The following is a 72089-nucleotide window of genomic DNA, read 5'->3' as shown; positions in this document are numbered from 1 at the left end:
TTCTAAAAATAATAATTTATAAATTAATAAAATATTTTTAATTTTAATTTTCTAGAATTATTTTAGAAACTTCCCAAAAGTGAAAATTTCTAACAATTTAGGAAACTTCCAAAAATATAAAATTCTTAATAATTCTAGAAAAATCTAAAAAATTAATTACAATACTAATTACGAACTGTAAAAATAATTTTACGATCATGTTAAAGAATGATCGGACTCTGATAGCACTGTTGGGATATGCCTGATGCAGTGAGTACTAAAAACACGTTTCGTAAACATGCATAAATGAAGACTTAATGATAAATAAATTAATTTATTATATCACACACACCACACGCATGCAAGATATAATCGTGTAGATAAGATCATAAAATAAAATGAAATCAAATAATGATTATTCTAGGTATACCTTACGGATAACCTGTAACGAGAAGGGCATAAACCTTTTGTGATGTTATCGAATCTTATCTCTATTTGTATCCACCCCGAGCTCTTCAAGATAACTCCAAGAGAACAAGCTTCACCTTCAAAAGATACTAGCCACAAGCGAAGGAGAAAGATCAAGAAGAGGAAGAAGAAGCAAAAGGAAGATCTTCTTCCTTTGGGTGGCTCACGGCAATAAGAGGAGAACCTCTTGTTGCGGCTAACGACAAGAGAGAAGGAGAGGGAGAGAGAGCTATTGGGTTTAGGTTTCCAAAACCTAATCAAGACAATAATAAATTATGTATTAATTCTCTCTTAACCATATCTATATATAGTCCTCTTTAATGAGTTAGATTAGAAAGTCCAAATCCAACCCATTAAGTCTTAACAAAAAATTAGCTCATTAACCCAATGGTTTAGTTCACAACTAAATCAAGTTAGTTCATCACTTAATCAAATAGGGTCCAACTCTTTCATAAGAGACGTGACCCATCCGCACTTTCGTTCCAACAAATTTTTTCATATTTATCTTATGTATTGTCTAAACAAACATTTATCTCTTGATTTGAGAATCTTTTTCTCTAACTTATTTTACGTCTTTTAGAGACTCGTAGTATATGTGACATAATAGATTCCCAATTTATCTTGGCTGTACATAATTAACTACTTAATTATGGAATGATTATGAGTGATACCTAGCAGTACATCATGATTCCCAATTAATCGAAAATTCACTCAATTTCTCTTTGTTCGGCAGTCCCTCGATTGCACCATCCTTCACAGATCACAGGGACTTGAGCCTTAGGATGATTCTTTACTAAACTTACCCGCACTGAGTTTCTTATATGTGGTTCACCAAGTCCTGCATGACTCAAACACACATATCAAATCCATATGAAAACCTAACATAAACTCTTTGATACATACATCGAAATCATGATTGTACCTGATCAAACATTGGTTGATTGCACTTACAGATCCTTGGGGTCTCTCCTCTTGACACATATCCTCAAAGGGCATGTGGGATAATTCCCTATGATAGGTGACCGAGGTAGGCGACAAGGGTGGGAGGATGATTGACTGAGTAGGTGCTTGCATGAAGTTAATCGGTGGAGGAACTTGTTAGAATCCAGTCGGGCCTTCCTCTCGGGTCCCTCACTCAGTGTGAGGGCCCATATCGATGCAGCCAGATCATGCGATAGGGGACCCCCAGCTACTACTTGTTGTTGCATTGACTTCTGCGGTCGTCGAGCAGTTATTACCAGCTCTAAATCTTCTTGTGAAAAGGTAATTGTGGTGAATCATCCAATCCCATCCGCCTTCATGCTTCAGATTTAAGCGAAGATTCTCATAGATGATACCAAATTTGATCCTAGCTAAAATTGAGGGAGATGACGCGCTAGGTAGATGATTCTAATATTGACCGTGAGAGGACCTTGAAGTGGAAGAAAATGGCTTTGAATGCTCCTTTCTGCACACACTAGAAAGAGCAAATGAAAACGTTAGAGCGAGAACAAAGGAGGGGTTCTTGGTACAGACACTTCGATGCTCAAGTCAGAACAATAGCCAAAAATGGAGAAGAAGATGAATAGTAGCGTAGAAGCATGCGTGCGTGTAATGTAAAAGTTCAAGTTACCTGACCAATGGAGATGACCCATTTTTATACTGACCCTTAGAACCTCGATAATAATGAGGTGTCAGAGAATGTCAAGTGTCAGAATATACTAATAGAAGATGTATGATCACTCTTTTAGGAAGGTTTCGTTACATGTATATGAATCATTTTTCATAACCTCCGTAATAATAAGGCAGCTAAGAATATGCCAAGTAATATCAAGTAATGGAAGATGTACGACCACCCTAGAGGAAGGTTCCATTATAGGTATATGTTATGGTAGCAGAATATTCCTTGACTACTAGCTATTTCTTCTGACAGGTTATTGTGATTTTCTGATAATGTTGTCTCCTAGAGGTAGTCTGACGGGCCTTGTAGCCGATTGACTGTATGATGGGAGACTGACATATGAGAAGTGGGGAGCTTAGCCCTATAGGTCTGACTGACACTTTGGGTTGACCGACTATATGCTGGAGGCTTTGCCACTGAGGACTGAGGAATTGAGCTCTGAATTCCCGATCGGTGTTGGGTCTGATCGGCTATATGCTCTATGACATGGTACTGAGAAATGAGGCGCTAAGCTCTGAATGCCCGACCGGTGCTGGGTCCGGCCGACTGCATGCTGAATGCCTTAACATTGAAAAGTGAGGAACTGTTCCTCGAAAGTCCGTCCAACACTTGGACCGATCGGCTATATGTTAAGAGAGGTCCGACCGACACTTTAAGCCAATTTGATTTATGCTAAGAGTCTTGACAATAAAAAATAGAGATCTGAGCCCTAATAAAAATGACTCGTTCAACTACATATAGTCTGATTCTAACCACTATCTCACTTATCTTTAAGGGCCACATTATCTTATCTACTGATCCCATATTTTTAGAATCACTCATAATATACCGAATCACGGAACATGACGCACCTGCTACCAAATCCAGGAAAATAATCTAAAAATGAGTGCATTTCTATCCATGTTTTGATTACCTGAGGCTTTCCAGTTTTGACTAATCATATCGAATATAATGCTTGAAAATCTAATTAATACTACAGATTCTAAGCAAGAATTTTAGCTTGCTTCTCACATACTTTCTTCACATATTAATTTTATTTGTTTTTTTTTAAAGAAAAACAATGCCTTCTAGAAATTAAGGTTTTTAAGAATAAATGGCATTATTTTAGAGTGCATAGACAAAAAAAAATAAATTATGATATCACTTTCTCCATTTCAATCGATTTAGAAATTATCAAAATCATAAATGGCTGAGTCCACGCCCTTTTTGTCCAATACATGAAGTAAAGATGGGCCCAACCTTGTTGGAATTGAAAAACTACTGAAAGAGGAATTGCACTTACGTGGAAGTGGAAATAAGGAAAGTTGAACTTTTTTTTCATTCATAACAACTAAGATATTTATAGGCTATTTACATAACCCAAATAAATCACTAACTCGATGATTATATCCCCTATCTCAATTAATGCAAATACGTTAAATATAGTCCGTGAAGCTATGACGTCATGGTAGGACATCTAAATTATTACTTAGGTACCCGTGATTTAATCCTCAACTATGACATATTTATAGAAATTTTTTCTCTAAATGAGGAGTACAACCAAAGGATGTTAGGTTTCTGAGTTGGCCGTCACGTGCGTTTCCTGATTTACCTTGGTGACCGGTGGAAAACTTCCGTGAGACCAGACCAATCATTCCAAGGATAGTCAATGATGCTAACTGAGTTTATTATTTTTTTTATAAATGATTTATATGCTATGGCCCAACGAATTAAGAGATCTTCTTCTTGCTGATTCTGAAATTGATAGGACCTATCATAAAAAATGTAACTTATAAAGGTAGTTAGAGGCAGAGCAAACTCAAGCAACTTCAACCATGGCTAACAACAAGAATAAGTCGTTGAAAGACTATGCCCCTTTCGTTTTTCCCTTACAAGGGTTTCTTTAGAAGATTCCTGAAGGACTTCTCTTCATTCTCCTTGTTCAAGGGGTGTTCAGAAATAAGCTTTAGAACGTCCAGTGGGAGAGAGAGGAGCAGAGAACAGATGGGTCAGATATCCTCCCTTGATTTCCCTCTCTCAGTGGTGAGAAATTATAGACATCACCGGAGGTGGCACTATAGGTAATGTGCCACCCATATTCACTTATTGTTGATGTTGTTGTAATATCTTCTGTACACTGGCGTTGATGAGCAACTCCAGATCATCCTGCGATATAGTAATGGTATTGGGTTTGCCAGGTTCTTCCATCTTTGTAGCCTTAGATCCAGGTGAATAGTTTCCATAGACGGTGCCAAATTTGATCTTATCTGAAATCTACGAAGACGGACACTGGCTCTGATAAATGATGATGACCTCCGATGAAGATGAACTCCCGAAGTTCCGAAGAAACTCCTCAACGCTCCTGCACACAGTGAGATGAGCCAACAAAGCTTTAGTGACCTAAAATCGGGCTGGGGATCCCTGGCTAGGTCCTCCGACGCTCAAGTCAGTTCCTCTCGAAGGTGGAAGAAGAAGAAGAACAGTAATTGAAGTGAACCAAAGTTTAAATGCTAGAACTTGCGTACCTTGCTAATGGAGAGGATCCCCCTTTTTATACTACCTCACGTGACCTCTGTAGTCATGAAGTGGTCTCTGGTTCATTAGGGTTTGTTAGGAGATGAAGTTTGTAAGGTAATAAGGTTGCTAAACACGCAAACGCGCAGCGGAAAAACCTATTACCCCAAAAGATCCATGCGAAGGGAAACAAAACTTTATACTAAGTTAGATCTAAAAGCATGAAAGATTATACCTTTGTAGCGTGCTCACGGACTCCCGACAGCTCGGATCACAGCACGATCTCGTGTTTGCGCCTCTACGGTATCCACACGAACAAGTGTTCGTTTGTCTCATAAACTCACAAAAGGAGAAAGGTTGTGCTAGCAACCTTGAAGGTGGATTTTCGGCCAAGGAGAAGAGGAGCAAGAAGAATGAAGATTAAATCCAAAATGAAGAGCAAAAAGCTTAAGTATTTTCATCCAATGAAACACTTAATTAGCATTAATGGCCTTAATGAGCATTTACACTCCATTAAGGACCAAACTTGTAACTTTTCATTTTGAATGAGTGTAACTCCTCATCTCAATTTCAAAAATTGAATGGGATAAATAATCATTGAATTTCGAAATTCAATGATTATTTCCATTAATCTTCACTTGAGTCTAACTCAAGTCTCCTCACTTGAGTCTAACTCAAGTCTAATTCATTCGAGTCTAACTCAAGTCTAATTCAATCGAGTTTTTACTCAATTGATCTCATGCAATTCAAATGCAATGAATCATTATTTCATTAATTCGAATTGACTCCTTGAGTCTAGTTTGAATTGAACTTAATCTAACAATTAGATCCAATTGAGTCCAACTCAATATGTCCAATTCGGATTAGACTTAATCAAATGATTCATCATATGAATCCATCTCCAAATCTACTTGTTCTTTGTGTGTGACCCAATAGGTTCTCATAACGTTGACAATGTACCTAAATCAACATTTAGATACATAAGCAATGAGTGGCATCTAGCAAGGCATCATTGCTACCCAAGTGACGAGAAGGTCAAGATCCGACCTAGCCTGCCCATGGCTATTATCTTGTATGACTTTGTCCCTCTATCCTTGATATCTAGGTTGATCAATAAGGCATAGACCGTGTCATCCTCTTATCAACCTTTGTGTTTCTTGATCTCTAAGCAGACACACTCAATCAAATAAGCTCAATATCTCATATTGACTCATTTGCGCATGACCATGCTTTCTTGTGTCCTACTAATCAAGGGGCCCACAGATATCGCTTCCGTCATATGGAAGGGATAGATCACATCTACATCACTCACATCCCTCTGCATAATTCATTACATACACAGTGATCGACTTTATTGTCCACCTTGTTACAGGTGACGTTTGCCGATACCAAAGTACACAACTCCTTATGTAGGGAACCGTAGTGACTTTAGGTCCAAGGACTATTTATATCAATAGTCACATGAGAATGTTTATGACACTTATATAACGATCCATGAAATATTCTTATAGTAGGTCATTCAGTATATATTCTCTAATATATACTCATGTGTCAACCTGATATCTCATATCTATGACTTGTTAGATCAAGTCATCCGTTGACCTATAGATGCTAGTCTCAACACATTAATATTGTCCTTGTATATTAATGCATGACTAGGAATAGTTAAGAGTAGTATTCTCTACAATATCTCACTATCAATTCAATCAATTGATATATTGTAGATAAGAACCTACTACCCAAGGATATTATTATAGTTATTCAATTGACACTGAACTGAAATAAATATAATAACCAACTTTACCTTTTATTAATAATGATATATGATACAATAATATACCCTTTACAATCATCTCATAATTGGTACTAGGGCTAATACTAACAAAGTTATCTTCTATACTTCGTGTAATAATCCTTTAAAGACTCTTTTCTGTACCCCAGATGTACCCGCTTTGTCATTTATGACTTGTAGTTATAATGGGGACACGTCATTGTACCTAAAGAAATTTCTAGAAGATATTTTTCACCAAATATCCTATTGGGCATGTCTTGGCTGATCGTTCAAGTTGGCTGCATATGCTGTTAAGAACACCCCTGTTGAATATGTCACGGCCGGTCGTTCAGACCAACCATATATTATGAATAACCCTGTTGAATATGTCTTGCCCGATCGTTCAAGCCGATCGTATATTAGGAATACCTTCTGCTGAATATGTCTCGACCGGTAATATGTTGAAAATCATATATAAGGATAAACACCTTTATGCTCGGGCAGGCTTTGCCCGGCTGAGCGTATACGAGTGCGTGAGCGCTTGCTTGGCCTGCGGTCGACCAATAATATGCTGAAAATTATACATAAGGCTAAATGCCTTTATGCTCGGACGAGCTTTGCCCGACCGAGCATATATGAGCACGTGATTGCTCTCACGGTTTGCGATCTGCTGGTAATATGCTGAAAATTATACATAAGGTTAAATGCCTTTATGCTCGGGCGGGCTTTGCCCGGCCGAGCATATATGAGCACGTGGGTGCTCGCTCGGCCTTCAGTTGGCCGGTAAGATGCTAGAAATCATACATAAGTCTAAATGTCTTTATGCTCAGGAGGACTTTGCCTGGCCGAGCATATATGAGCACGTGGGTGCTCGCTCGGCCTGCGATTGGCCGGAAATATGCTGAAAATTATACATAAGAAAAAATGTCTTTATGCTCGGACGGTCTTTCTCCGACAGTGCATATATGAGTACGTGGGTGTTCGCTCAGCATGCAATTGGCCAATACTATGCTGAGAATCTAATATAAGGCTAAATGCCTTTATGCTCGGGCGGGCTTTGCCCGGTCGAGCATATATTGTTGGTGCAAACTGCACCAGAATCAAACCTGAGTTTTGATGTTGTCAAAGGTTCAAGTTAAGTCTTGTTGTGATCTAACAAGTTTACTGAGTGTGCAGAATGTTTACTCAACCGGGAAAGACCTAGTTGGAGGCTAGGCAGAAGAAATCTTAGCAGATCGTGGAACCCAGGTGAAAGTCCAAGAAGGTCGGGGGGAGACAAAGCTTGGCAGTGTGATTGAGAGGTCTGAAGAACCGAAGATCAAAGGAAAAGTCCTGGGGAGCCGATCAAAGCTGAGTGAGAAGTCCAAACTAGATCTGGAGGATCAAATTTTGGAAGGTAGGTTGAGGTAAGCAAACTGGAGGAGCGATAGTGAGGTCGGGTTCCCGGAGGGAACAACCTTAGGCCACTGATCCAACTGAAGAAACCGGAAAGGTTTCCAAGTTGAGATCAAGAACAGTTATACTGTTCTTTTATTACTCATGCATTATTATACTGTTATGCTAACATCTGTGTTGCAGGGTGTTTTTTGTTTTAACACTGTTTTGCAGGTCTAGGCGGATCGGTCGACCGAACCAGAGGACCAGTCGACCGAACCAAGTAAGATCATCACAGAAGTTAGTCCAGATCAGAACTGAGCCAGAGTCCGGTCGAAGCTTGATCGGTCGACCGAAAGGTAAGATCGGTCGACCGAACCTGCTGACTCAGCAAGCCAGTTCATCAGTACCGAATCAGCAAGCAAAGGAAAGAAGGGTTGATCGGTCGACCGAACAAGAGGATCGGTCGACCGATCCAATCAGCATTTAATCAACATTAAAGAGTGATCTCGGCAGATTTCAGCGAACAAGGAAAAACCTTGTTTGGTCGACCGATAAAAGGGTTTGGTCGACCGAACCATTGAAGGCAAATTAAAGCATAATTACGAGCCAGCGTCAGATTGCCAGCTGGAGGTGATCGAAGCTGGTTCGGTCGACCGAACAGGGGATCGGTCGACCGAACCCTCAGTACTCCTATAAAACCAGGCTCGAAGATAGAGGCGGGAACTGTAGGACCGTTGGGCCGGCTAGAAGGGTTGGTAAATAACCTGTCAATTAAAAATAACCCTTCCTCGAACGATTAAACTAACACTTGTAAAATGAATTAAGCAGATAAATAAAAGCATAAAAGAAAAGACGAGGCACCAGATGTTTACTTGGTTACAACCGATGTGGTTGTTAATCCAAGGAAGATTAAGCTCAAAAACTCCTTTAGGCGGAGAAGCCTCTTACAGCGTTGCACAGAAAATAGAAGTTTAACTACAACTAAAGCATACAAGTGTTTGGAAATAGAATGATCGTGATTGTTGAAAGCTCGACCAAGGCTATATTTATAGTTTGGTCGGGCGCCTGATGGGTTCCGGCGCCTGGGATAAAATTTATCCTCAACGGTTGGATCGAGTCAAGCTCGATCCGTGAAAGTCCTTCCGGGCGCCGGATGGTTCCGGCGCCTGACGGCGCCGGACAGCCTCCGGCGCCCGGATAGTTCCGGCGCCCGAGCCAAAAGTCAACCCGTTTACTTTTGGTCCGTGCTCTCTTCTCTGGTTCACTCGCCTCGTCCGGGTCTTCCGCTCCGGCCCGCTTGCTTGGGTGATCTCGACATCCGGAATAGGGCTCACCCAACCCATCTTCCGGTCTTCTCGAGCGTGCTTCCTCCCGGCCTCGTCCCTCGGAATTACCGCGTGTCCCTTCTCGCCCACCAGCGTACTCATCCGCAGCTTCGTCCCCTGCCGCACCCGTGCCGACCTTGGCTTAGCTGCGTCTCTTGCTCCCGAGCAATCTTCCGCTCCGGCCTTCGAACCACTGCTGCACTTCCTTCTCGTCCGGTGTACTCTTCCGCAACACCTCCTCCCACCACATGCCGTCCTTCTCGCTAGCTGTGTCTTCCGCTCGAGTACCTGTGCTCCTAAGCTCCTGCACACTTAGACACAAGGTCAGAAACAACGCAGGACCTAACTTAACTTGTTGATCACACCAAAACAACCTTGGGGTTCCAACAATCTCCCCCTTTTTGGTGTGATCAACCCAAGTTAAGCTAGGGTCAACAATAAATATGAAATTAAACAGTTTATTGCAATAACATGCAACATGATAGAAAATAAATTAAATTTCAAACATTCCAAATTTTAATTTTCAATTTTTTCTACCTCCCCCTAGACTTATACTTTCCCTTCTCCCCCTTTGATCACAATAAAAATGGGGTACAAACGAAATCTAAGGGTTGACATTAAAAAATTTTGAAACTTTATTTCAATAATTTTCAGGGAAATATTTCTAAGTCAAGACAAATTTCTAAGTCATTCGACATCAAGATTAAGAAGTTTCTAAACAGAAAGCTTTATGCAAGAAAATTTCAGAGAATTAATAACATAAAGAGAAATTTTCTATGCATTTATTTATTTATATATTTTATGCTTTAATCAGAAGGTTTAAATTTCCATTTTAATTTATCAGAAATTCTTAAGTCACACTTTTTCAGATTTAAAGCAAAAAATATTAAACATGCAACAATTTGTATCATGTTAATTTCTATTATTTTTTGAATTTCAAGTTCACAAAAATATTTCGATAGCATAGATTCTAACTTGATAAAATTTTTCGACGCTATAAAAAATTCTTTCGACAATGTGCAAAATTCGTTTGAAAGAATATTTTGTAATTTGCAAGAATTTTTTAATAAAAATTCTAATTTGCAGGAATTTATTAATAATAGATTTCTTAATCCAAAACACTTTTTCGATGACTCATTTTCTGAATTGCAAAACTCTTTCGAGAAAGTAATTTGTAATTCGAAAAAATATTCGAAGAAAGTTTTTGACATCATTTCTAATTTGCATAATTCTTTCGAAAAAATATTTTGTAATTTACAAAAGTTTTTCGACAAAATTTCTAACTTGCAAAATTCTTTTAATAATAATTTGCAAGGCAAGTTTGACAATTGATTTTCTAATTCGAAAAATTCTTTCGATGATTCAATTTCTGATTCGAAAGACTCTTCAGGCAATTTTTTGATTGAATCATTTAATTGATCAGAGGTTCGAGTCCATACCTGACTTACCTTTCCGGTAGTTGATTCTCCCCCTGTCGAGTTGCTTTTATCCAAAGATTCTCCCCCTTCATCACTCTCGGGATGTACTTCGGCTGTTGGGGCTGTCTCGGTAATTTCTTCCATCTCAGACTGTTCTGTCGGCAGCTCGGTGTCTATCAAAGAGTCGGATTCGGCTTCAGTTGGTTCTTCGTAGAGTTTTAAGAACTTTTCCCAAAGTTCTTTTGCGCTGTTGTATTCGCCAACTCTATCGAAATCTTCATTTGGTATTGCGGTTAGAATGTGAAACTCTGCCCGACCGTTTGCCATTGACTCGTCACGCTGCTTCTTGTTCCAGAGGCGTAGATCGAGTCTTTCTCCGTTCGTGTTCTTTGGTTCTTCATAACCAAATTTCATTATTAAAGAAATATCAGAATCTGAGTTAAGGTATACCTCCATGTTTTGTTTCCAGATGGAAAACTCCCCCTCGAATGCAGGTGGGTAGTCGCTAGCTCCGGCCATTGTTTTGTTGCTTCAGACGGCGGTTAGTCCTTCTGAGGCGTACTCGGCTCTGATACCACTTGTAGGACCGTTGGGCCGGCTAGAAGGGTTGGTAAATAACCTGTCAATTAAAAACAACCCTTCCTCGAACGATTAAACTAACACTTGTAAAATGAATTAAGCAGATAAATAAAAGCATAAAAGAAAAGACGAGGCACCAGATGTTTACTTGGTTACAACCGATGTGGTTGTTAATCCAAGGAAGATTAAGCTCAAAAACTCCTTTAGGCGGAGAAGCCTCTTACAGCGTTTAGGCACAGAAAACAGAAGTTTAACTACAACTAAAGCATACAAGTGTTTGGAAATAGAATGATCGTGATTGTTGAAAAGCTTCTGGACCAAGGCTATATTTATAGCCTTGGTCGGGGCGCTTGGATGGGTTCCGGCCGTGGGGATAAAATTTATCCTCAACGGTTGGATCGAGTCAAAGCTCGATCCGTAAAAACTGCCTTCCGGGCGCCTGGATGGTTCCGGATAGTTCCGGCGCCCAGAGCCAAAAGTCAACCCAGTTGACTTTTGGTCCGTGCTCTCTCCGGTTCACTCGCCTCGGTCCGGTCTTCTGCTCCGGCCCCGCTTGCTTGGGTGATCTCGACATCCGGAATAGGCTCACCCAACCCATCTTTCGGTCTTCTCGAGCGTGCTTCCTCCGGCTTCTCGTCCCTGAATTACGCGTGTCCCTTCTCGCCCACCAACGTACTCATCCAGTCTTCGTCCCTTGGCCGCACCCCGTGCCGACCTTCGCTCTAGCGCGTCTATTGCTCCCCGAGCAATCTTCCGCTCCGCTTCCCTTGGAACCACCGCGCACTTCCTTCTAGTCTGCCGTGTACTCTTCCACAGGCCTCTGACGCACAGGTCAGTCCTTCTCGCTGCGTCTTCCGTTCGAGTACCTGTGCTCCTAAGCTCCTGCACACTTAGACACAAGGTTAGAAACAACGTAGGACCTAACTTAACTTGTTGATCACACCAAAACAACCTTGGGGTTCCAACAGGAACAACTTTTCTGATCAACTCTTATGCTCGTTTGCAATCTGTCCACGCTACAAGTCTTCATCAAATTTGCAAGCGACTTCATCCGATTGCCGACTGAGCTACGACTTAAATTCTGTAATTGTCGGTATAGCTTTATTTTTGTACTGCACTTTAATTCTGTAAGATAGTAGAAGTGTTACTATCTTACATATCTGTACTTGTACGATTCACTTCTTTCCGAGGAGTTCGGAAAGAAGGATTATAGTGTTTTGCCCATCGGTGCGGTCAAGGACCGCGGGCCTTCGAGTAGGAGTCGAGCTAGGCTCCGAACGAAGTAAACGATTGTGTCTCATTTCTTATTTTTCGCTGCACGATTCTGACTTAAAAAGAAAAGAATAGTTTTTAAAAAGAAGCGATATTCACCCCCCCCCCCCTCTATCGCGCTACTCGATTCTATCAATTGGTATCAGAGTCAGGTTAGCTCTGAAATTTCTTAACCGATTTTCTAAGTATCTTTAAAATCTTTTCTTTTCTTAAAATTTCTTTAATATTTTTTATTATCTCTATTTTTTCAAGCACTACTAATCCCAAGACAAAAGTCTTGGAAATATTTTTTTTATCTGTGCTTTGCAAGGATGTCGAATTCATATCAAGAAGGGTATAGCACGGTCCGACCTCCACTATTCAAAGGAGAAAACTTTAGCTACTGGAAGAATAGGATGGAGTGTTTCCTGAAGTCCGACATTGAGCTCTGGTTCACAATCTTGAAAGGTTATACTCCTCCAACGAAGGACGGAACAACTCTAGAACTGGAAGAATGGACTCAACAAATGGTCAAAAAGGCACAACTAAATTACAAGGCGATCAACACCATTCAGTGTGGACTCACAATGGAGGAATTGAACCGAGTTGGTCCCTACGACAATGCCAAAGACTTGTGGGACTCACTAATCAAATTACACGAAGGAACCGATGACTCAAAGGTAAACAAACGAGATCTTCTTTTAAATAATTTACTTAATATAAAAATGTTTCCTGGAGAGACGACCTCGCAACTGCACGCCCGACTGAAAGACATCCTCAACGGTCTTCACCTGATCGGATACGAACTCGAAAATCGCGACACGATAAGGTACGCTCTGAACGTTTTTCCGAGGAATGCTTTGTGGGCATCAATTGTAGATGCATACAAAGTTTCCAAAGATCTTTCAATTCTTAAGTTAGACTAATTGTTTTGCGAGTTGGAATTACACGAGCAATCTAACATGAGCCATGTCGAGAAAGGAGTTGCTTTGTATGCAGGTTCAAGCAAAGAGACAAAATAAAAAACGAAGATCGAGTCTGAAAGCGATTCAGACTCAGATTCAACAAACGAAGAAGAACTAGTCAACATGGTCCGAAGATTGTTGACTAAGAAAAAGTTCAAAAGAAATACCAAAAAGATTCCATTGAACCAGATCCAAAACAAATCAGAAATGATTTGTTATGGATGCAACAAAAAGGGACATTTCAAAAATGAATGCTCAAATCGGAAAGAAGAATGACCCAAATCGACAAGACGGAAGAAGGCACTTCAAGCGACTTGGGACGAACCCTCTTCCGACGAATCCGACACGGAGCAAACGAAGCACTCAAGTCACCTTGCATTTATGGCAAGGAACGAAGATTCCGAGTCCGAGTCCGATGAAGAATACGAGTCCGAGATCGACCTCGATTCCGAGAGAAGCCCCGGATCGAAAGATCCAAATATGGTAACGATTTATTCAAAGTCAAATTTGCTTAAAGTAGTTAAATGTTTGTTTAAAAAAATAGCAAAATCGGAAAAACAAAATAACTTGTTACTTAAGGAAATAGACCACCTTAAGCAACAAGTTAGCTTGAGTGACTCGACTAACCAAGTTCAAGTCGGAACTTCAACTCAAGTTGAAAAACTCGAGAAAGAAAATTCCGATTTGAAAGGTCAAGTTGAGCGACTCAAGAAAACTTTTGAAAGGTTCGAAATGGGATCCAAGTGTCTAAATATGGTACTTGGATCGCAACGAGCCGTGTACAACAAATCGGGGCTTGGCTATAAACCGAACAAAACAAACAAATCATACATGTCTCTAATCAGTCAAAATGTTAGAAGTCAAGTCCAAGCATGGGTTCAAACGAAACACTTAACCAAACCAATCAAATCAAACCACTACTTGGTCCCTAAGAGTCAAATTCATTACTTAGATAGACCTTATCTAAGCTATGACTCAGGGGGAGCAACTAGAAAAATAATCCAACCAACTTAAACCAAACTCAATACTTAGGATTAGGATTATTAGAACGGTTAGATGAAAAAGGTTTACCAAACCGTATAACATAGCACCGGAATGGATTGAGATGATAGTACGTCAAGGAAACTCTGTCGAAGGCATGTCTAGGTTGAATATGGAATTCTACCTGGTGCACTAGACTTAGTGGATCTGACCGAAGCTACCCCAGTCAAACATGGGCTAGTTAGACCAAAATTTAGTATTAAGTTTTTTGGGCAGGAACAGTTTGGAAAGTCTTCAGCAAGTGGTCTAATGATATTCAAGTAGGTCATATGCCTCGCCACTGAACTGAAACTTATCCTTAGGACGCCTGCTTGATTAACCGAAAGCTAAGTTTGAATCTAACATGGGTTCAATAACCTCTTTCAAATTAATTCTAATTTGAACTAAATTAATTTGAATCTAATTCATACTAATTCAATTTAAAACTTAATTCAAACCTAACTAAATTCAAATCTAATCTAATTCAAACCAAATTAATTAAAAATTAATTAAAATTATTTTAAACTTAATTAAAATTATTTTAAACTAAATTAAAATTATTTTAAACTTAATTAAAATTATTTTAAACTTAAAAAATTAATTAAAATTATTTTAAACTTAATTAAAATTTATTAATTATCCGTCGACCGAACAATCGGTTCGGCCGACCAAACCGAACTCTTTTAATATGCCACATGACGAATGTTCAATTATTCGGTCGACCGGACCATTTTATCGGTCGACCGAAAACATAACTCTCATCTGTTCAACTACCCTGTATCCGTGCCAAAATTAAAGTTCCGGTCGACCGAACGTCTGCTCACCGGTCAAAAGGACGAGAGATTTAAGGGATCGGTCGACCGAACCCTTGATCGGTCGACCGATCATCTTCTATAAAAGCATAAGCTAGCAACCCTCACAACTCATCCAAATCCATTCTTCTACTCTTCTATCTCCTATACTATTCGCCGATTCCAGCCTCTTCCCATCCGAAAATGCCTCGGTAACTTTCTTTTATTCTATTCCTTTTAATATTTTTGCACAAGTTACTTATTGCATTATTATTTATTTTTTTTATAGTGAGAAAAGTAGAGCTATTGCACAAAGAGAGGCTAGCTCTCTTAATCCTAGCCAAGATCCTATGTTTTCTACCGAAGAATTGCGTCTATCCTTTCCTAATAAAAAATTTAAGGTTATCGGTACTCGTTGTTTGGATCTCCAATTCTATCACACCTTTTGTCCTGAGGTCATAGAGATCAATCAACACTATCAACTTGATAGCGTCATCTTTTGTAGACATGCATATAATCCTATTCTCTGTTCGGAATTTTACCACAACTTGTGCGAACTTGATCCCCATCATTTTAGGACTAGAGTTGCTACTCGAGACATGTTGTTTGATCTTGACATGTTTCTTCGATTTCTACGGATCCGACCGTCAGTTAACCGTATCTTTTTTAGTAAGTCTCTTCCTGATCCATTACCTGCTCCTTTTTCTCATCTGACTTTAGACCTCATGTATGCTGACTTCTTTGAGGGACCTTGTCCTAAAAAAATGTCAACTGTACCTCTTAGTCCAAGAGATAACGCTTTTTATAAGATGGTTGTGTCTTGTGTTTATCCTTTATCATCTGGAGATCAGGGCGTTTTGCGTCCAGTTCATCTTTTTCTGATGTACGCCCTTAAACACAGACTAGACTTTGACCTAGGCTACTGGGTATTCAGATCTATCATTTACTATTCAGGGTACAGTACTTCACTTAAGGTTCATATGATTCAGTATCATGTTCTTACTGCTTATATTGCCAATCTCGGAGTAGGAGTTCATCGAGGCGAGTTGATTGAGTTGTCTGACTTTGATCTTGTCGGGGTTAGGCAATTATCCTTGGCTGGGATTAAGACAAGCGCCGAAGGCCTTGTGTACAAACGAACACATCCACACTACATCCCACCGGTTGTTGACGATCCTATTGATGAGGATGATCCGATTCCTGTTACTGCGCCTCCTCCTGTGGTCATTGATCCTGGATTTGCCATGACACCCTTCTTCGATTTTCCTCAAAGCAATTCATATGCTCCTCCTCCTCCTCCAACTAGTGACTTCTTTACCCGTCTGCGAGATGATATTTTCAGTCGCTTTGACTCATTGGAAACAAAAATGGATGATCAGTACAGCTCTCTTCAGGGACAAGTTGCTGATATTCGTCATGAGATGATAGAACGTACTGATGCATTACAGAAGGAGCAGCAGAGGATTTTTGATTATCTGAGAGATAATGAGGATGAGGATGAGTGATTTAAGGATTTATCTTTTGTGACTTATTGTATCTATTACTTACCTTGAATTATGACTATATTTAATCTTCAGTGTTTCTTTTTTCCAGTCTTTAGTAGTTTTTGATAAATTTTGTAGAATAGGTTCTTTGATTATGAAAATTACTATCTAGTCTATTTTTCAAATTTATTTTTGTAAAAATCCCCATTTCAAAAATTTTTGTTTTCAAAATTCTTTAAATTTATTTTCTAGAATAGCCTAGGTCTTACCGTAGAATTGCATGTTCCTATAGTTCTAGGAGCCAGCATCTCACAAGCACAGTAGGATCCCTTGTTTGATAACTTAGAATGGGTGAGATGCTTAGGTCCTAGCCCTAGATTTCAGATGCTTATGTTAGTGCATCGCTATAAATCTGGGCTTTAAATAACAAACATTGATCAATTTGAGTTAACTAGTAAGTAAAACCTTGCTAGTTCTAAAATGCTCAAATTGACCAACCTGAGTCAAATTGCTACTATCTTGTGATAGCTGGCCTTGAACAAGGGTTGGACATTTCATCATAAGGACAAATTTTCCTTAGTTTTTCTATATCCATGCTTGGACTTTAGGAATTTGTCAATTTTAGGGGGAGCTTCAAAACAAGTTTTTAGGCTTATACTATTTTGATCAAATTTTTCAGAAATTCATTCTCCTAAAAATTTATTTTATTCATTTAAACTTCAAATGCTTTAATTTATTTAAAATTTTAGAATTTTTCAAAATATTTCTTGCTTTAGTTTTTTAATATAATCTTTTTTAAAAACAATGTTGTTAAACTTTTATTCTTTTCAACAAAAAAAATTCAAAATATAATTTTTTCAAGGTTTTTTACTTAAAAATTATTTTCAACATATAATTTTAGAATTTTTCAAACTATTTCTTACCTTAATATTTAAAAAAAAATCAAAATATAATTTTTTTCAAGGTTTTTTACTTAAAAATTATTTTCAACATATAATTTTTGAATTATTTCTTGACTTAGTATATATATATATTTTTTTTAATGATTTTTATATGTCTATTATTTGATTAGTCTATTCTAACTTTACTTGCTTTTGGTTCTGCCCCTATTTTTGATGTGTGTCAAAGGGGGAGAGATAGTGAATTCAGGGGGAGAGTTAGTTAATTCAAAGGGTGAGTTAAAAGTTAAATTGCTTGTTTATTTACTTGTTGCATATTTGTATGCTTGTTTATTTACTTGTTGCATATTTTTAAACTTAACTTTGAACCTTGGTTGCCAAACATCAAAAAGGGGGAGATTGTTGGTGCAAACTGCACCAGAATCAAACCTGAGTTTTGATGTTGTCAAAGGTTCAAGTTAAGTCTTGTTGTGATCTAACAAGTTTACTGAGTGTGCAGAATATTTACTCAACCGGGAAAGACCTAGTTGGAGGCTAGGCAGAAGAAATCTTAGCAGATCGTGGAACCCAGGTGAAAGTCCAAGAAGGTCGGGGGGAGACAAAGCTTGGCAGTGTGATCGAGAGGTCTGAAGAACCGAAGATCAAAGGAAAAGTCCTGGGGAGCCGATCAAGGCTGAGTGAGAAGTCCAAACTAGATCTGGAGGATCAAAGTTTGGCAGGTAGGTTGAGGTAAGCAAACTGGAGGAGCAACAGTGAGGTCGGGTTCCCGGAGGGAACAACCTTAGGCCGCTGATCCAACTGAAGAAATCGGGAAGGTTTCCAAGTTGAGATCAAGAACAGTTCTACTGTTCTTTTATTACTCATGCATTATTATACTGTTATGCTAACATTTGTGTTGCAGGGTGTTTTTTGTTCTAACACTGTTTTGCAGGTCTAGGCGGATCGGTCGACCGAACCAGAGGCCCGATCGACCGAACCAAGTAAGATCAGCACAGAAGTTAGTCCAGATCAGAACTGAGCTAGAGTCCGGTCGAAGCTTGATCGGTCGACCGAAAGGTAAGATCGGTCGACCGAACCTGTTGACTCAGCAAGCCAGTTCATCAGCACCGAATCAGCAAGCAAAGGAAAGAAGGGCTGATCGGTCGACCGAACAAGAGGATCGATCGACCGATCCAATCAGCATTTAATCAACATTAAAGAGTGATCTCGGCAGATTTCAGCGAACAAGGAAAAACCTTGTTCGATAGACAGATAAAAGGGTTCGGTCGACCGAACCATTGAAGGCAAATTAAAGCATAATTATGAGCCAGCGTCAGATTGCCAGTTGGAGGTGATCAAAGCTGGTTCGGTCGACCGAACAGGGGATCGGTCGACCGAACCCTCAGTACTCCTATAAAACCAGGCTCGAAGACAGAGGCGGAAACAACTTTTCTGATCAACTCTTGTGCTCGTTTGCAATCTGTCCACGCTACAAGTCTTCATCAAATTTGCAAGCGACTTCATCCGATTGTCGACCGAGCTACGACTTAAATTCTGCAATTGTCGGTATAGCTTTATTTTTGTACTGCACTTTAATTCTGTAAGATAGTAGAAGTGTTACTATCTTACATATCTGTACTTGTACGATTCACTTCTTTCCGAGGAGTTCGGAAAGAAGGATTATAGTGTTTTGCCCATCAGTGCGGTCAAGGACCGCGGGCCTTCGAGTAGGAGTCGAGCTAGGCTTCGAGCGAAGTAAACGATTGTGTCTCATTTCTTATTTTCCGCTGCACGATTCTGACTTAAAAAGAAAAGAATAGTTTTTATAAAGAAGCGATATTCACCCCCCCCCCCCTCTATCGCGCTACTCGATTCTATCATATATGAGCACGTGTGTGCTCGCTCGGCCTTTAGTCGACCGGTAATATGTTAGAAATCATACATAAGGCTAAATGCTTTTATGCTCGAGTGGACTTTGTTCGGCCGAACATATATGAGCACGTAGTTTCTCGCTCGGCCTTTATTTGACCGACTATCTACTTTTCCTATCTCTCTTGACCTAAACTTCTCCTACACTCGCTAGGTCGATCTATGATAACCCATATCAAATCTCATCTTGTTTTCTTAAATAATTAAGCTATATAAAAAATTGGAAGTTCAACCGTTTTCAAGGGAAAGAAAATATATTCTAAGATTTATAGACGTGGTAGAATCAACTTTTGATGCTATTATTGCACCAATTTTATTCATTTACTAAATATTGTAGCACTTTCCTTGAAAAACTAAGAGTTATAGTAAAAAATAATCCAAGTATTGAATTATAGCATGCTTGTTGATGATATATTTTTTTTCGAAGCTAATAGTAAAACATGTTGACAACCACACTAATGTTCCATGTTATATGAAAGAAAAATCCATTAGCTAAGAAAGTAAATGCAGTCAAGTAAAAATAGTGCTAGAAATATTTATCTACTGGAATAATAACTAAAGGGTGAGTGCTAGATAAAGCCTCACAATACATAAACAATGAAGATCTTGACTAAACTTTCAATTGGAAATAGTGATTAATCATATTTTAGTTCATATGTATAATTCTTGACCTGCTCCATGAGGTTTTACTTTAAAATTCATGTCAAAACAGTAATATCAATAAACTAGAGAATAACACTTGCCTCGGATCAGTTAGAAACAACGCTCTTAGGATCAGTTAGACAATGCAACGGAGAGGAAAGGAAAAGAAACTTAACAGCGAGGCAGAGAAGAAAGGAAAGAAGAGATCGGAGCGGGAACAAATCTAGTGCTGCAAAGAGAAAAGGATCTCCATACGTCAGGGGGGAAAACTCGAAGGCTGCCAGGAGAAGTGGATTTGCGTGCGTCGTGAGGGGGAGGGGGGGAGTCAAAGGTAGCGGGGTGAAGTGGATTGTATGCTTGAGGTGAAAAAATATGAAGAGGGTGTAGGGTGAAGTGAAACGGCGAAAAAAAGGTACTTAGGGCACTCATGGAAAAAAGTAAACTGATTCAACAAGGAAAAATATTTTAACCAATTCAAACTTATTACTTCAACACTTAGATCTATCAGTTTGATTTTGTGATTTATTACTTCATCAAATATGTATTATGAAGTAAAATATTAGATAAAATTAGAAGTGATACCTGTATTTTTTAATATATGAAGTCTAAAATAGTATTTACTATACTAAATTTATTACCGAAGTTGATTGTAATATGTTACTTCGTAATTACTGATTACTAAAGTAAATAATGACGAAGTCTATTACAGATTTTCACATAGTGGCAATGCTAACACAAGAATATAATATGGTTCGGACCTGTTGAGTTTTACTCTTCAATCTATTAATTCCTTATGTGAGTCACTCCATAGAAATCCTCTATAATGAAAAAGTAACATTTTCAAGAAGGTGGAGAAATCTAGTACAAAACTTTATTTGCTTTTCTCTTTTACAAAAGATTAATAATTAAGATACAAGAGAAGGTAACAATAGAAAAAAAAATAATCAAAGAATGAACCTTTCTAAAGATGAATCTCCTTCTAAATTGTCTAAATAATTTCTGAGCATGAAAAATGAAGTAGAGAAATGAAGTTTTAGAGTATGTGATTTATTGCTCCCTTATTAGTTGCAATCTAGATGACTTATTTCTACCTTAGTTGACTAAAAATCGCAATGATTGTTTCTTTTTCAGTTGGCTCAAATCTTCATCAATCGACTCAAAGTAGCATCAAGTGATTCAATCGGATAATAATTAACTTATTTATCCAATAATTTTATCTTCAATCAATTTAACATAATTTTCAATTAGTTCAACCTCTATTAGTTAATAATACATGGATTATTATGTGGGATTTTTGTCTGACAACTTTATCTTTAATTGACTCAATCTCTCGTCAACCAACTGACTTATAAAAATATATAACCTTTTTTTTGTTGATGACTCAACTCCAATTAGAAAAATATATAATCTTTTTTTGTTGATGACTCAATTCCAATCGATTCAATATGAATTTCAGTTAGCTCATTAACCTTTACTAGTTTATTCAAATGGATCATTATGTGATATTTTGGTCTAACGACTTTATCTTTAATTGGCTCAATCTCTGATTAACCATGCAACTCACCTAGAAAAATATATAACCTTTTTATTGATGACTCAAACTCCAATCGAATCCTAATCGTACACCTTATTAGGCAAAGAATAAATCTTGATTATTTTGATTAACTCAACTTCGGTATCTAGCGGTCAACTCAATAAACTTTAGTCGATTAATTGAATTACAATTTATGCGACTGAAATTAGAATAAAATATTATTATTTTCTAGTTGACCATCTCATCAAGTTGTCTTCAATTATTATTCAAATATTTACCCCTATCCTACTTCACGAATTTTTTTAAAGTATTTCTGTTATTTCTCCTTTGAGATATATGCCAATTAATACGGACCTTTCTCCTGGGAAGTATATTTCGGCCGATATAAACCTAGCTCCCCTTGAGAGGTATGTCCCGGTCGATATAAACCTAACTCCCCCTGGGAGGTATGTCCCGATCGATATTAGCCTAGCTCATTTGAGGTATATGCCAATTAATACGGACCTTCCTCCTGGGAAGTGTGTTTCGGCCAATATAAACCTAACTCCCCCTGGGAGGTATATCCCGGCCGATGTTAGCCTATATCCTTTGAGGTGTATGTTAATTAATGTGAATCTTCCTCTTGGGAAGTATGTCCCGGTCGATATAAACCTAGCTCCCCCTGAGAGGTATGTCCCGGTCGATATAAACCTAACTCCCCCTGGGAGGTATGTCCCGACCGATATTAGCCTACCTCCTTTGAGGTATATGTCAATTAATACGGATCTTCCTCCTGGGAAGTGTGTTTCGGCCAATATAAACCTAACTCCCCCTCGGAGGTATGTCCCGGCCGATATAAACCTAATTCCCCCTAGGAGGTATGTTCCGGCCGATATAAACCTAACTCCCCCTGGGAGGTATGTCCCGATCGATATTAGCCTACCTCCTTTTCTTTCCTTATCGGGGACCCACGAAACCTTACCCATATCAATAATGAATATCATTGGGATTAATATTGGGATTCTGTAAATAATCTCTAATGAACTGCACCACATCCTTCTCATACTCTTTGGACCTTCTATCCAAGTATATCCATGATTTATTCATTTCAATCAATATCTCTAAGCAAATAGGTGAAAATGTGAAGATATTAAAGTCAATAAACAAAAGTTAAAAAATACTACATGATGTTTAAAATGTAAACTCCATGGAACTTTAATTTATAAAATCTAATGAAAGAAGTAAGAATAGACAGTTCAAAGAGGTAGGTATGTGGTATAAAGAAAATTTTATTAACATTTACATACTAATTTCTAATGGTATTAAGTTATTTATAATATGGGTTGGTTAACAAAAGAGTTAGTAGTTTCATAATTACATTGTAAATAACAATATAGATTTGTAGATACATAATTGCATTGTAGAGAGAACTACAAAATGGTCAACTTACATTGCATAACACTTCTCTAATGGATAAGACATAACTTTAAATGAGTTTGCTATCATTCTAATGTTATCATAAATGACACTTAACAATCATGTGACAAATTCACCTTACACATGTTTCCAAAAATGACCGAAGTATAATCTCATCTTGTTTTCTTAAGTAATTAAGCTATATAAAAAATTGGAAGTTCAGCCATTCTCAAAGGAAAGAAAATATATTCTAAGGTTTATAGACGTGGTAGAATCAACATTTGATGCTATCATTGCACCAATTTTATTCATTTACTAAATATTGTAGCACTTTCCTTGAAAAACCAAGGGTTATAGTAAAAAATAATCCAAGTATTGAATTATAGCATGATTGTTGATGATATATTTTTTTTCAAAGCTAATAGTAAAACATGTTGGCAACCTCACTAACGTTCCATGTTATATGAAAGAAGAATCCATTAGCTAAGAAAGTAAATGCAGTCAAGTAAAAATAGTGCTAGAAATATTTGTCTACTGGAATAATAACTAAAGGGTGAGTGCTAGATAAAGCCTCACAATACATGAATAATGAAGATCTTGACTAAACTTTCAATTGAAAATAATGATTAAGTATATTTTAGTTCAAATGTATAATTCTTGTCCTGCTCCATCAGGTTTTACTTCAAGATTCATGTCAAAACAATAATATCAATAAACTAGATAATAACACTTGCCTCTTATGATCAGTTAGAAACAACGCTCTTAGGATCAGTTAGAGACAATGCAACAGAGAGGAAAGGAAAAGAAACCTAACAACGAGGCAGAGAATAAACGAAAGAAGGGATTAGAACGGGAACAAATCTAGCGCTGCAAAGAGAAAAGGATCTCCATATGTTAGGGGGGAAAACTCAAAGGCCGCTAGGAGAAGTGGATTTGCATGCGTCGCGAGGGGGAGGGGGGAGTCAAAGGTCGTCTGGTGAAGTGGATTGTGTGCGTGAGGCGAAAAAATGCGAAGAAGGCATAGGGTGAAGTGAAACGGCGAAAAAAAAGGTACATAGGGTTCACGCATGGAAAAAAGTAAACTGATTCAATATGGAAAAATATTTTAACCAGTTCAAACTTATTACTTCAACACTTAGACATATCAGTTTGATTTTGTGATTTATTACTTCATCAAACCTATATTACGAAGTAAAATATTAGATAAAATTAGAAGTGATACTCGTATTTTTTAATCTATGAAGTCTAAAATAGTATTTACTATATCAAATTTATTACCGATGTTGATTGTAATATGTTACTTCGTAATTACTGATTGCTGAAGTAAATAGTGCCAAAGTCTATTGCAGATTTTCACATAGTGTAGCATGCTAACACAAGGATATAATATGGTTCGGACCTATTGAATCTTACTCTTTAATCTATCAATTCTTTATGTGAGTCACTCCATAGAAATCCTCTATAATGAAAAAGTAACCTTTTCAAGAAGGTAAAGAAATCTTGTACAAAACTTTATTTGCTTTTCCCTTTTACAAAAGATTAATAATTAAGATACAAGAGCAGGTAACAATAGAAAAAAAAAAAATCAAAGAATGAACCTTTCTAAAGATGAATCTCCTTCTAAATTGTCTAAAGCATTTCTGAGCATGAAAAATGAAGTAGAGAAATGAAGTTTTACAGTGTGATTTATTGCTCCCTTATTAGTTGCAATCTAGATGACTTAACTCTACCCTTAGTTGACTAAAAACCGGAATGATTGTTTCTTTTCCAGTTGGCTCAAATCTTCATCAATCGACTCAAAGTAGCATCAAGTGATTCAATCAGATAATAATTAACTTATTTATCCAATAATTTTATCTTTAATCAATTCAACATGAATTTCAATTAGTTCAACCTTTATTAGTTAATAATACATGGATTATTATGTGGTATTTTTGTCTGACGACTTTGTCTTTAATTGACTCAATCCTCGTCAACCAACTGACTTAGAAAAATATATAATCTTTTTGTTGATAACTCAACTCCAATCGGATCAACATGAATTTCAATTAGCTCATTAACCTCTATTAGTTGATTCAAATGGATTATTATGTGATATTTTGGTCTAACGACTTTATCTTTAATTGGCTCAATCTATTAGAGCACCCATAATAGGGTGTTAAATGAGTGTTATAACACTCATTTAATACCCCCTCTCCATTGTGAGTGGGCATTATAATGTCCACTCACAAGAGAGAGGAGAGAGGATGTTCAAAAGTTTGAACACACTCTCTCTTAATTTTTTAATATATTTTTTTTAAATTATAAAAAATTTAATATTATTTAAAAAATAATAAAAGGGATGAATAAGTGGATGGTGGAGTTCATATTAATGTTAAAAGAGATGTGAGTAAAAGAGATATGTTGTTATAATGAATATGTGACAGTGAGTCTCATATTTTTTGATGAGATGGTGAATATTATAACGCATTAGCGTTGCGGATGCTCTGATTAACCAGACAACTCACCTAGAAAAATATATAACCTTTTTATTGATGACTCAAACTCCAATCGAATCCCAATCGACTCGGGTCGTTAATTTGTCGTACACCTTATTAGGCAAAGAATAAATCTTGATTATTTTGATTAACTCAACTTCAGTTAGTCAACTATCTAGCGGTCAACTCAATAAACTTTAGTCGATTAATTGAATTACAATTTATGCGACTGAAATTAGAATAAAATATTATTATTTTCTAGTAGGCCATCTCATCAAGTTGTCTTCAATTATTCATTACATATTGACGTCGACTGGTATAAAAAAGTATAACATAACATGCTAACAGACAGTAGTGACGCTACTGCTGGCTTTCTTATTCCAACATATATAGCATGCATGAACACCAAAGCAGGTTTCTAGTAGTTGTTGTCGGTCCAGAACTGCGCCTGGAGCCAGTCAACAAGGTTTTTGTCCACTTGGAAAGCCTTGGCGAGCACATCATCAGAAATGGGTGGCCTCGACCCGAACACAGCGTTGGCGATAGTGATGACGCCTGGGTTTTGGCTACTGAGACCGGCGAACGCGATCGCATTAGTTTTCCCTGTGTTAAACTGGAAGTGGATGAGGCCCTCCGGGAACACAAACACATCACCCTTTCTCAGATTCTTGGTGAATAGGCGGTTGCCGCCGCCGTTGAGGTTGGAGGTCACAAAGCCAACGTAGAGCTCTCCTTCTATCACGGCTAGGACCTCCGTGGCGCGTGGGTGGGTGTGAGGAGGATTGAGACCATTAGGCCCATAGTCAATGCGAACCAAGGAGATGCCGAGCGTGTTCAACCCGGGGATTTGGTTCACGTTTACGGGGGTGACATTAGAGCGAAGGTAGTTGTTGGTATCGCCGGGCCTATCAAGGCCGCTACGGAAGAAGTCTTCCGCTCTCACGTCGTCCGCGTTCTTGCATGGAAATCCATTTACGAATACTGCCAATTAAAATATCGATTTATATAATACTGGAGAGGAACGATTTTGTTAAACGATCCTGATAAAAGTTAAATGCATGCAAACCCTTTGATTGAAGATCGGCGACGCAGAAGTCCTGCAGGGGACTAGGATCGGAAGCCAATATTGCACTGCAGGAAGCCAAGGCAAGCAGTGCAATGAGGAGGAGTTTAACAGCCATACCTAGCGCTGGAGGTTAATGGTGAATGGATTGAGAGCTCAGAGCTGATGGGTTTATATAGAACAGATGCGGGTAATTACAAGCTAGGTTTGAAATGTTCTTACCTGAGATATCAAGTTGAAAAGTCTATTACGGTGGCTTAATTTCCTTCTGCTGCAGTCAATGCTTATAGTCTTCACCTGCTCCTTATTTATCATCTACTCTGATGAACTTTATTTTTTAAAACACGTCCATCACCAAGTTAAACGTTTCTTGGCATGTGACACGACCCAATCAAAATCCAACAAACATGTCAACCATGACGAGATGATACCAAATAGCAGGAAAATAACCCTAAGGATGAGTACAACTCCATGTACGAGAAAGGACAATAATTTGATTACTTGCTTACCTGCAACTTTTCTATTTTGAATAACCATATAATGTGATTCTTTAATATCTAATTTCACTTTACTTCTCATAGCTAGATAACATACGTCTTTCACATATTCACCTTTTTTGTATTTTGAAAAAAAAGTTCTACAAGATAAATATTTTTTTAAAATAATTAATGACAGAATTTTAGATAGCATAAAAAAATTATGATATCACTTTATTTCTTCATTTTAGTACATTTAGAAATTATCAAAACCATAAATTAATGACCGAGTCCACACCTTTTTTACTTGGCCAATTAATATATATGGAAGCTCAACTTCAGATATGGTAGAATGGATAATTAATCAATTGGCTTTTTCTTCTCCATTATAAAGTAATAATGATGACAAGTCAACGAAAGATTGATTCAAACTTTTTCCACTTCTATAGTTTATATATCCATCTCCCTAATCTATTGCATCATTGCATTCCTAACCTATTGCATCATTAATTGCATAAAAAATAAACTCAGAGTTCTCTTATTATTATATGTCCATCTTCCGTAGTCGAACCCTTATTGGCTATTGCTCTACTTGCTTCCTCTCATATTGTATGTCTGAGTCCTCGAATTTCTAAATTTACTCGTCGATATTTGATATAGTCGATTTTAATCGACTATTGGGATTTTCGGGAGATTGCTATTGGGAGAAAGCAAATTGAGTTGTCGTCGAGGATAGTGTTCGACACTATCTTCGTAAAACGATATTGTTCCGTTACGATGCTCACGGATAGCAGCAATTCGTTCTCAAGATACAAAGACGACGTCTCAAAATAGTAGCACTTCAAATTTCGAGACCGATGAATCTTCTCGTAGGCTTTTTGGACTCTTCTTATGCAAGAGATGGACGAATGATTCTTCAAATTTGGAGACCAATTTGGAGACCGATGTTTTTCGAATGAATGATTTCCAAGAAGGAGAGGGATCTATTTATATTGGGTGAAGAGGTAAGTTACCCTTGGTTTTGACTGATCTGGATCGTTCATTTTGAAAGGGTATAACCCTTTAAAGGTTCTTTGGTCTTAGCCATCAGATCTGAAGAGATATAACTCTTCAAATTCTGATATGATCTCGTCCCTTGATGACGCTTCAGATCAAGTCTTCCTCTTCAAGAGCCAGATTAGAATCCGATGCTCTAGATCGCATCTATTTGCAATCTGTCCTCATCTTTGATCCGACGGGCATCATCTGTTTGCCCAATCTAGTCATTGTTCTCTATACAGTCACGTGCCACATAGGCACTGCCTCGTCATCTATTTGCAATATGTCCTCATCTTTGATCCGACGGGCACCATCTATTTGCCCAATCTAGTCATTGTTCTCTACACAGTGACGTGCCACATAGGCACTGCCTCGTCACCCGACCATGCCACGTCACTGCCAACAAAACGCCCATTGCACAGGTGGCGGGCCTGCTCGTCCAAGGGTAGAGAGCACTTGTGCTTTTGCATTAACAACATTAACACAGCAACACAAATAAGGAAACGCTGGCTCTCACCGGTTAACGATGTAGGACAAAAAACCCCATCTTTTTCCTTAATGTTAATTTGAGCACATCTTTGAACAATTAATTTCTTATTCACTCGTAATCGGTTTTGAGCAAATTAATAGTCCAGATTTATCTACGTGAAACGTAGATTTCAATTTTGAAGTCAAACTTGACTTTCAACGATTGATGGAACCAAGATTTTGGTTTGCAAAATCATATCCAACAATCCCTCACATGAATGGAAGTTAATGCATGTAGTGCATGTATGCATGCTGACACTTTACAAGAGTCCAATCGATAAGTCAATGCATCGGGAAAGGTAGCTTATGGCTTTGAACCTTCCATAGTGGAATGCTATCGAGCATACTAGGCTGCGCAGTGAACGTAATGTCTTGAACTGCTCAGCTGTTGGTGTATATTAAGACAATAACACCACACAGAGACTTATCTCACCCACTTTTGGTTCTCATGGTTGGTTCCGTTTCGGCCATGGACACCATCTTCGATTCATGAGTGTTTCATTGAAGCGACCTATCTTCACACTCGCATAGGCGACACTTCTATCAAGAGTATCCCACCATACTCCACCTTTATAAGGTATAGAAGTCCTCAATACATGTGGTAGTGTAAGGCCTTTGAGTTTGCTAGATGCTCTTCCCTTTGCTTCTTGTTCCATCTTATTTTCTCTAATATCTCATTGTTTTGATCCCTAGGCATTTTGAAACCATTTTCCATAATTAGCATAATGTCAAAATCAGTTTCGAAAAATACATCCATTCTCTTCTTCCACCAAGAGAATTCTCCTTCGAATTTGGGTGGATGAATGCTTGAGTCGGTCATTTGATGATGTTGCTCTTCTTGGTGGTTAGTCTGTTGAAGAGCTTCCTTGCTCTGATACCAATTGTAAGGGATCGGTGGTCGGCTTGAAGGGGGGTTGGATAGCTAGGTCACCCCCAACTTTCGATTCTTTTCTATAAGGTTAGTTTACGCAAGCGGAAATACAAAAACTAAAGCAATAAAGATAAGCAAGAATACAAACGCTAACAAGATCGATGTAACGTGGTTCGGAGTTTGCTTACTCCTACTCCACGACGTGTCCTTGAGGTGGACGAACCCTTGATCCTTCGGTGGATCAATCCCTGGCAATCTTCGGCTAGAGCTTTCTCTTTCTCGGTGGAGCAAACCTCTCATAAAGGATTTTTTTCCTCTTTACAATGATGAAGTTTAGGTTTGGGAGGAAGATAGTAGACTTGGAAGCTTTGGACAAAGACTAGGAGTTATTCAACAAGCATGAGTAACCTACTTCAAGCCCCAAAGCTTCCTATAAATTAAATAAGAGGAGAGAGTTAATCATTATATCAACTCATCTCGGCACCAGTCGACTGGCAAAACCATCAGTCGACTGGTGTTACCATTGGAGGTAGCCAACGACTACTTTACAGTACCAACGGTCTGCCAACGGTCATTTACCAGTCAACTGCTAAAACTAGCAATCGACTACACCAGTCGACTGCTAGTTTTAGCAGTCGACTGGCAGCAAACAGAAACATTCTATTCGCTCAGCCAACAGCTACCAGTCGACTGGTAGATACAGAATGTTTCTGTTCGCTCAAAAAGAAGGTTTGTGCTACCTTTACCATAGATCTTTTGTTGTCTAGAGTATTGCATATGCTCCTCTTGTCTGTATGACGTTTGATGGTTGTTGCTAAGGTTTTGAGAACTACCTTTTCATGTTCGTATTAATTTGTACCTTAGAATTTGCTCGACCATTCATCATTGGTTCTTAAACATTGCCTTGTACTAAATTTATGATGATGCAGCTATTTCGTGCAGATCAAAAATGTAAGCAGTGATATAGTGTAGGGTAAGATTGGCAGTCTACATTCCAATCCACAAGGTTAATTTCTTCTCTCGTCTTTGTTCATTCTGAAGTTAAGATAGTAATTGTCATCTATAATAGATTGACTAATGTATATTTTATGTGTTAAGGTTGGTAGCATTCCGCTATCTTATGACATCAAGTGTTTGAAAAGGGACGATGAGAGGCTAAGAAAGCAAAACGTTCTGGAGAAAATCAAGCAAAGTAACAAAAGATAGATTTTGAATAATCACAGGCTCGCTATCTAATTAGTTAGTAGATATCATCTTGTATTAGTCAATCGACTGTTAAAATATCACTACTATGCTGCCGACCAAAATTTATATGATAAAAAAAATACATAAATATTTTTAACTGGAGGCCCCATAATTTTGAAAACCCATATCAAAGGCTCTGCACTGCTCAGCCTATAGCAAATTTCAGCCAATTGAATAAACCTGCTAACCACTCAGACAAAGCTTCCCCAGATGCCACTGAAACAAACAACACCAAAAGATCTAGAAAAACCACATTTTAGACTCTGATAACATTCAGCACCCAGCAGAAACCCACATATACCAAATGCAGCCATATCATATGTGCCCCCACATGTTCCTTCAATTCTCCAATATTCTTTACATCACCAAAACCATAAAAAATGACTTCTTTCCTGTACAAAACTCACAAAAGAAAAAGCATGCAATGGAACACCATGCATCCACAAAGGACAACAAACTTCATATGATCAACAATGAGCTAGTCACAAAAAAAATAATGTTAGATTAAAGGAGCACATGAATTGTAATAAGTGTAAAATTCAGTACCAAGAGCCTAGCATTAATCAAATCAAAACAAAAGAGAATAGTTCTTTAACATTGTCTAATTGAAGAACTTGAAGGTAAATGTCAAAGTCAAAGATTTCAGGCTTAGGATCAGTAATAGGACAATCTTAAAGTCCTAAGCACAAAAGAAAACAAGTTACATCACGAAACAAGTTACACCATTTAGAGTTACATCACAATGTCAAGTAACATCATAAAGTAAGTTACATCAACCACATACCCATCATCACAATCAAAGTACATACAACTACAACGATAGCAACTATAAATTTCCTATTCAATGAATATATTTCATCACTCAACAGTATAATTACATGATTATTGTTCCCATCATCTAGAACATCATTGTATTCACCTTCACCCCTGTAACTAGTACCTTTCTTCAATTCATTAATCTCTAACTTTAATTTTTTGTTATTCATCTTCAACTCATTAATAATTGTCTTACTTCTCTCTGACAGTTCTGGGTCATGCCATAAGAAGAAGCCACATCCCCTTTGCTGAATTTCAAATCAACTTAATCACAACTCAATAATTAAAAAACTCACAATACCGTGTTGATATAATGAAAATTTACTCTATATTTTGGACATGAAAAAATCGCTTTCCTAGATTAGATTCCGTCCATGATGTTTGGAGAGTAGCTCGTAACCCACAATAACATAATATGTGGGGAGTGTCACTTTGCTCATCGTTCATACGTCTTCGAATGGAAGATGATGTTGATGAAGAACCAGCTGTCATGATTTTCTTTCCTTGTACTTGAACATCACCAATATGCAAAAAAAAAAAAGAGACATAAATTAGATTAAAGCATATAATTTTGGACAAAAAAAAACCTAACAACAACCCCCCCCCCCCCCCCCCCCCCCAAACTTACATAAAATGCCTCAATTCAGTCCAAGAATCACTACAAGAAAAACCTTCATAGACATCGGTGGAACAACAATAGTTTTAAGCAAAAACCGATGTCTTTGAGTATTTTACATCGATTTTTCCAAAAACCGGTTTCTATGAGCACAGATTTTCGCTCATAGACATCGATTTTTTTAGCCGATGTCTTTGAGCACCTTTTTTCATTAATAGACACCGATTTTAACCGCGGTTTTTAAAACCGGTGTCTATGAACCAAAATTCTGGCGGACTTTCTTAGCACACTTTCTTTTGGGCTTCTCCTCGTCTACCATAAATCGAAACCCTAATCCTCCGCATCCTCCTTTTAGGAGTTACCATTTGAAAGACGAGCAATGGATCTCTCGACGGCGATGTGGACGGCGGTCGTCGTCGGCGCTGTCGTGGTCTACTGGTTCGTGTGGGTGATGGGCTCGGCGGAAGTGAAAGGCAAGCGGGCAATGAACCTTAAGATGGGATCGATCATGCGGGATAAGGTGCAGGACAAGTACAAGTAGTACTTGTCCTTCTTTCTCTGCTCCAAGGAGGGCATTGTCACCGCGCCCGACGACGATAACGTCCCTGCCTTCGTCGACACCTTCTACAACCTCGTCACTGACATCTACGAGTGGGGATGGGGCCAGTCCTTCCACTTCTCGCCCTCACTTCCAGACCGCTCCCACCGGGAAGCCACACGCATCCACGAGGAGCCCGCCGCTGATCTGAGAGATGGGGATCTCATCTCTCAGATCCCCATCCGAGGTCGCTCGCTCCTCCTTCCCTTCACTATGACCGGCAAAAGGATGGTCGTCCCATTTCTCTTGCTGCTAATCGCGTCCTGCTAATCTCTCTTGCTGCTAATCGTGCTCCGGGGCGAAGTTCGACCGCACCCTCTACTGTCGCTACGCAGACCCCGTCCGGGACCACGTCCCCGTCATGCTCTGCGAGGTGCTCGACGCATTCCGTTCCCTCCGCCTCCGCTCCTTCATTAACTGTACCCTCGGCGCCGTCGGGCACTCCGCCGCTGTCCGTTCGTCCTTCTCCCTCCCAAGCTCTTCGCTCAAGTTCTGACCTTTTTCCTTAGCACTCCCATCATCCCTGATTCGCTTCGCGCCGTTCTTTGCCGCAGATCGTAGATGCCCATCCGGAGTTGGAGTTGTTCGTGGGAATGGATATGGATGCTTCAATCCATGACCAGACCCGGGCTCAGATAGAGAAGCTCTTGGCCATGGATTCGCGCGGCAGCAAGTTGAAAGCTTACACTCATGTCAGAAACTTCAAGTACATCAAGTCGATGCTTGGTGGCGTTGATGAGAACCTGCTTGACGTTGGGGTGAACGACATCTTGATGGACCTTGGAATCTCATCCATGCAGGTTATTGTTCAGTTGCACTTCTCATGTTTGATGAATTGCCGAAAAGAACTTACTTTGAATCTAATAAGTTGGTAAGCTATTTAACAGGTGGATGACTCTACAAGGGGATTTAGTGTGCAAGGTGATGGACCTTTGGATATGCGCATGAATCCTCAGGTTAGAGTTCTTAGATGAACTATTTTACTTTGATTATTAAATTAGGATATAAGGCAGTGTGAGTTTTTCACCCCTGCAGTAAAGTAGAATGAATGTGATTTATTCAGTAGGTTGCTTGCCTAATTACTACTTGCCTATAGGAAAACTAAATCAGTGATTAAAGGTGATTAATCATCTCTAGTTTAAGCCATTTTGTTCTCCAAAGAAAGTATCTTTCTTCTAGTGCTCTGTCAAGCAAATGAAACATTTAATAAGAGTGTTGATGTAGGCATTGACAATGAGAAGGCAGTCAAGCTTTATAAAGTTCCACTCGTCAAATTCTTGGAGCAGAAATAGCTTTGTCATTTGGGTGGTAAGTTCCTTAAATCCAAAATTTTGTATGAACTTTTAATACACTAGGAAAAGCATACAAGAATCTCTAGCAACATAAGACTCCTTATCAAAGGTAACACCTAACTCCAGTTTATGGATGATGGGTGTAAATGCTCTTTGCCTAAATGATCTTATAGAGCCTAGGAATGTATCTTACTTGTTTCCTTTATTAATATAGTCACATCACATTATGCAGACTTGTTTCTTTCGTCAGTTTGGAAAGTCGGTCATATGGGCTGACTACCTTACCCTTCGTCAGGATTTTATCTTGGTATGCTGGAAGTTTTAGAGACATTTTTACATTTGATATCTTGTTCATTAGTGATGTTGGCTTCATGAGTATAAAGGCCAGAGGTTAGACTCATGGAGTGTGATAATGCATGAGTATAGGATAAAACCTTTATTTGTTAGTTGTCTTTGGGCTTGCCATATATTGCCATCTTAAATTAATACAAATGCATGCCTGCTTTACTTTGGGAATGTTTCCAGATAAAATCTTGTCTTTCTGACTCGCTTAATTTATTCTTCGTGGGGGAAAAAAAGGAAGAAGGAATCACTTTTGGTTAGGTTGTAATTGGGCTATGAAGCCAAACACTTACACCTTATGGTTACAGTTTTTCCTTTGAAGATAAAAACATTGCATTATAATCTTTATTTCTAAGAAATTTTTTAGTAGTACTTTAAACAAGTCTTCAGTATTTATAGTATGACTAGTATCATTTATTCTTCTAGCTGCTACCAGTGTAGCCACTTCATATGATTTGCTAACTTTATATCTAAAGTGCGCTTTATTTTTTGAGCTCGGGGTATAGTCAGAACTGCCAATCGGACGTGTAGAGAGTTTTTATTTATTGGCTGGCATAATGAAGGATCACTGCATCTGGAATTGAGTCTTTCTTGAGCACATGGCAAAGTTATAATGTCTTGGCTTCTAAATGTAACTCTTGCTTTTCTGATTTTCAGTTTATTAATTGCATTTTCTAGTCTCATTCGCATGACATAGGACTGTATAACCTGTATGCTCGATGTTCAGGTTTTTCTAATTCTCTCCTTTCCATATATTTTCTATGGAAAATTTGTGAGACAAAATCATAGTTTTCCTTTTAGACCAATCAATTTTATGAGATAACTGCTGATATTTTCAAGTTGATGAAATACTACTTGATATTTTTTTTAATTGCATCTCATTTTCAGTTAACATGTAATACTCTTGTTAACAGAACTGGATCTTGTGCCTACGAATTGAGTAGTGCCCCCGAGAATTTTGAATTGTATGATTTAACAACTATAGTTTTTATTGTTAAATATAGTTGTGGTTGACAACATTGATCAGTAGAAAATACACTTAGTTGCAAAAGGCTTCATCTAGACATTTTGTGAGGATTATTTGGGATATTTTCTCTCATTGATGTAATTAATTTATTTTACTTAAAACTATTTTTCATGATCATTGGATTCTCCTTGGTATTAATCATGATTACCAGATAGATTTCATAAACATCGTACAAGGGTGTATACAGAAAAACCACTAGGGTATGTTCCAATTTAAGAAAGTTATCCATGCTGTCAAACAAATTTTTAGAGCATGGTTTAAGAAATCACAAGGTTACTAAATTGATAATCAAATCTTTATTGAGTACAACTTGACAAACTAAGCACCATCAATGTCTATGCTCCATTATGTTCTAGCTTGATGGAGAGAATTATAATAAATAGTTATAGACTTCAATATTCATCCCAAATTGCCTATCTGTTATTGCATGTATGGGATTTATATTTGATGTAATTTCACTCTTGGTATTAATAATATAATCCCTTATTCTTAGCTGAGTTTCAATTGTTAGAGATGAGTAGCTTTTGTTGTTTGGTGCAGATTTTCAATACAGTTTATGTAAATACTGACTCGACATGGTTGTTTCTTTCTTGTTGGTTAGCATACCAAGTTTGTTAGCACCTAGCCCATGCCCTGTGCTTTTTCTAGTCTTGCTTTTGCTGATCAAATTACTGGGTTTCTTGGTACAGTCAACTCTTAATGGTTCAACATCTAATCTTGCGGACTCCTCAGGCCGAACCTATACCACATTGTTTTCTGGCCAGTCTGCGGCAGTGCTTGGGTTCCATCATTCTGGTTAGACATTCCTACATAAACTCTATTAACATATTCATGTGAAATTTTGCTTGTATGTGGAATTTTGATTACGATTTGTAAAAAAATAGGTGGTCTTCAAGGATTGCATAATATTCATGGAAGCTTCAACCTGCCAAATGTGCCTGGTTCGCTTGCATCCAGAGAGGCCACAATGGGTGTTGTACCATCAGATGGTGTTTAGCAACCAGGAGGAAGCATTCCTAGTGGACGGTTCTCATCAAACAATCTTTTGGTTGCATTATCTCAGGTCTGGCATGAGTTTATTTCCACATTACTTCACTACATCATATGGTCCTTTGAATGTGTTTTATAGTATTGATTCTGGATTTTTTTTCATGCAGATGCCTCATGGCTCTGGTGTCACAAATAGAGGGGGTATTAATGTTGTTGGAAATCATGCTTTTAGTAGTAGTAATATTAATGGAGTCACTGGGTCAATAACTGGTATTTCCTCAAGTTCAGCTTCTGGGAATCGTAGTTCTGTTCCTGGTTTGGGAGTTTCTCCAGTATTGGGTAATGTAGGGCCAAGACTTACAAGCTCTGTAGGCAACATTGTTGGCAGTGGTAACATGGGAAGAAGCATCAGTTCTGGAGGATTATCTGTGCCCGGTTTAGCTTCACGGGTAAACTTAGCTACTATGCACAGAGCAAGAAGGATAACGTTGGCACCAGTAAGAAACATATTTGTGTACTATCTATTACCTTTTGATGTTGTAAGAAGAATAGTTATGTGTAATTTGTGGATACTGACTTGATGCGCACAATATCTATTATCTTTTTATGTTGTAAGAAGAATATTTATGTGTTGGTTATATGGATATTGACTTGGTGTGTTTAGATACATCGGTGCATTTTTATTTGTGATTTTGTTAGTGAATTAATAATATTAACTTAATTTTATGATTTGCTTGGTGATAATATTGGTTTTTCACTATTTCGGAAATCGGATTTGTGTCGTTAAACAATATTGATATTACATCGATTTTCCACTGTTGCAAAACCGGTGTCATTATCTAATATTACATCAGTCGTATACCGCTGCCAAACTGGTGTTATTAACATATAATATTACATCAGTTTTACACTCGATGTCGTTAAGTGATACTACACCGGTTTTAACCCGATGTCTAAAATGGCAGACCTTTTACATCGCCTTCATAGACATCGGTCGAAAATGTAATAGACATCAGTGGAAAACCGATGTCTATGAGGGTTTTTGTTGTAGTGAATGTCATGCTCAACATTACATGTCCATCATGTAAAACCTTTAAGTAATTTACACTTGCTGCCATTTGCATGAATTTTATTACAGAAACTTCCTATGAATCAAATAATCAAATTAAGATATTTAAAAAATAGCAACTCAAGGGGCATCTAACATGAATTGTAATACCTTAAACCAAATCAACTATAGTTTAAAGGATTTGCTTCTGAGAAGGATCCAGCACAAAAAATAATAAATAACAATTTTTTCAACAACGATTCAAAAAACATCGCATGACTAAGCTTGGGAACTGGCCGACAAAGTTCAAAATCACTAGTAACTACAACAATTATACTTGTGGAAATCAAGTAGCAATTGTAGCACAAAAAAGGAAATTGGGAAATCGAAACAGATTAAATCATCTAACACGACCAAGAGGAAATCCAAATTGTAGCAATAAATGAGAAGTTTTTGAACCACTATTACCTAATTACATAAAAGGTCATCGCTTTCTTTCACACGGTGCCAGGGAGGGAGGCCGCTGGAGGTCGCAGAGGTCACAGGAGGGAGGTGCCGAGGACATCGGTGACGCAGCAGGGAGGTGATTGTTGGAGGCCGCTGGAGGTCGGCGATTTTACGTATTGTCTAAACAAACATTTATCTCTTGATTTGAGAATCCTTTTCTCTAACTTATTTTACGTCTTTTAGAGACTCGTAGTATATGTGACCTAATAGATTCACAATTTATCTTGGCTATACATAATTAACTACTTAATTATGGAATGATTATGAGTGATACCTAGCAGTACATCATGATTCCCAATTAATCGGAAATTCACTCAATTGCTCTTTGTTCGGCGGTCCCTCGAATGTACCATCCTTCACAGATCACAGGGACTTGAGCCTTAGGATGATTCTTTACTAAACTTACCCGCACTGAGTTTCTTATATGTGGTTCACCAAGTCCTGCATGACTCAAACACACATATCAAATCCATATGAAAACCTAACTTAAACTCTTTGATACATACATCGAAATCATGATTGTACCTGATCAAACATTGGTTGATTGCACTTACAGATCCTTGGGGTCTCTCCTCTCGACACATATCCTCAAAGGGCATGTGGGATAATTCCCTATGATAGGTGACCGAGGTAGGCGACAAGGGTGGGAGGCTGATTGGCTGAGTAGGTGCTTGCATGAAGTTAATCGGTGGAGGAACTTGTTAGAATCTTGTCGGGCCTTCCTCTCGGGTCCCTCACTCAGTGTGAGGGCCCATATCGATGCAGCCAGATCATGCGGTAGGGGACCCCCAGCTAGTACTTGTTGTTGCATTAACTTCTACGGTCGTCGGGCAGTTATTACCAGCTCTAAATCTTCTTGCGAAAAGGTAATTGTGGTGAATCATCCAATCCCATCCACCTTCATGCTTCAGATTTAGACGAAGATTCTCATAGATGACACCAAATTTGATCCTATCTAAAATTGGGGGAGATGACGCGCTAGGTAGATGGCTCTAATATTGACCGTGAGAGGACCTTGAAGTGGAAGAAAATGGCTTTGAATGCTCCTTTCTGCACACACTAGAAAGAGCAAATGAAAACGTTAGAGCGAGAAAAGAAGGGGTTCCTGATACAGACACTTCGATGCTCAAGTCAGAACAATAGCCAAAAATGGAGAAGAAGATGAATAGTAGCGTAGAAGCATGCGTGCGTGTAATGTAAAAGTTCAAGTTACCTGACCAATGGAGATGACCCATTTTTATACTGACCCTTAAAACCTCGGTAATAATGAGGTGTCAGAGAATGTCAAGTGTCAGAATATACTAATAGAAGATGTATGATCACTCTTTTAGGAAGGTTTTGTTACATGTATATGAATCATTTTTCATAACCTCCGTAATAATAAGGCAGCTAAGAATATGTCAAGTAACATCAAGTAATGGAAGATGTACGACCACCCCAGAGGAAGGTTCCATTATAGGTATATGTTATGATAGCAGAATATTCCTTGACTACTAGCTATTTCTTCTAACAGGTTATTGTGATTTTTTGATAATGTTGTCTCCTAGAGACAGTCTGACCGGCCTTGTAGCCGATTGACTGTATGATGGGAGACTGACATATAAGAAGTGGAGAGCTTAGCCCTATAGGTCTGACTGGCACTTTGGGTTGACCGACTATATGCTAGAGGCTTTGCCACTGAGGACTGAGGAACTGAGCTCTGAATTCCCGATCGGTATTGGGTCTGATCGGCTATATGCTCTATGACATGGTATTGAGAAATGAGGCGCTAAGCTCTGAATGCCCGACCGGTGCTGGGTCCGGTCGGCTGCATGCTGAATGCCTTAATGTTGAAAAGTGAGGAACTGTTCCTCGAAAGTCCGTCCGACGCTTGGACCGATCGGCTATATGTTAAGAGAGACCCGACCGACACTTTAAACCAATTTAGTTTATGCTAAGAGTCTTGACAATAAAAAGTAGAGATCTGAGCCCTAGTGAAAGTAACTCGTTCAACTACATATACTCTGATTCTAACCACTATCTCACTTATCTTTAAGGGCCACATTATCTTATCTACTGATCCCATATTTTTAGAATCACTCATAATATACCGAATCACGGACCATGACGCACCTGCTACCAAATCCAGGAAAATAATCTAAAAATGAGTGCATTTCTATCCACGTTTTGATTACCTGAGGCTTTCCAGTTTTGACTAATCATATCGAATATAATGCTTGAAAATCTAGTTAATACTACAGATTCTAAGCAAGAATTTTAGCTTGCTTCTCACATACTTTCTTCACATATTAACTTTATTTGTTTTTTTTTAAAAGAAAAACAATGCCTTCTAGAAATTAAGGTTTTTAAGAATAAATGGCATTATTTTAGAGTGCATAGACAAAAAAAAAAATTATGATATCACTTTCTCCATTTCAATCGATTTAGAAATTATCAAAATCATAAATGGCTGAGTCCACGCCCTTTTTGTCCAATACATGAAGTAATGATGGGCCCAACCTTGTTGGAATTGAAAAACTACTGAAAGAGGAATTGCACTTACGTGGAAGTGGAAATAAGGAAAGTTGAACTTTTTTTCATTCATAAACAACTAAGATATTTATAGGCTATTTACATAACCCAAATATATCACTAACTCGATGATTATATCCCCTATCTCAATTAATGCAAATACATTAAATATAGTCCTTGAAGCTATGGTGTCATGGTAGGACATTTAGATTATTACTTAGGTACTCGTGATTTAATCCTCAACTATGACATATTTATAGGAATTTTTTCCTCTAAATGAGGAGTGCAACCAAAGGATGTTAGGCTTCTGAGTTGGCCGTCGCGTGTACTTCCTGATTTACCTTGATGACCAGTGGAAAACTTCCGTGAGACCAGACCAATCATTCCAAGGATAGTCAATAATACTAACTGAGTTTATTATTTTTTTTTACAAATGATTCATATGTTATGGCCCAACGAATTAAGAGATCTTCTTCTTGCTGATTTTGAAATTGATAGGACCTATCATAAAAAATGTAACTTATAAAGGTAGTTAGAGGCAGAGCAAACTCAAGCAACTTCAACCATGGCTAACAACAAGAATAAGTAGTTGAAAGACTATGCCCCTTTCGTTTTTCCCTTACAGGGGTTTCTTTAGAAGATTCCTGAAGGACTTCTCTTCATTCTCCTTGTTCAAGGGGTGTTCGGAAATAAGCTTTAGAACGTCGAGTGGGAGAGAGAGGAGCAGAGAACAGATGGGTCGGATCTCCTCCCTTGATTTCCCTCTCTTAGTGGTGAGAAATTATAGACATCACCGGAGGTGGCACTATAGGTAATGTGCCACCCATATTCACTTATTGTTGCTGTTGTTGCAATATCTTCTGTACACTGGCGTTGATGAACAACTCCAGATCATCCTGCGATATAGTAATGGTATTGGGTTTGTCAGCTTCTTCCATCCTTGTAGCCTTAGATCCAGGTGAATAGTTTCCATAGACGGTGCCAAATTTGATCCTATCTGAAATCTACGAGGACGAGCACTAGCTCTGATAAATGATGATAACCTCCGATGAAGATGAACTCCCGAAGTTCCGAAGAAACTCCTCAACGCTCCTGCGCACAGTGAGATGAGCCAACAAAGCTTTAGTGACCTAAAACCGGACTGGGGATCCCTGGCTAGGTCCTCCGACGCTCAAGTCAGTTCCTCTCGAAGGTGGAAGAAGAAGAAGAACAGTAACTGAAGTGAAACCGAGTTTAGATGCTAGAACTTGCGTACCTTGCTAATGGAGAGGATCCTCCTTTTTATACTACCTCACGTGACCTCTGTAGTCATGAAGTGGTCCCTGGTTCATTAGGGTTTGTTAGGAGATGAAGTTTGTAAGGTAATAGGTTGCTAAATACGTAAACACGCAGCGGAAAAACCTATTACCCCAGAAGATCCATGCGAAGGGAAACAAAACTTTATACTAAGTTAGATCTAAAAGCATGAAAGATTATACTTTTGTAGCGTGCTCACGGACTCCCGACAGCTCGGATCACAGCACGATCTCGTGTTTGCGCCTCTACGGTATCCACACGAACAAGTGTTCGTTTGTCTCATAAACTCACAAAAGGAGAAAGGTTGTGCTAGCAACCTTGAAGGTGGATTTTCGGCCAAGGAGAAGAGGAGCAAGAAGAATGAAGATTAAGTCCAAAATGAAGAGCAAAAAGCTTAAGTATTTTCATCCAATGAAACACTTAATTAGCATTAATAGCCTTAATGAGCATTTACACTCCATTAAGGACCAAACTTGTAACTTTTCATTTTGAATGAGTGTAACTCCTCATCTCAATTTCAAAAATTGAATGGGATAAATAATTATTGAATTTCAAAATTCAATGATTATTTCCATTAATCTTCACTTGAGTCTAACTCAAGTCTCCTCACTTGAGTCTAACTCAAGTCTAATTCATTCGAGTCTAACTCAAGTCTAATTCAATCGAGTTTTTACTCAATTGATCTCATGCAATTCAAATGCAATGAATCACTATTTCATTAATTCGAATTGACTCCTTGAGTCTAGTTTGAATTAGACTTAATCTAACAATTAGATCCAATTGAGTCCAACTCAATATGTCCAATTCGGATTAGACTTAATCAAATGATTCATCATATGAATCCATCTCCAAATCTACTTGTTCTTTGTGTGTGACCCAATAGGTTCTCATAACGTTGACAATGTACCTAAATCAACATTTAGATACATAAGTAATGAGTGGCATCTAGCAAGACATCATTGCTACCCAAGTGACGAGAAGGTCAAGATCCGACCTAACCTGCCCATGGCTATTATCTTGTATGACTTTGTCCTTCTATCCTTGATATCTAGGTTGATCAATGAGGCATAGACCGTGTCATCCTCTTATCAACCTTTGCATTTCTTGATCTCTAAGTAGACACACTCAATCAAATAAGCTCAATATCTCATATTGACTCATTTGTGCATGACCATACTTTCTTGTGTCCTACTAATTAAGGGGCCCACAGATATTGCTTCCGTCATATGGAAGGGATAGATCACATCTACATCACTCGCATCCCTCCGCATAATTCATTGCATACCCAGTGATCGACTTTATTGTCCACCTTGTTACAGGTGACGTTTGCCGATACCAAAGTACACAACTCCTTATGTAGGGAACTGTAGTGACTTCAGGTCCAATGACTATTTATACCAATAGTCACATGAGAATGTTTATGATATTTATATAACGATCCATGAAATATTCTCATAGTGGGTCATTCAGTATATATTCTCTAATATATATCCATGTGTCAACCTGATATCTCATATCCATGACTTGTTAGATTAAGTCATCTGTTGACCTACAGATGTTAGTCTCAACACATTAATATTGTCCTTGTATATTAATGCTCGATTAGGAATAGTTAAGAGTAGTGTTCTCTACAATATCTCACTATCAATTCAATCAATTGATATATTGTAGATAAGAACCTACTACCCAAGGATATTATTATAGTTATTCAATTGACACTGAACTGAAATAAATATAATAACCAACTTTATCTTTTATTAATAATGATATATGATACAATAATATGCCCTTTACAATCATCTCATAATTGGTACTAGGGCTAATACTAACAAAGTTATCTTCTATACTTCGTGCAATAATCCTTTATGGACTCTTTTCTGTACCCCAGATGTACCCGCTTTGTCATTTATGATTTGTAGTTATAATGGGGACACGTCATTGTACCTAAAGAAATTTCTAGAAGATATTTTTCACCAAATATCCTATTGGGCATGTCTTGGCTGATCGTTCAAGTTGGCTGCATATGCTGTTAAGAACACCCCTGTTGAATATGTCTCGGTCGGTCGTTCAGACCAACCATATATTATGAATAAACTTGTTGAATATGTCTTGCCTGATCGTTCAAGCCGATCGTATATTAGGAATACCTTCTGCTGAATATGTCTCGACCGGTAATATGTTGAGAATCATATATAAGGATAAACACCTTTATGCTCGGGCAGGCTTTGCCCGGCTGAGCGTATACGAGTGCGTGAGTGCTTGCTTGGCCTACGGTCGACCAATAATATGCTGAAAATTATACATAAGGCTAAATGCCTTTATGCTCGGACGAGCTTTGCCCGGCCGAGCATATATGAGCACGTGGTTGCTCTCACGGTTTGCGATCGGCTGGTAATATGCTGAAAATTATACATAAGGTTAAATATCTTTATGCTCGGGCGGGCTTTGCCCGGCCGAGCATATATGAGCACGTGGTTACTCTCACGGTTTGCGATCGACTGGTAATATGCTGAAAATTATACATAAGGTTAAATGCCTTTATGCTCGGGCGGGCTTTGCCCGACCGAGCATATATGAGCACGTGGGTGCTCGCTCGGCATGCGATTAGCCAGAAATATGCTGAAAATTATACATAAGGCAAAATGCCTTTATGCTCGGGCGGTCTTTGTCCAACCGTGCATATATGAGTACGTGGGTGTTCGCTCAGCATGCAATTGGCCAATACTATGCTGAGAATCTTATATAAGGCTAAATGCCTTTATGCTTGGGCGGACTTTGCCCGGTCGAGCATATATGAGCACGTGTGTGCTCGCTCGGCCTTTGGTCGGTCGGTAATATGCTAGAAATCATACATAAGGCTAAATGCTTTTATGCTCGAGCGGACTTTGCTCGGCCGAACATATATGAGCACGTAGTTGCTCGCTCGGCCTTTATTTGACTGACTATCTACTTTTCTTATCTCTCTTGACCTAAACTCCTCCTACACTCGCTAGGCCGATCTATCATAACCCATATCAAATCTCATCTTGTTTTCTTAAGTAACTAAGCTATATAAAAAATTGGAAGTTCAACCGTTCTCAAAGGAAAGAAAATATATTCTAAGCTTTATAGACGTGGTAGAATCAACTTTTGATGCTAACATTGCACCAATTTTATTCATTTACTAAATATTGTAGCACTTTCCTTGAAAAACTAAGAGTTATAGTAAAAAATAATCCAAGTATTGAATTATAGCATGCTTGTTGATGATATATTTTTTTTCAAAGCTAATAGTAAAACATGTTGACAACCATACTAATGTTCCATGTTATATGAAAGAAAAATCCATTAGCTAAGAAAGTAAATGCAGTCAAGTAAAAACAGTGCTAGAAATATTTATCTACTGGAATAATAACTAAAGGGTGAGTGCTAGATAAAGCCTCACAATACATAAACAATGAAGATCTTGACTAAACTTTCAATTGGAAATAATGATTAATCATATTTTAGTTCATATGTATAATTCTTGACCTGCTCCATGAGGTTTTACTTCAAAATTCATGTCAAAACAGTAATATCAATAAACTAGAGAATAACACTTGCCTCTTAGGATTAGTTAGAAACAACGCTCTTAGGATCAGTTAGAGACAATGCAACGGAGAGGAAAGGAAAAGAAACCTAACAGCGAGGCAGAGAAGAAAGGAAAGAAGAGATCAGAGCGGGAACAAATCTAGTGCTGCAAAGAGAAAAGGATCTCCATACGTCAAGGGAAAAAGCTCGAAGGATGCCGGGAGAAGTGGATTTGCGTGCGTCGTGAGGGGGGGGGGGGGGGGGGGGTCAAAGGTCGCGGGGTGAAGTGGATTGTATGCTTGAGGTGAAAAAATATGAAGAGGGTGTAGGGTGAAGTGAGACGGCGAAAAAAAGGTACTTAGGGTTCACGCATGGAAAAAAGTAAACCGATTCAACAAGGAAAAATATTTTAACCAGTTCAAACTTATTACTTCAACACTTAGATCTATCAGTTTGATTTTGTGATTTATTACTTCATCAAATATGTATTATGAAGTAAAATATTAGATAAAATTAGAAGTGATACCTGTATTTTTTAATATATGAAGTCTAAAATAGTATTTATTATATTAAATTTATTATCGAAGTTGATTGTAATATGTTACTTCGTAATTACTGATTACTAAGGTAAATAATGGCGAAGTCTATTATAAATTTTCACATAGTGGCAATGCTAACACAAGGATATAATATGGTTCGGACCTATTGAGTTTTACTCTTCAATCTATTAATTCCTTATGTGAGTCACTCCATAGAAATCCTCTATAATGAAAAAGTAACTTTTTCAAGAAGGTGAAGAAATCTAGTACAAAACTTTATTTGCTTTTCTCTTTTACAAAAGATCAATAATTAAGATACAAGAGAAGGTAACAATAGAAAAAAAAAAAATCAAAGAATGAACCTTTCTAAAGATGAATCTCCTTCTAAATTGTCTAAAGCATTTCTGAGCATGAAAAATGAAGTAGACAAATGAAGTTTTAGAGTATGTGATTTATTGCTCCCTTATTAGTTGCAATCTAGATGACTTATTTCTACCTTAGTTGACTAAAAACCGCAATGATTGTTTCTTTTTCAGTTGGCTCAAATCTTCATCAATCGACTCAAAGTAGCATCAAGTGATTCAATCGGATAATAATTAACTTATTTATCCAATAATTTTATCTTCAATCAATTTAACATAATTTTCAATAATTTCAACCTCTATTAGTTAATAATACATGGATTATTAGGTGGGATTTTTGTCTGACAACTTTATCTTTAATTGACTCAATCTCTCGTCAACCAACTGACTTATAAAAATATATAATCTTTTTTTTTTTTTGATGACTCAACTCCAATCGATTCAATATGAATTTCAATTAGCTCATTAACCTCTACTAGTTGATTCAAATGGATTATTATGTGATATTTTGGTCTAACGACTTTATCTTTAATTGGCTCAATCTCTGATTAACCATGCAACTCACCTAGAAAAATATATAACCTTTTTATTGATGACTCAAACTCCAATCGAATTCGACTCAGGTTGCCGTACACTTTATTAGGCAAAGAATAAATCTTGATTATTTTGATTAACTCAACTTCAGTTAGTCGGTCAACTCAATCAACTTTAGTCGATTAATTGAATTACAATATATGCGCCCGACTGAAATTAGAATAAAATATTATTATTTTCTAGTAGGCCATCTCATCAAGTTGTCTTCAATTATTCATTACATATTGACGTCGACTGATATAAAAAATTATAACATAACATGCTAACAGACAGTAGTGACGCTACTGCTGGCTTTCTTATTCCAACATATATAGCATGCATGAACACCAAAGCAGGTTTCTAGTAGTTGTTGTCGGTCCAGAACTGCGCCTGGAGCCAGTCAACAAGGTTTTTGTCCACTTGGAAAGCCTTGGCGAGCACATCATCAGAAATAGGCGGCTGCGACCCGAACACAGCGTTGGCGATAGTGATGACGCCTGGGTTTTGGCTACTGAGACCGGCGAACGCGATCGCATTAGTTTTCCCTGTGTTAAACTGGAAGTGGATGAGGCCCTCCGGGAACACAAACACATCACCCTTTCTCAGATTCTTGGTGAATAGGCGGTTGCCGCCGCCGTTGAGGTTGGAGGTCACAAAGCCAACGTAGAGCTCTCCTTCTAGCACGGCGAGGATCTCCGTGGCGCGTGGGTGGGTGTGAGGAGGGTTGAGACCATTAGGAGCATAGTCAATGCGAACCAAGGAGATGCCGAGCGTGTTCAACCCGGGGATTTGGTTCACGTTTACGGGGGTGACATTAGAGCGAAGGTAGTTGTTGGTATCGCCGGGCCTATCAAGGCCGCTACGGAAGAAGTCTTCCGCTCTCACGTCGTCCGCGTTCTTGCATGGAAATCCATTTACGAATACTGCCAATTAAAATATCGATTTATATAATACTGGAGAGGAACGATTTTGTTAAACGATCGTGATAAAAGTTAAATGCATGCAAACCCTTTGATTGAAGATCGGCGACGCAGAAGTCCTGCAGGGGACTAGGATCGGAAGCCAATATTGCACTGCAGGAAGCCAAGGCAAGCAGTGCAATGAGGAGGAGTTTAACAGCCATACCTAGCGCTGGAGGTTAATGGTGAATGGATTGAGAGCTCAGAGCTGATGGGTTTATATAGAACAGATGCGGGTAATTACAAGCTAGGTTTGAAATGTTCTTACCTGAGATATCAAGTTGAAAAGTCTATTACGGTGGCTTAATTTCCTTCTGCTGCAGTCAATGCTTATAGTCTTCACCTGCTCCTTATTTATCATCTACTCTGATGAACTTTATTTGTTAAAACACGTCCATCACCAAGGTAAACGTTTCTTGGCATGTGACACAACCCAATCAAAATCCAACTAACATGTCAACCATGACGAGATGATACCAAATAGCAGGAAAATAACCCTAAGGATGAGTACAACTCCATGCACGAGAAAGGACAATAATTTGATTACTTACTTACCTGCAACTTTTCTATTTTGAATAATCATATAATGTGATTCTTTAATATCTAATTTCACTTTACTTCTCATAGCTAGATAACATACGTCTTTCACATATTCACCTTTTTTGTATTTTGAAAAAAAGTTCTACAAGATAAATATTTTTTTAAAATAATTAATGACAGAATTTTAGATAGCATAAAAAAATTATGATATCACTTTATTTCTTCGTTTTAGTACATTTACAAATTATCAAAACCATAAATTAATGACCGAGTCCACACCTTTTTTTTACTTGGCCAATTAATATATACGGAAGCTGAAGCTAAAATGGACCCAACTTTAGATCTGGTAGAATGGATAATTAATCAATTTGCTTTTTCTTCTCCATTATAAAGTAATAATGATGACAAGTCAACGAAAGATTGATTCAAACTTTTTCCACTTCTATAGTTTATATATCCATCTCCCTAATCTATTGCATCATTGCATTCCTAACCTATTGCATCATTAATTGCATAAAAAATAAACTCAGAGTTCTCTTATTATTATATGTCCATCTTCGGTAGTCAAACTCTTATTGGCTATTGCTCTACTTGCTTGCTCTCATATTGTATGTGTGAGTCCTTGAATTTCTAAATTTACTCTTCGATATTTGACATAGTCGATTTTAATCGGCTATCGGGATTTTCGGAAGATTATGATTGGGAGGAAACAAACTGAGTTGTCGTCGAGGTTAATGTTCGGCACTATCTCGGTAAAACGATATTGCTCCGCTACGATGCTCACGGATAGCAGCAATTCGTTCCCAAGATACAACGACGACGTCTCGAAATAGTAGCACTTCAAATTTTGAGACCGATGAATCTTCTCGTAGGCTTTTTGGACTCTTCTTAATTATGCAAGAGATGGACGAATGATTCTTCAAATTTCAAGACCGATAAACCTTCTCATAGGCTTTTTGGACTCTTCTTATGCAAGAGATGGACTCTATTATGCAAGAGATGATTTGAATGCAAATGCTTTTTGAATGAATGATTTCTAAGAAGGAGAGAGATATATTTATATTGGGTGAAGAGGTAAGTTACCCTTGGTTTGGACTGATCTGGATCATTCATTTTGAAAGGGTATAACCCTTTAAAGGTCCTTTGATCTCAGCCATCAGATCTGAAGAGTTACCCTTGGTTTGGACTGATCTGGATCATTCATTTTGAAAGGGTATAACCCTTTAAAGGTCCTTTGATCTCAGCCATCAGATCTGAAGAGATATAACTCTTCAGATTCTGATATGATCTCGTCCCTTGATCTGAAGAGTTATAACTCTTCAGATCCCATCTTGATCTCAGCCGTCAGATTACAACATTTAATCCGACGCTTCAGATCAACCCTTCCTCTTCAAGAGCCAGATTAGAATCCGACGCTCTAGATCGCATCTACTTGCGATCTGTCCTCATCTTTAATCTGACGATCACCATCTGTTCGCCCAATCTAGTCATTGTTCTCTACACAGTCACGTGCCATATAAGCACTACCTCGTCACCCGACCATGCCACATCACCGCCAACAAAACGCCCATTGCGCAGGTGGCGGGCCTACTTGTCCAAGGATAGAGAGCACTTGTGCTTTTGTATTAACAACATTAACACAACAACACATATAAGGAAACGCTGGCTCTCATCGGTTAACGATGTGGGACAAAAACCCCATCTTTTTCCTTAATGTTAATTTGAGCACATCTTTGAACAATTAATTTCTCATTCACTCGTAATCGGTTTTGAGAAAATTAATAGTCCAGATTTATCTACGTGAAACATAGATTTCGATTTTGAAGTCAAACTTGACTTTCAACGATTGATGGAACCAAGATTTGGGTTTGCAAAATCGTATCCAATAATTCCCCACATATATGAATTGAAATTAATGCATGTAGTGCATGTATGTATGCTGACACTTCACAAGAATCCAATCGATAAGTCAATGCATCGGGAAATGTAGCTCGTGGCTTTGAACCTTCCATAGTGGAATGCTATCGAGCATACTAGGCTGCGCAGTGAACGTGATGTCTTAAACTGCTCAGCTGTTGGTGTATACTAAGATAATAACATCCACACAGAGACTTATCTCACCCATTTTTGGTTCTCATGGTTGGTTCTGTTTTGGTCATGGACACCATCTTCGATTCATAAGTGTTTCATTGAAGCGGTCTGTCTTCACACTCGCATAGGTGACACTTCTATCAAGAGTATCCCACCATACTCCACCTTTATAAGGTATAGAAGTCATTAAAAATATAAGCTTATCCTCACTACATGTGGTAGTGTAAGGCCTTCACTACAACAAAAACCCTCATAGACATCAGTGGAACAACAACAGTTTTAAGCAAAAACCGATGTTTTTGAGTATTTTACACCGGTTTTTTCAAAAACCGGTGTCTATGAGCGCATATTTTAGCTCATAGACATCGGTTTTTTAGGCGATGTCTATGAGCGCCTTTTTTCGTTAATAGACACTGATTTTAACTGCGATTTTTAAAATCCGGTGTTAATGAACCAAAATAAAATATTTTAATATTCCCACAGCCAAAATTTGTAACACTGTGAAGTTCCCTCCAAACCTAAATCTATATCGCGCCCCTTCCTCACGCGACCATCTCTCTCGTCTAAACCTAAATCTAAACCTCCGACCATCTCTCACAATCTCATCTGCCTCTTCTCCTTCCTAGATCGACGCCCTTGCTTCTCCGTCCGCGTTGTGAAACCTCGGCCACGTTGCTCGCAGTCTCGCTTGTTTTTTTTGTTGGTCCAGTCCGCGGAAGAAGAAAAAAAAAAGCCGCGTCGCATAAAAAAAAAGCACCGCCCGCGAGCGAGCTCCTCTCCGCGAGCCCTAGCCACCTTCCTCTCCGCGAGCCACCGCCCTCTCCACGAGCGAGCTCCTCTTCGCGACCAGCCACCTTCCTCGCCGCGAGCCACCGCACCTTCCTCGCCGCGAGCATCCGCGAGCTAGAGCTCTCCGCGAACCCTATTCCTCTCCGCGAGCCACCTTCCTCTCCGCGAGCAGTCTCCTCACCGCAAGCGCAAGCAGCAGCGGCCAGACACCTTCCTTGCCGCGAGCCACGACCCTCTCCGCGAGCCCTAGCAGAAGCGTCGCGGTCCAAATCCTGGTTGGGAAAAAATAGTACCACCATTACCATCCAGCAGCAAGCCATCCTGGTCCTGCGTTGAATCTTCATCGTCGCTCTGGTAATTTCCCCTCTTTTCTTTATTGGATTCTTGCCTAATTGTCTTCTGTTTCCTTAGGGAATCACTAATGGTTAGGTTTTGTTTGGATTCATGTGCTGGAACAAAGTTATTTGGTTGATTATTTTATTTTTATTTTTTTGGCAAGAAACAAAATGGCCAAATTAATCTGGGTAGATTTCTGGTTTGGCTGGTTCTTCGTGTTTGTGCCTCATATGGAATCAAAAAAATTGTTTCTTTTTAAACCCATGGATTAATTCTCTTTCATCCGTGGATAATTCTAAAATGCGTGAACTTTCTTGCTGAATTGGTCTTGTAATCCTTCAGTTGAAGCTCGTTTAATCTATTAGCATTATGGCTTCCTATACTTAACTTTTAATTGTGATTGTGTTCTAGTACTTAACCAATTCAGTTAAGTTAAGTCAAGTGTGATTGTGTTCTTGGTTATTATCATAAACTCCTTTTAGTCTATGAAAACCATTTGTTGTCGTTGTCTCTCCACATTTGCTCATTTTCTCTCAATATTAAGTCTTAGATGTTGGAATCCTGATTTATTTATTTCATTTGGCAACATCTCACAAGTTATGATTTCATCCTCAACAACAACAACAACAACAACTAAACCTTATCCCACTAGGGCTATTATCATTTCATCCTCACAAATTTCAAAATCCACAATTCATTAAATTTGAAGGGAAGTAAAAGGAAGAAGATCGCCATAAACCTCAACCAATCATCAATGCAAGGTTTACAGGTTAGTAGCTTGGCATGGTTTTGAACTTTTTTTTCCCTTAAGGATCTAAAGTTCTCTAGGCTTTTGACTGAAAGTCCCACATTGGGCTTTAGATATTATCAGTGAAGTAATGTGCCAAGCTACATGATATAAATTCTGGATTTAACCTGGAAACGTGCTATGTAGAATTTTTAGTTTTAGACTTATTACAAAGTCTTGCATACCTATATCTATGTTATGAGTACTTGTGGTTCAAATGCTAAACCACTCATGGGGAAATCTGAATGAAATAGAACAAACCTTGCCCTTAATTAAAATGGAAGGTTCTCTTAGAAAAATGTGAATAACCTGTCAAACACTTAAATAGGATCTTTTGCTCACTGATGTTGAAACAAGGAAGCGTCTATTTTGGTGGAGTCAACTACTTTATATATGCAGCAAAGAGTGTTCTGCTAACAAATTCATTAAGCATGAAAAGTTGATCTCCTTTCAAAATGGTTGACATTTAATAAGCAAACTATGGTTGGAAAATAACAACACCAAGAATGACGACAGGATTAATCACTCTTCCTTTTTGCATCTTTAAATTCAAGTGTTCCAATAATATTACTTAACAGGACAACTTTAATAAGCTATCAATGAAAATAAATATTTTGAACCCTTCAAACTTGATTGTAGGGTTCTTCATGCTCAACTTCATTAATTTGTGTACACTTTTTTGAAGGATGTATCAGAAGAGAATTCAAGTACATTAAATGATTTTGAACTTGCATGTTTGACCCAAATTATTATTATTTTTATTTTTTGTCCTTCAGTTATCTGTTCATTTTCAGCTATGTTTTGGTCATTATTCCTATTTCAGATTTTTAGATGTTCGTTTGCATTTGTGTCAAATTCAGCTTCAGTGCAAAATAAATCAGAAGAATGTTCTATCAACCAGTATGACCAAAGTTAGATTTAATTCCCCCATTTAAATGTGGTATATGGTCTTGCTTATGGTGAAGGAGGCCTTTGTCAATCATCATGGTTTATTTTAATTATTCTGAATAGATGCTAAATTAATTCGTGTTTGAATGAAATTAGTTAGCTTCCTCACATGCAAAAAATGCAACGTTTTAGGCTTCTCAATTTCTATGTTCAACCCTTAAAAGCAAGTTTTGTGGTCTCATGACCTGTTACAGCCCATAGCTCTGGTTCAAAAGGATGTTGAGACTGATATGAAATACCCAGTTTTGTGTGCCACCAGAGGTTGTCGTCGGCTGTTGAATTTTATTTGTTAGTAAAGGATTTGATTTGGTACTAAGAATCTTTATGCTGAAGCTTATTATCATTGCTAGTAAAAGATAACTTATACCATTCGATAAACAACGTTAAAACATTCTAAAATTTTCCCAGCTAACCTGCTCTAGTTATTTTGTTCCTCAAAATTTCTATTTAGGTAAGATTGAAACATTAAACTACTTATTAAGGACAATACATAGTCACTCAACCTATTTTGTTAATTGTGAGATTTTAAAATTGCAGCATGGATCCCGAACACAAAAGGGAATCAATCGAGAAATACCAGGGGCCTTCTCAGTCCTAAGATTGACATTTTTCTGGTATTGGTGAACTTACATGTGTCCATTTACATGGCATTTCGAGATTCTTGGATCATTTCTGCTCATATCATATGCTTGCTCTCGGTGCCTGGGTAGAAAGCTAATTCACTGTAAGCGAATCCTCAAACTGAGATTCATCATGTTGCCTACATCGAACCATGATTCATATTCTTGGATGATGCAGGTTGATTCGTCGTCTAGCTAAAGAATATGCAAGCTAGAATAACTGGCCACTGCTGTACAGAACTAGGTAATCCATGTGTTCTCCATTTTTTTTTGTCAAAACAGTTATCCAAGCAAAGCCAGACTCTGTTTATTTTGTAGTAAACAGGTATGATCTACCGGGGTCGTGTTGTGAAGTCTGGCAGAAATACCTAAATATGAAATGGTAAAAATATTTGTTAGGGCTTTCCATCTAGTAATATATCCATGTACTTTTCTTCTTGAAGAGAGGAACATTTAAATGTTCAGAATATTAGGGAGTTTGTAGACACAATGTTTGCACTTTTCCTAATACGTTCTTTATCTTTTATCTGATTCTTATTCTCCTTGTTGCATTTCTTTACACTCTAACAGGGAGCAGAGGTAGATGTAAAAAGGCTAACTAAGAGGCCTGCTCCTCCTCGATTTGGTCGCACCTTGACTGAAGCACAAAAGGCAAGCTAATTATTTTGCCTCAGTCTCGATGTTGTCCTGTGACTAGTTTCTTTAATTTTTTTTGATTGATTGACATTTCTTTGAATTGTTTCTGATGTGTTCAAATCATACGTTGTCCAAGTTATCTAGTTTAACTTTATTGCTATTACTTAAATTCAAAATTCATCCTGTCATCCTGTCATTAAACATTAAATGTGTGGGAATTTACTAGAATCTACTTCTACATGAAGCAAATGAATAAAAACTACAAGTAAAGTTTACCTACCCTGTTATGACTTCAGAAGAACATGCTGAATTTTCCATGTATGCTGGCCTTTAATATAGAGGGCTACAAGAGGATTATATCTTAGGTCAAGACACTCCAAATCCATCATAAACCAAAGGGAAAATAGTTTCTACTTACTAGAGGATTGAATGGACCCAAAAGGAAGCTCTAACTTGCTGTTTTGGGTGCTGAACTAAGGAGGCAGCTGCCTTCTTGCCGCATTCCTTGCTGCTGTGGTTGGTAGCAGAAATCACAGAAAATAGGGGGCTTAGTGCAGGATATTCAGGATACCAAGATGACATCAGAGGTAGTACAATAAATAGTATATCTCTTCATCAGAGGTAGCTTTGTTCTTCTATGCTTCCTTCACTGGATTTGTTGTGTAGTCATATTTCTTTGTTCAACCATTATCATGCCTAGTAAGTTGTTGTATGATGCTGTCGGTTCTTATCAATCTGTACACTTGAATTAGAAGGAGCAAATTATCTATGTTATATTCTAAGCAGCATATACTAAGTGTCATATATGAAAGTTTTAGATTCTATGTTATATTCTTTATCTTCCACAGCAGCTTTTAAAAACTCAGTATTCTATTTTATTTGATACATGTACACATTTGTTTTAGTTATTTGACATATGGTGGATTTATGTGTTTTTACAGTTTACAAATCTCAAGTACTCCAGAGTTGAAATTGACGAAGTGCGGTTCGAGTGGGTTGAATGCATGCCAGATTACATTTGAAGTGCGGTTCTACCTTGATGTGTTAAAAGAATGTTCTACCTTGATTTTGATATCTATTAGCTAGCTTTTGATGTAAAAAGAATGTTTGGGTATTTTATGGATATTGTTGTAAGAAGATTATTTATATAATTTGTGTATTTTATGGATATTATTGAATGAAGAATATTTGTATAATTTGTGAATATTTGTGTATTTTTTTTTATTGTCGGTTTTTCATTGTTTCGGAAATCAAATTTGTGCTGTAAAAAATATACATATTACATCGGTTTTCCACCGCTGCAAAACCGGTGTTATTAACTAATATTACATCGGTCATTTACCGCTGCCAAAACTGGTGTTATTAACATACAATATTACATCGGTTTTACACCGTTGATGAAACGGTGTCGTTAAGTGATACTACACCGGTTAATAACCGATTCGAAGACCGGTGTCGTTAAGTGATATTACATCGATTTTAACCCGATGTCTAAAATGGCAGACTTTTAACATCGGCTTCATAGACATCGGTCGAAAATGAAATAGACACCGGTGGAAAACCGATGTCTATGAAGGTTTTTGTTGTAGTGCTTTGAGTTTGCTAGATGCTCTTCCCTTTGCTTCTTGTTCCATCTTATTTTCTCTAATATCTCATTGTTTTGATCTCTAGGCATTTCGAAACCATTTTCCATGATTAGCATAATGTCAAAATCGGTTTCGAAAAATACCTCCATTCTCTTCTTCCACCAAGAGAATTCTCTTCGAATTTGGGTGGATGAATGCTTGAGTCAGCCATTTGATGATGTTGCTCTTCTTGGCGATTAGTCTGTTGAAGAGCTTCCTTGCTCTGATACCAATTGTAAAGGATCGGTGGCCGGCTTGAAGGGGGGTTGGATAGCTAGGTCACCCCCAACTTTCGATTCTTTTCTATAAGGTTAGTTTACGCAAGCGGAAATACAAAAACTAAAGCAATAAAGATAAGCAAGAATACAAATGCTAACAAGATCGATGTAACGTGGTTCGGAGATTGCTTGCTCCTTTTCCACGACGTGTCCTTGAGGTGGATGAACCTTTGATCCTTCGGTGGATCAATCCCCGATAATCTTTGGCTAGAGCTTTCTCCTTCTCGGTAGAGCAAACCTCTCACAAAGGATCTCTTCCTCTTTACAATGATGAAGTTTAGGTTTGGGAGGAAGAGAGTAGACTTGGAAGCTTTTGACAAAGACTAGGAGTTATTCAACAAGCATGAATAACCTACTTCAAGTCCCAAAGCTTCCTATAAATAAGAGGAGAGAGTTAATCATCATATCAACTCATCTCGGCACCAGTCGACTGGCAAAACCATCAGTCGACTAGTATTACCATTGGAGGTAGCCAACGGCTACTTTACAGCACCAACGGTTTGCCAACAGTCATTTACCAGTCAACTGCTAAAACTAGCAGTCGACTGGCAGCAAACAAAAACATTCTATTCGCTCAGCCAACAGCTACCAGTTGACTGGTAGATACAGAATATTTCTGTTCGCTCAAAAAGAAGGTTTGTGCTATCTTTACCATAGATCTTTTGTTGTCTAGAGCATTGCATATGCTCCTCTTGTCTGTATGATGTTTGATGGTTGTTGCTAAGGTTTTGAGAACTACCTTTTCATGTTCGTATTAATTTGTACCTTAGAATTTGTTCGACCATTCATCATTGGTTCTTAAACATTGCCTTGTACTAAATTTATGATGATGCAGCTATTTCGTGTAGATAAAAAATGTAAGCAGTGATATAGTGTAGGGTAAGATTGGCAGTTTACATTCCAGTCCACAAGGTTAATTTCTTCTCTCGTCTTTGTTCATTTTGGAGTTAAGATAGTAATTGCCATCTATAACAGATTGACTAATGTATATTTTATGTGTTAAGGTTAGTAGCATTCTGCTATCTTATGACATCAAGTGTTTGAAAAGGGATGATGAGAGGCTAAGAAAGCAAAACGTTCTGGAGAAAATCAAGCAAAGTAACAAAAGATAGATTTTGAATGATCACAGGCTCGCTATCTAATTAGTTAGTAGATATCATCTTGTATTAGTCAATCGACTGTTAAAATATCACTACTATACTATGCTGTCGACCAAAATTTATATCATAAAAAAAATACATAAATGTTTTTAACTGGAGGCCCCATAATTTTGAAAACCCATATCAAAGGCTCCAAATCCTGCACTGCTCAGCCTATAGCAAATTTCAGCCAATTGAATAAACCTGCTAACCACTCAAACAAAGCTTCCCAGATGCCACTGAAACAAACAACGCCAAAAGATCTAGAAAAACCACATTTTAGGCTCTAATAACATTCAGCACGTACCCAGCAGAAACCTACATATACCAAATGCAACCATATCATATGTGCCCCCACATGTTCCTTCAATTCAACAATATTCTTTACATCACCAAAACCATAAAAAACGACTTCTTTCCTGTACAAAACTCACAAAAGAAAAAGCATGCAATGGAACACCATGCATCCACAAAGGACAACAAATTTCATATGATCAACAATGAGCTAGTCACAAAAAAATAATGTTAGATTAAAGGAGCACATGGATTGTAATAAGTGTAAAATTCAGTACCAAGAGCCTAGAATTAATCAAATCAAAACAAAAGAGAATAGTTCTTTAACATTGTCTAATTGAAGAACTTGAAGGTAAATGTCAAAGTCAAAGATTTCAGGCTTAGGATCGGTAATAGGACAATCTTAAAGTCCTAAGCATAAAAGAAAACAAGTTACATCAGGAAACAAGTTACACCATTTAGAGTTACATCACAATGTCAAGTAACATCATAAAGTAAATTACATCAACCACATACTCATCATCACAATCCAAGTATATACAACTACAATGATAGCAACTCTAAATTTCCTATTCAATGAACATATTTCATCACTCAACAGCATAATTACATGATTATTGTTCCCATCATCCAGAACATCATTGTATTCACTTGCACCCCCGTAACTAGTACTTTTCTTCAATTCATTGATCTCTAACTTTAATTTTTTGTTATTCATCTTCAACTCATTAATAATTGTCTTACTTCTCTCTGACAGTTCTGGGTCATGCCATAAGAAGAAGCTACATCCCCTTTGTTGAATTTCAAATCAACTTAATCACAACTCAATAATTAAAAAACTCACAATACCGTGTTGATATAATGAAAATTTACTCCATATTTTGGACATGAAAAAAATCGTCTTCCTGGATTAGATTCCGTCCATGATGTTTGGAGAGTAGCTCGTAACCAACAATAACATAATATGTGGGGAGTGCCACTTTACTCATCGTTCATACGTCTTCGAGTGGAAGATGATGTTGATGAAGAACCAGCTGCCATGATTTTCTTTCCTTATACCTGAATATCACCAATATGCAAAAAAAAGAGACATAAATTAGATTAAGGCATATAATTTTGGACGAAAAAAAACCTAACAACAACCCTCCAAACTTGCATAAAATGCCTCAATTCAGTCCAAGAATGTCACGCTCAACATGACATGTCCATCATCTTTAAGTAATTTACACTTGCTGCCATTTGCATGAATTTTATTGCAGAAACTTCCTATGAATCAAATAATCAAATTAAGATATTTAAAAAATAGCAATTCAAGGGGCATCTAACATGAATTGTAATACCTTAAACCAAATCAACTATAGTTTAAAGGATTTGCTTCTGAGAAGGATTAGCAGCAAAGAAAATAATAAATAACAATTTTTTCAACAAAGATTCAAAAAACATCACATCACTAAGCTTGGGAACTGGCTGACAAAGTTCAAAATCACTAGTAAAACAATTATATTTGTGGAAATCAAGTAGCAATTGTAGCACAAAAAAGGAAACTGGGAAATCGAAACAGATTAAATCATCTAACATGACCAAGAGGAAATCGAAATTGTAGCAATAAATGAGAAGTTTTATTCATTAGTATCTAGTCATGTTTCAGTTCGGTGGCAACGAATTAATTAGTATTATTTATATATAAAGCGAACCGGATTACATATTTTCTTTTTATTCATTACATATTGATCTCGAGTCTCGACTGACATATAAAATTATAACATCACATGCTAACAGTAGCGACGCTACTGTTGGCTTGGCTAATTCTTATTCCAACAAATATAACATGACCTAAATAACGAAAAGCTGGTAGATGATTATTAATTCGAAAGCAGGTTTCTAGTAGTTGTTGTCGGTCCAGAACTGCGCCTGGAGCCGGTCAATAAGGTTTTTGTCCACTTGGAAAGCCTTGGCGAGCACATCATCAGAAATGTGTGGCCTCGACCCGAAAACAGCGTTGGCGATAGTGATGACGCCTGGGTTTTGGCTACTGAGACCGGCGAACGCGATCGCATTAGTTTTCCCTGTGTTAAACTGGAAGTGGATGAGGCCCTGCGGGAACACAAACACATCACCCTTTCTCAGATTCTTGGTGAATAGGCGGTTGCCGCCACCGTTGAGGTTGGAGGTCACAAAGCCAACGTAGAGCTCTCCTTCTATCACGGCGAGGACCTCCGTGGCGCGTGGGTGGGTGTGAGGAGGGTTGAGACCATTAGGAGCATAGTCAATGCGAACCAAGGAGACGCCGAGCGTGTTCAACCCTGGGATTTGGTTCACGTTTGCTTGGGTGACAGCGGAGCCGACGTTGTTGGTGGTGTTGCCGGGCCTATCAAGGCCGCAAAAGAAGAAGTCTTCCGCTTTCACGTCGTCCATGTTCTTGCATGGAAATCCATTGACGGATACTGCAAAATATCAATATTTATAATGCTGGAGAGGAAAGATTTTATTAAACGAGAGTAAAGTTAAAAAAAAATGCAGGCATACTCTTTGAGTTACGATCGGCGACGCAGAAGTCCTGAAGGGGACTAGGATCGGAAGCCAATATTGCATTGGAGGAAGCTAAGGCAAGGAGTGCAATGAGGAGGAGTTTAACAGCCATGCCTAGCTTGAATTCTCAGTACTAGAGCTTGTATTGAGGAAGTTAATGGTGAATGCATTGAGAGCTTAGAGGTGATGGGTTTATATAGAACAGATGCGGATTTACTATCTAGGTTTGAAACATTCTTACTTGGGCAACAGATCAAGTTGAAAAGTCTATGACAGTGGTTTTCCTTCTGCTGCAATCAATGCTCATCAACTGCTCCTTATCATCTACTCTGATGATGCCTTTCCGTACGCAGGAAATTAGTTATTTCATTAGCCAATATTGCACCGGAGTAAGTCAAGGTAAGGATCGGAGCTTGTATTGAGGAAGTTAATGGTGAATGCATTGAGAGCTTAGGTGATAGGGTTTACAGATGCAGATTAATCAGGTGTGAAACGTTCTTACTTGGATGAGAGATCAAGTTGAAAAGTCTATCACGCTGGCTTTCCTTCTGCTTCAACTAATGCTTATAGTCTTCACCTGCTCCTGTGCCTTTCCGTGCACAGAAAAGTAAGATTTGATTAGCTGACTCTTTATCACGTGGCCAGTATAAGCTACTAATTCAATATAATGGGAATGACAAGGTCAAACCAAATTAGTATTAGAATATAATCACTGGTGTAATTAATCTCAGATTAAGATTGATCAGATTAATTAAATTTAGGTCGACTCGAGTTTAGAATTTTACGTTTGATTAATATGTGAAAGAGAAGTCTAAGTGATCTCAAGATGGACAGGACATTTAGTAATTGGAAGTTCAATAAGAAATTGACAAGAGAAAAGTCCAAGTGGATAGGATCATGAAGAATGAGGCACTTAGTATGAATGAGAAGTCTAAGTGAGTCATGGTGGACCAGATACTTATCATAAGAGAAAACTCTAAGTATGTCTTGGAAGATCGGATATTTGACACAGACGAGAAGTCTAAGTGGGTCACGGAGGATCAGATACTTAGCACAAGAGGAAAGTTCAAATGAATTATTGAGGACCGGATACTTAACTTGGACAAAAAGTCTAAGTGGGTTATAAAGGACTAGGTACTTAGTACAAGAGGAAAGTCCAAGTGGGTCAAAAATTGACCGAATATTTGGTAATCGAAAGTCCAACGGGAAATTGACAAGAGGAAAGTCTAAGTAGATCGAATGTTGACCAGACACTTGGTGAGAAAGTTTTGATAGGTCAAAGTTAATCGGATATTATGTAATGAGAAGTCATAACAAATCACGGATGATTAGATGTTGGATAGAGGAAGTCATGGTAGGTTGAGGTCAACTAGATACTGCAAATGTGAATTCAACCTTGAAAAAACTAAATTTAGGGTTACCAATTGATTGACAAGATGTGACAATCGATTGGTAAACCCTAAACTCAAATTCAGGATTTACGGTTGGGCAATTGATTGGTGTAATTAATTGGCGCAAAGCAATCGATTGAGGCAATCGATTGGGAGGTTATTTCGGGAGCACAAAATGACCCAGAATTGATTGGTGTAATTGATTAGCTATAATTAATCGATTGCTCAACTGTAATCCACAAATAGAAGGATGCATAATTGATTGAGGGAATCAATTAGCATCTAGCAATCGATTGGTGTGGCTCACCAATCAATTGGTTGGATAGAAAAGAGCTATTTTGTAAGTTTAAGCGATCGAATTTGACATGATAATCGATTGGGGATAAAACTAATCCATCGGGAGGCATATTAATTTTAGCCCAAAAGCATTCTTAAAAAGGAGGCTTCATGGAGATTAGAAGCTGTCGATTCTTAGAGGTTTTGGAGCAAAGTGCTGCTACATTCCGGACCAACAATACACATATCCAATTAACAAGAGATCAAGCAAAACAAGGTTTTGATTATAAAGTCATTTTCTTTTTCATTTATCTTTGCATTCTTGTTTCTTGTTATATTCTTGTGCTCAAGCTTGTAAGAGCTTTCTTCTCCTCCGGAAGGTTTCCAAAAAGGAAGAAGTTCTTAGTGGAAGTAGTGAGCTAGGAGCGAACCCTTGGATTAGTCGCCTCAAGGAGGCAGATACTAAGTAAAATCCAAGTGTTGTGCATATAGAGTTGAGTTTGAATCAAGGTTTCCACTGTGCATTCAAACGACGAATACAAAGTGAAGACAAGAAGTGATCAGAGCTATTCATCCCTCCTAGCTAGTATGGATTCTAACAAGTGATATCAGAACAAGATCACTCTTCATCGAACTAATCGCTATAAGAAGTATGAGTTAGAGGAAGAAGAATAAGTTGAAAGTTTGAGCCCTAAATATCAACAAGTCAAAGGACTAATCTTCGAAAGAGCTCAACTTCATAATGGAACCTTGGATAGATTTAGATACGACATCCGGCCACCTCCACCCTTCATATTAGGAGACTTCAATATTTGGAAATTAAGAATGGAAAATTTTATGATGATGGATATAGAGTAATGGTTTGCTCTAATAGAAGGATTTAAAGCTCCTAAAGACAAAATGGGAGAACTTCTTCAAAAGAGCAAATGGACCGATGCACAATTCAAGAGATTCGAGCATCATGACAAGATAATAAAATTTTTGATTAATTTATTTCCTAACAATATCTTGTTCAAGATAGGTACCTACCAAGATGCCAAGGAGAAATGGAGCAAGTTGGCCAAGCTCCATGAAAATCCATCATCGACACAAAATGAAGAAGAGCTTAACGAGGGAGACTCGTTGACACTAGAACAAGAGGACTCATAAGTTGAGAGGTATTTAATATCAGAGGAGAAAATTGAATAAGTATCCACCTCAAGGATTAAGAGGGAGTATGGGTCATTGACACTGGAATGAGAAAAAGTCTCAACATCCAGAACCAATGAATGAGAATCATGTGTCACCCCTACGAGTAAAGAAGGTATAACAAACTCAATTCATAAAGATAAAGATTATATAATATGCTTTAAGTGTAGGAAAAAAGGACACTATAAAAGAAAATGTCTCAAATTGATTAAGAAGAAGGTTCAAGTGACACTCAAGGTAAGGGATAAGTTAAAGGAGGCCAAAACCTTGATACGAAAGGGCGAAGAGCATATAGTATATTTCTTGTATAATCAAAAAAGACATTATCAAAATCAATGTCCAAAGAGGAGGTTTTCAAGTAAGAACAAGAGAGGAAGCTCAAATTAAGGGAGAGTTTTAAGAGAAAATTTAAGGTATCATTAGTTAATGGTATTTCTTTATATCATGATAACAAATATGCTAGAAATAAGTTTTATGATTTTAGTGCTTATTATCATGAAAATAGAAGGCATGATAATTCTAAGGATAATTATAAATTATATTATGTTAAAACAACGTCACCTAAGGATAAAATAGATCTAGGCAACAATCCTAAGAAGAATAAACACTTGTCTAGAAAAAAAAATGTCCAAGGTAATAATGAAAAATCAAAGTTTGAGGATTTAAGAAATGAAAATCAAATTTTGAGGTCAAGACTTGATAAATTGGAAAAGACCTTAGAGAAAATGACAAATAATGGTTAAAGAAACAAGATCTAGGATTAAATAGACAATTGGCTTCCACTATCTCATTAGAGGTTTGCACGCCCCATTAAGGTGAGATATCAAAGACGCTTTATTGACACGTCCTTTCATAGGACAAGTATGGAAACGTGCAAGTACCTTGGGACATGTGCCCGCACATTTCTACAGCTCCATACGCTTGGGGGCGTGTCTCGCATGTCACCGCAACTCTATATAAAGGGGGTCCAACCATCAAAGGAGGGATGTGCGCGCACCTATTCTACTATTTAGAGATCTCTTCTACTGTTCATGTTCCTCTTTGCTATTGTTGGTGACTAACTTGAGCGTCGGAGGGCTAACGTCGGGGACCCCTTCCCTGGCCCGACACTGACATTTTTGTCCTTGTAGATCGGACGTAGTCTTTGCACAATCCACCAAGGAGCCACATCCCTAGCCTGCAGTCTTCACCGAGTTTGGATAGGATCAACAGTAATAATCTAAGGGCAAGAAAGATTTGGGATACAAATCTAAGTCAAGGATAATGTGCCCTCATATCATAAAGTTTCATATAATTATGGAACTAAACCTAGTTTTATGAGTCAAGTCAAGATTACAAGGGAGATTATCCCTAGTGTTGATCTTGAGAAGACTAGTATGACTAAGGCTTCTAAGAAGTCTAGGAAAGTTATTAGAAAAGTATCTAGGGAAATTATCTCAAGTAAGTACCTAGAGCACCAAAGGAGCTCCAATAGATATTGGATTCTTAAGAGTGATCTCTTCATACTAGATGGGTATAGGGTATTTCAACCCTAATTAGAAGGGTAGTTAATTCAACCATGATAAAATTAGCATTCTTGGAGCATTTTCAAGGTATTGTGATATTTTAAAAATGAGAAGTTGATTTTTGTCATTGAAGAGTTTATAGATTGTCAATAAAAATTTAGGGTATTGAGATTAATCAAATTAACACAAATATGATATAATTCAAAAGTGTGCCAAGTTAAATTTTGGCAAATTCTAGGAAGATAGGCTGCCTATGTCAAATCATTAATTTAGTTAGTGATTAGACATAGATGAAAATCCAGATATTTTCTTATGAGCCTTAACTACTATGTTTGTGTGTCCTATCACATGTCATGTCATCATTATATTGTCATGAAAAATGATACATGTCATGTCATGCATGCACCATTATGTTATGATAGTTTTTCTTTTTAAAGTATGCATTTGATGTATGTCACACTCATTTACATGAATAAAATTTAAACTTCTTGAAATTAAGGACAAAGACATTAGTTGACATCTTAGGTAGGATGATTAAATTTAAGATGTCTAATTATAGATGAATGATCTCTTAGTTTAGGAAAAATCAATTTATATATCTCACAAAAACTATAGAGTTAACTTATATCTGTATTGAGATATATTATATACAAGTGAAATGTTAAGAGGATGAATAAAGCTCAAAATATTAATTTAGTGTATCTATTTGAGTTTTAGTTGTTAGAATCCCTAGTGGTATTTTGATGTATTATAAAGTAAGTTTAAGTGAGGTTCTTGTAGGGTTTTAATATGTGTGTCAAAGTGTATGAGGATTAAGCTCGGAACAACTCAACAAGGTTGGACCTTTCAAGAGTGCCATGGATTTATGGGACAAGCTCATTGAGCTAAATGAAGGCACCAAGGATTCAAGAATTGTAAAGAGAGACCTCTTGATAAATCAACTTTAAAATTTCACAATGAAGGATGGAGAAAGGGTAAGTTCACTACATGGGAGGTTCAAGGAACTCTTAAACGGTCTTTATTCAGTTGGAGAGAGTGTAGAGAACCGAGATCTCATAAGGTATGCCCTGAAATCTTTCCCAAGAAACTCATTATGGTCATCCATGGTGGATGCCTATAAGGTATCAAGGGATTTGTCAATAGTAAAGTTGGATGAATTATTTTGTGAACTTGAATTGCATGAGCAAGCTAACACAAGCCACAAAGAGAAAGGTATAGCCTTGGTTGTAGGTGAAAAGAGCAAAAAGAAGCACAAGGAAAAGAAAAAGGAGAAGAAGAAGTCATCTTCAGAATCTGAGCAAGATAGTGATAGTGATAGTGACAGTGATGAAGAGCTATCTTCTAGTGAAATGACGAACTTTGTTCGAAGAATGATGAAACATTCAAGGAAGTTTGACAAAAAGGATGTTAAGAAGATTTTCATTGATGAAAAGAAAAAAGGTAAATCTCTTGTGGATTCTAAGACTAAGACTGATGTAATTTACTATGAATGCAAGAAAAAGGGGCACTACAAAACGGAGTGTCCAAAGTTGAAGAAGCAAGAAGAAAAGATCAAGAAAAAGAAGAAGGCTTTGAAAGCCACTTGGGACGACTCATCATCAAGCTCATCGGAAGAATATGAAAGGAAGAGCTCAAAGCACATGACTCTCATGGTCTTAAGCCATGTTGAAGATAGTGAAGATGAAGACAGTCATGGAGAGGATATGGAATCTTCAAGTGAGTCATCATCTTGTGATGACGAGGTAATTTCTCCTAAGCTTGATAAGATGTATGTCACCATTGCATGCTTAACTAATGCACTAGTTAAATCAAAAGGGAAGGTTAAAAAATTGCAAAATGAATGTAAATCACTTAAAAATGAAATTATGCCATGTGAAATTTGCATGCTTCATGAAAATGACAAAGATGATTTGGATGATCTTAAAAAGGAAAATGTATCGTTGAAATCACAAGTTGATGATCTTAGAAGTGCTCTAGAAAAATTTACTTCAAGCTCAAAATACTTAGACATGATTCTAGACGCTCAAAGAGGTGTGTACAACAAAGTGGGACTAGGCTTTAAATCACATGATAAGGAAGTTAAATTCATGTCTCTAATTAGTAGAAATCATGCTTCAAGGGTTAAGTTTGTTCAAGCTTGGGTACCCAAGCAATTTGTTATTGATGCTACCGGACCCAAGGTTTGGGTACCAAAACATTTGGTTTATCGTGTTTAAACAGGCATGCGCCAAGGGGGAGCATTCAACAACATGGTTCGTAGATAGTGGATGTTCTAAGCATATGACGAGGGATTCTTCAAAATTCTCATCATTTAGACACAAAAGTAAAGGTACCGTTTCTTTTGGCAATAGTGGTGAATTAAAAGTTATAGGAATAGGAGATATTAGAATTTTCGAAAAATTTGTAATAAAAAATGTGTTATTAGTAAAAGGCATGGTCTTTAATCTTTTAAGTGTTAGTCAACTATGTGATTCGGGTTATGGAGTTGAGTTCAACTCATCTCAATGTCTAATCAAGCATAGTGAACTAAACACCAATATTCTCATAGGCCATAGAAGAGAAAATATTTATCAAGTTGAACTATTTGGTGCTACTAATGTGTTTGCTAAGTGTCTCATGTCCAAAGAAGAGGAGACGTGGCTTTGGCACCGGAGACTTGCTCACACCAACATGAGGAATATCAAAAACCTTTCAAAGAAGGAGTTGGTGCAAGGATTGCCAAAGTTGAAGTTTCAAAAAGATAAAATATGTGATGCATGTCAAATGGGTAAGCAAACCAAAGCTACTCATAAAGGTAAAAATGTTGTAAGTACCTCAAATATTTTGGAGCTCATTCACATGGATTTATTTGATAGTAGTAGATATATTTCTTTAAATGGTAGTAGATATTGCTTTGTGATTGTGGATGATTACACTAGATATACATGGGTGTTTTTCTTGAAACATAAGGATCAAACTCTAGATACCTTGATTACTTTTTGTAGTAGAGTAGAAAATGAAAAGGCTCATAAGATAAACAAGATAAGAAGTGATCATGGAGGTGAGTTTGAAAATGATAGATTCACAAATTTTTGTATAGAAAAATGATATAAACATGAATTTTCCACCCCTAGGACTCCTCAACAAAACAGAGTTGTTGAGAGGAAAAATAGGGTTTTGCAAGAGGCCGCTCGGAGCATGTTAAATGAATATTCACTTCATAGTTTCCTATGGGCCAAAGCAATTAATACGGCATGTTATGTGCAAAATCGAATATTAATACATAGGTTTCTAGGAAAAACACCTCATGAGTTGTGGTTTGGCAAACCACCTACAATTAAGCATCTTAGAGTGTTTGGGTGTAAGGTCTATATTCTAAACACCAAAGATCACTTGGGAAAGTTTTCCGCTAAGGCGGATGAGGGGATCCTTGTAGGTTACTCAAGTCATAGCAAGGCATATCGAATTTACAACAAAAGATCAAAATTAATTGAAGAATCACTAAATGTTGTCTTTGAAGAAAATCCTTCTTTGAACTCTATAAGAACAAACGATGAAGAAATACGTTTTAAGTTAAAGAAATTAACATTGGGTGGAGTAGATCATCAAGGAGAAGAAAATCAAGAAAGTGATGGTGAGAAAAATGAATCTTTGCCACTTGAACCCGAAATTATAATAAATCAAGAATCAAGACCTACTAGGATTCATGTAAATCATCCCTTAGATCAAGTAGTAGGAGACATCACTCAAGGAGTGAGAACTCGATCTTACTTTAGAAATGAAGGAAGCCAAGTCGCCTTGATATCTCAAATAGAACCAAAAACCATTGATGATGCCTTGTTTGATCCCGATTGGATCTTAGCAATACAAGATGAACTATCTCAATTTGAGAGAAGTCAAGTTTGGGATTTAGTTCCTAGGCCTACAAACAAATCGATTATTGATACAAAATGGGTTTTTAGAAACAAACTTGATGATAAGGGGATAGTTGTGAGAAACAAAGCTAGATTGGTTGCTAGGGGTTTCAATCAAGTAGAAGGGTTAGACTATGACGAAACTTATGCACCTGTAGCAAAATTGGAGTCAATTAGGATGATGTTGGCATTTGCCACCCACAAGGGGTTCAAATTGTACCAAATGGATGTAAAATCAACATTTTTGAATGGTGTTATAAAAGAAGAGGTATATGTTGAGCAACCACCGGGGTTTGAAAATTTGGAGTGTCCAAATCATGTATATAAACTTAAAAAAGCCTTATATGGGCTAAAACAAGCTCCCCGAGCTTGGTATGAACAATTGTCAACATTTCTAGTATCAAAATGGTTTCATAGAGGAAAAATTGATCCCACTTTATTCTTGAAAAATAGTGGTAATGATATGTTTGTGGCCCAAGTATATGTAGATGACATTATTTGTGGTTCTACAAATAAAGATTATTTAAATGAATTCATTAATCACATGGAGAGTGAATTTGAAATGAGTTTGGTTGGTGAATTGACATTTTTCCTAGGGCTACAAATTAAGCAAACAAAAGAAGGTATTTACATTCATCAATCTAAATATGTCAAAGAGCTATTTAAGAAATTTGGAATGGAAAATGCAAAGGAAATATCTACTCCCATGGCCACTAGTACTAAATTGGATAAAGATGTTGAGGGGAAAGAAGTTGACTCCAAGGTGTATCGTAGTGCTATAGGGAGTCTTCTCTATCTTACGGCTAGTAGACCCGACATACTTTTTGCCGTAGGTATATGTGCACGGTATCAATCTTGTGCCAAGGAGTCACATTTGAGTGTCGTTAAGCGAATTCTTCGTTATCTCAAGGGGACTCAAAATGTTGGTCTTTGGTATCCTAGAACTGAAACTTTTGACCTAGTGGGCTATACTGATTTCGATTATGCCGGATGCAAATTGGATCGCAAAAGTACTAGTGGTAGTTGTCCATTTCTAGGATCTTTTTTAGTAAGTTGGTCAAGTATAAAACAACATTATGTAGCTCTCTCCACAATCGAAGCGGAATATATTGTCATGGGAGAGTGTGTATCACAATTATTGTGGATGACTCATACTCTAGAGGACTATAAACTTACCTATAACAATGTTCAAGTTATTTGTGATAATGTGAGTACAATCAACTTGACCAAAAATCCCGTTCATCATTCAAGAACGAAACACATAGAGGTTAAACATCATTTTATTCGTGATCATGTAACTCGAGGTGATATCATTTTAAATTATGTTGGATCAAAATCAAACTTAGCCAATATCTTCACTAAACCTCTTCCCGAAGTTGAATTTAGCTTTCTTAGAAGGGAATTGGGAATGTGTTGTATTGATTAAATCACATCCTCCATGATCACTTTACAGGTAAAGCACTTTAGGCTTTTCTTCACCTTAAGTTTTGGCTCTCACAAAAACATAGGATTGTCCTCTTAATGTGATTTAGATGGGGGTGAGAGGTTAGGGACATTTATCTTGGTCATAATGCTTGTTATGATGCATTATTTTGGTCAAGAAAAATGGTTTTCATATGAAATATTCATTTGTCCAATCATAGAGAAAGCAAGTGTACAAATCATGTGCACTTTGCCCTATGATTATGATTGGAAATTTTCAAATTACAATATGTATAAAACTCATTTTTAAAATCCTGGTTGACATGTGTGATTGGATGCGAGATATCAGAACAATTCGATAAGGACTTACTCAAATTATTGAAGATTTCCACAACCTTCGATTTTGTGTAAGTTTTCACTAAGACGAGTTAATTTTTGTTAAACTTTATTTTTCGTTGATAATATGAGACATATATAGTGTCTACACAAGGTTTTGTGATTTTTAGAGGAGTGTACAATTATTTGTGCATTTCCAAAACTTGGATCTGAAAAACTTTTCAAAAGTGCAGTAATATCAGACTTCCCAATCGATCAGTGGATCGATTGGGAGGCTCGTATTTCACTTCAGAAAGCATCTGAATCGATCAATGGATCGATTGGGACGCCCTTTCGATTTTCACAGAAGGCATTTTAATCGATCAATGGATCGATTCATCCAGTTTGAATCGATCGTTGGATCTATTGAGACGCATCTCCCAATTTTCACAGAAACTTCGTGAATCGATCGACCGATCGATTCACCTGCTCTCAATCGATCGGTCGATCGATTGGGGATTTAAAACTCGTCTTAAAACCCGATTACCCTAGTTTTTCTCTCACTCCACCTCATTTTCTCTCTCGATGCTTTTCGTGCCCTAGCTCTGAGGTGATTTCCCCGACGACTCTCCCGCCTGCATCATCGGTCTCTCCGGCGGTTTTTCTCCGGCGAAGGGCGCTCTTCAACCTTCCTCCCGCTTCCTTTTTCCTCTCTCGACGACCAAGGCAGCTCCTTTTCTTCTTCTCCGCGTCGCTCGCACACAATGAGAACTCAAAACCCTAAGTTCTGTCTTTACTTCTTTCTCATTTTTCTTTGGTTCTTGCTCCTATACTTGAACTAATCCACTTATGTATTGTGTGCTTTTGTGTATTGTTTTGCATTATCCCTTATGCATTGCATTACCTGCACTGTCCTTGCATTTTTGCATATCTTTCGCTGTATTTTTCTGTTGCAATGCAAAATCGTGTGCCACCTCTTGTTCTTTTTCACTTCCTATCCCACAGAAAGAAACAAAAGGTTCGTGAATCGGGCGAAGGATCGTCCGTACCTCTATCACGTCCTCAACCTCCTACTGATCCGAGATTCCCTAATGCTGCTATGCAGCAAGCCTTTAGCAAACACACCTTCAAACTCATAACCCCTAGATCAGTTGATTTTCAATACTATAGGACGTCTTATTTTGATACCTATAAGCGGTTCAAGCACTATAAACTTGATTCATTGTTAACCTGTGAGAGGGATGTCAATGTAAGTCTTGTCTCCGAATTCTATAATAATTTGCACACTTCTGATGGTGTAAATTATCGCACTCGCGTTGCGAAACGGAGCTTGGACTTCTCCTATAAGATTCTTCGATCTTATCTCGACTGTCTACCATCCAACAATGATTTTGTCTTTTATCCCAATCTTCCCAATGAGTTGCCTCCACCTTTTGAGCATATCAACATTGCATCCATGCATCAGTTCCTTTTTGGTCGTCCTCGTCCGGATGGGCCAAATGCTCAAATCACTAAATTTTCTTCGCTTGAATTATCGGTTGAGAACGCCGCCTTGTTTAAGGTGATTATTAACTGCCTTTTTCCCATTGTTTCTCGTGCCTTAGCTGCTCTGCAACCCCCTCACATGTTTGCCCTATATGTCATTCGTCATTCCCTTGACATCAACATCGCTCTGAACATCTTTCACTGTATCATTCATTTTACCCAGCCAGTGCAGCAGACGATCCACATGCCTTTCGGGCATCTTATTACAGACTGGCTGGAATCCATGAAGATAGATGTCTCCCGGGGACGGCTGGAGCACA

At 37.8% G+C, this 72089-nt stretch overlaps 3 protein-coding genes, 1 long non-coding RNA gene, 1 other non-coding gene and 1 pseudogene across 5 annotated transcripts; 2 read left to right on the top strand and 4 right to left on the bottom strand.

Annotated features, from left to right (window-relative positions):
* Window positions 1–25656: 25656 nt before the first annotated feature.
* On the bottom strand, window positions 25657–26663 carry LOC121967198 (putative germin-like protein 2-2). The gene is made up of 2 exons (XM_042517272.1): window positions 26503–26663; window positions 25657–26417 (listed from the first exon to the last, which is right to left on the bottom strand). The coding sequence occupies exons 1-2, from the start codon at window positions 26615–26617 to the stop codon at window positions 25855–25857; spliced, it is 678 nt and encodes a 225-aa protein (XP_042373206.1). The 5' UTR covers window positions 26618–26663; the 3' UTR covers window positions 25657–25854.
* An 8264-nt stretch (window positions 26664–34927) lies between these two features.
* Window positions 34928–37973, top strand: LOC122055083 (annotated as a pseudogene).
* Window positions 36066–36143, bottom strand: LOC121968969. The gene has a single exon (XR_006108471.1). It is a non-coding gene; the product is annotated as a small nucleolar RNA snoR35 (small nucleolar RNA).
* Window positions 37974–46895: 8922 nt separating the features above from the next.
* Window positions 46896–47892, bottom strand: LOC121967197 (putative germin-like protein 2-2). The gene is made up of 2 exons (XM_042517271.1): window positions 47732–47892; window positions 46896–47646 (listed from the first exon to the last, which is right to left on the bottom strand). Exons 1-2 carry the CDS (start codon window positions 47844–47846, stop codon window positions 47084–47086), a joined length of 678 nt encoding a protein of 225 aa, XP_042373205.1. The 5' UTR covers window positions 47847–47892; the 3' UTR covers window positions 46896–47083.
* Window positions 47893–52905: 5013 nt separating this feature from the next.
* On the top strand, window positions 52906–54443 carry LOC121968483. The gene is made up of 3 exons (XR_006108174.1): window positions 52906–53897; window positions 53972–54037; window positions 54364–54443. It is a non-coding gene; the product is annotated as an uncharacterized LOC121968483 (long non-coding RNA).
* Window positions 54444–59418: 4975 nt separating this feature from the next.
* Window positions 59419–60488, bottom strand: LOC121967196 (putative germin-like protein 2-2). The gene is made up of 2 exons (XM_042517270.1): window positions 60292–60488; window positions 59419–60209 (listed from the first exon to the last, which is right to left on the bottom strand). Exons 1-2 carry the CDS (start codon window positions 60404–60406, stop codon window positions 59647–59649), a joined length of 678 nt encoding a protein of 225 aa, XP_042373204.1. The 5' UTR covers window positions 60407–60488; the 3' UTR covers window positions 59419–59646.
* Between the last annotated feature and the right edge of the window lie 11601 nt (window positions 60489–72089).

Source organism: Zingiber officinale, chromosome 3B (assembly GCF_018446385.1).
Source record: "Zingiber officinale cultivar Zhangliang chromosome 3B, Zo_v1.1, whole genome shotgun sequence".
Taxonomy (NCBI): Eukaryota; Viridiplantae; Streptophyta; class Magnoliopsida; order Zingiberales; family Zingiberaceae; genus Zingiber; species Zingiber officinale.
This window is presented reverse-complemented; position numbering and strand designations above follow the sequence as displayed.

Excerpts from the sequence above, each read along its gene's own strand:
- LOC121967198 (XM_042517272.1), bottom strand. The coding sequence starts at position 26,617 with ATGGCTGTTAAACTCCTCCTCATTGCACTGCTTGCCTTGGCTTCCTGC. Across the intron at positions 26,418-26,502 it reads CGCCGATCTTCAATCAAAGG|TATTCGTAAATGGATTTCCA; the intron begins GTTTGCATGCAT and ends TTTAATTGGCAG.
- LOC121967197 (XM_042517271.1), bottom strand. The coding sequence starts at position 47,846 with ATGGCTGTTAAACTCCTCCTCATTGCACTGCTTGCCTTGGCTTCCTGC. Across the intron at positions 47,647-47,731 it reads CGCCGATCTTCAATCAAAGG|TATTCGTAAATGGATTTCCA; the intron begins GTTTGCATGCAT and ends TTTAATTGGCAG.
- LOC121967196 (XM_042517270.1), bottom strand. The coding sequence starts at position 60,406 with ATGGCTGTTAAACTCCTCCTCATTGCACTCCTTGCCTTAGCTTCCTCC. Across the intron at positions 60,210-60,291 it reads CGCCGATCGTAACTCAAAGA|TATCCGTCAATGGATTTCCA; the intron begins GTATGCCTGCAT and ends GATATTTTGCAG.